Source organism: Muscardinus avellanarius (assembly GCF_963383645.1).
Source record: "Muscardinus avellanarius genome assembly, chromosome: 1".
Taxonomy (NCBI): Eukaryota; Metazoa; Chordata; class Mammalia; order Rodentia; family Gliridae; genus Muscardinus; species Muscardinus avellanarius.
In genome coordinates, this window is record NC_137786.1 from 182,009,890 (window position 1) to 182,079,507 (window position 69,618).

A 69,618-nucleotide genomic window follows, 5' to 3' on the forward strand; every position below is an offset into this window, starting at 1 on the left:
TCTTAATTTAACTCCTGTATTTCCCCATTTCTCAAATTCTTACTTGTTTTTCCCTTTATGTTATCATTTCATTGCTGAGGCTTTCTAGTTTTTTGCTTATTTCAAATGCTTTCAGAATTCTTTGTTGGGGCAGTTTTTTCATGGTTGTTTAAAATGTTGCCTTATAGCCAGGCAATACTCGTGGTGATGCACACTCATAATCCCAGTACTTGGAAGGCTGAGACAGGAGGATTGCAGGTTGGAGGCCAGCCTCAGCTAATTAGTGAAGCCTTCCACAACTTGGGGGACCCTGTTTCAAAATAAAGAATAAAAATAAGCTGGGGGTTTAGCTCAGAGGTAGAATGCCCCTGGGTTCAATCCCTAGTACTGTAAAAAAAAAATGTTGCCCTGTAATTCTGACATCTCTGTCACCTTAGTTTGGGATCAACTGTCTTGATTCAGATTGCAATTTTCCTGGATTTTGGTATGACAAGTGATTTTCAACTGAAACCTACATCGCCTGTTTTGTTTTTCAGCCTTGCTATTTTGTCTAGGTTAGCCTCAAATTCCTGAGCTCAAGTTATACTCCTGCCTTAGCCTCCTGAGTGTCTGGAACTACCAGTGTGGGCCACCATGCCCAGCTCTGAATATTTTTGTATTCTGTTGAGATTCTGGGTTATATTTAAACCTGTTTTAGCTGGCTTTCTTTGATACCACTTCAGCAAAAGGAAGGATGCTACTTAATTCCTGCCAGATGGAAGAGGATGTCCAGGCCCCCAACTTGGCCTCTGCTGACACCTGAGGGAAGCAACTCCTTGTTACTTCTGGGTGGAGACTGGAGTTCCAGCCAGGTGTGGTGGTGCACACTTGTAATCCCAGCATTTGGGAGGCTGAGACAGGAGAATCACGGTTCGAAAACAGCCTCAGCTACTTAGTGAGGCCCTTTGAAACTCAGTGAGACCCTGTTTCAAATAATAAAGAATAAAAAATAGGGTTGGGGGTGTCCCTTGGAGGTGGAATGCCCCCTGGGTTCCACCCCCAGTACTGAAAAAAACAAAAAAGAGGGATTGGAGTTCCAACTCTGGGTCCCCACTTGGCCTCTCCTGACACAGTATCAGTGGTCTCCTTATTGCCGAATGACAAAATATCTGACACAACTTTAGACCTCTTCTAACACCATGCCAGTAGAGAGGAAGGAGCCCCTCATTGTGAGGGGAAGGAAGGAAGCTCCTGTGAGCTCCTCTGATGCCACAGCGGAAGGGGGCTCACCACTGGCCAGCAGATTCCAAGGTCCTGGATGCTACCTTACTTGACATCACTGCAGTAGTGGGTAGAGAGGCAGTGAGAGCCTTGCGAGGGGAGAATGTCTAGGCTACCCTTTGCCTTTCTAAGGCAAAGAGATCATGAAACTTTCTATGGTGCTTAGTTGATAAACAACAGATATATACTTACATGCTGTGTGTGTGTGTGTGTGTGTGTGTGTGTGTGTGTGTGTGTGTGTGTTTGGCTAGGCTGCCCCCCTCCTAATCTTTATTTATAGAGTGCAGACTTTGGTTCGGGCTTTTGCTTGGTTGTTTGACGTTTTTGTTTTGTTTGTTTTGTTTGCTTCTTAACACCAAGCCTGATTTATATGAGGAAAAACAAATGATAACTCAGATTATACACCACAATGCTAGTCTTTGGGTCCTAAGGTTCCTAGCTGGTCTGCCTTAATCTCTCCGCCTCTCATACTTTTGTTTGTAATGTATGTTTTACTTATGATGTACAAGGTCTTTAGATATACTTAGCAGGAGGAATAAGAAAAAGTGTATCTAGTCCACAAGTCATCTCTTTCTTTGTATTTGATGTCTCCTGTATAAGTATAGTTTTTTAAATCAGTCTCATAATCTTTTTTTTTTTTTTTTTTTTTTTGGTACTGCGAACTGAACCTGGGGCATTTCACCTCTGAGGTCACCCTCAGCCCTTTTTGTTTTGAAACAGGATCTCACTAGATTGATGAGAGTCTATTTGCTGAGGCTGTCCTTGAACCTACGATCTTCCAGTCTCAGCCTCCCAAGCACTGGGATTATAGGCATGTACCACTATACCCAACTCTTATAATCTCTCTCTTCTTTTTTTTTTTTTTTTTTTGGTACTGAGGATGGAACCCAGAGGCATTCTACCTCCGAGCTACACCCCCAGACTTATTTTTTGAAACAGGGTCTCACTGAGTTCCAAAGGGCCTCACTAACTAGCTGAGGCTGTCTGCGAGGGAAGTAACAGTCGGGGCCTAGAAAGCACAGGATTCGGTGGCACTTGACTAAAGTTTTGTTTCCTTGTGGTACTGGGGATTGAATCCAGGGCTATTCTACCTCTGAGCTACACCCCCAGCCCCTTTTATTTTGAAACAAGGTTTCCCATGGTTGCTAAGGTTTTCCCTGAGTTGCTGAGCTGGCCTCAAACCTGTAATCCTCCAGTCTCAGCCTCCCAAGTACTGGGATTACAGGTGTGTACCATCATACCCAGCTTGGCTACGTTTTAATCAAAGGAAAGAATATTTGTCAGTGTTACTATATTTATTTTAGTATTCATTTTATCTCATTTACTTTTTTTTAAAGCATCTATTATCCACTTATAATATTTTAGTGTTGCTTTAGGGATTACACTAAAAAGCTTTAATTCCTTCCAGTTTACTTAGGGATCATGGGAATTAATTTCAATTAAATTGCAACAATTATAGCTCTACTAATCCTTATCCACCCCCCCCCACACTATTTTGGTATATATTCTAAACTCAATACATAATGTTTTACCCTTTTTTTTTTGGCAATACAGGGGATGGAACCCAGGGGCATTTTATCTCCGAGCTACATCCTCAGCCCTATTTTTTATTCTTTATTTTGAAACAGGATCTCACTGAGTTGCAGAAGGCCTAAGTAGTAGCTGAGGCTGTCCACAAACTATGATTCTCCTGTCTCAGCCTCCCAAATGCTGGGATTACAAGCGTGCACCACCACACCCAGCATGTTATATGTTTATTTGGTGATATTTTTAAAATAAGAAACTATTTTTACATTTGTCTACATATTTACCATTTCTGGTGTTTTTGTTTTTTTCTGTAGATCTTAGTAGTGACCATCTGGCATCATTTTTCTTTAGCTCCGTTAGTAATATATTTTGCTTTTTGTCCCTCTACCTCAAAATGTGTTTCTTTTGCTTTCATTTACAACCTGAGTCCAGAAAACTAAAGAGTCTGAATATGAAATTCTCACTCAGCTGTTTTTTAAAGGGCTTTGTCATTCCAGTTTCACGTCTCCCCTTGTTTCTGATGAGAAGTCTGCTTTAATCGTGTCTTGTTTGCCATGTGTCTTTCACTACGTGTATTCTCAACGTTTTCTCCTATCTTTGGCTCTTAGCAATGATTATGATATCCACAGGTGTGATTCTCATTACTATTTATTTTGTTCAGGATTCAGATTCTTTTTTTTTTTTTTTTTTGAGGTACTGGGGATGGAACTCAGGGGCATTCTACCTCTGAGCCACACCCCCAGCCCTACTTTTTATTCTTTATCTTGAAACAGGGTCTCACTGAGTTGCAAAGGGCCTCACTAAGTAGTAGCTTGAGGCTGTCCTTGAACTGCAATCCTCCTGTCTCAGCCTCCCAAATGCAGGGATTACAAGCGTGTGCCACCACAGACAAGTGGAGACCAGCATCTGGTAAGATAACTGTTGAAATCAGCCAGGCATGGTGGTGCATGCTTGTAATCCCAGTCTTGGGAGGCCTAGACAGGAGGATCACAGGTTCACAGCTAGCCTTGGTAACTTAGCAAGACTCTCAGCAACCTAGTGAGAAACCCTGTTTTTATTTTTATTATTTATTTATTTACTTATTTATTTATTTTGTGGTACTGGGGTTCCTGGAAACCCTTCTACCTCTGGGCTACACTCCCAGACCTATTGTATATTTTTTATTTGGAAACAGGGTCTTTTAAGCCAGCAAGGCTGGCTTTGAACCAGCACGATCCTCCTGTCTCTGCCTCCCAAGTGCGGGGATTACAAGCGTGCGCCACCATGCCTGGCAGAAACCCTGTATTTATTTATTTATTTATTTATTTATTTATTTATTTATTTATTTATTTATTTATTTTGGTGGTACTGGGGATGGAACCCCTCTACCTCTGGGCTACTCCCAGGCCTATTTTATATTTTATTTGGAGACAGGGTCTCTTAAGCCAGCTGAGGCTGGCTTCAAACCTGTATGATCCTCCTGTCTCAGCCTCCCAAGCGCAGGGATTACAAGCATGCGCCACCACGCCCGGTTGAAACCCTGTTTTTAAATAAGAAATAAAATTGGGCTGGGGGTATAGCTTTGAGGTAAAATGCCTCTAGGTTCAAGCCCCAGAGCCAAAAAAAGAAAAAACAGTTTAAATCCCAAAGGCTTTGTGATCAAGAGTAAGGTGGATAGGATGCCCATAGAAGACATCCAGGGTATATAATAACTATTATATCCTCAAGATTCATTAGCTTAAGCAATCTAGTTCAAAGTTCAATGTGGATATTCTTGCTCAAGCAATTCCTCTCTAAAAAGTGACAAAGGTACCCAAACTTTTATGCTGACTTGGTCACCTTCAAAATATGTGCTTCAAGGTCACCTTAGTAGGTAGAGGGAATAGGAGAACAGGAAAAAGTGCTGCCTTCGTCAGGTACTGATATATCGCTTCTCACTTTCTAGTAGTGAGAACTACTCACAGCCCCACCTAGATACAGAGCTGAGAAATGTAGTTTACTTGCATGTAGTACAGAAAGAGGACATTTTGGTAAGCAGAGCTGCGTTTACAGATAAACAGGTGATATTGGTGTGGAGACATGGATAATGAAAATGCGCTCATCAGGGAAGGAGTAGTAGGAAGACGGAGCGCGTGTAGAGACCCCAAGGTAGCAAGGGCTCGGAATGCATGAGGAATGAACAGAGCTCCTGTGCGGCTGGGGTTCTGAGAGAAGGGAGGAGTGTGTTACGATGCAACTGGAGAACCAGGCCTGAGCAAGAGCACACAGGGCCGGAGAAGGAGTCTATCTTTTGTTTTTGGGGCAAGAGAATCTATTGAAGGATTTTAAGCAGAGTAGTGACATAACCTGATTTACATTTTAAAAAGCTCACTTGGCTACTCAGGCAGTGAACTGCTTTGGGGAAGAGAAGCAATAACAAGCCAGGAAGGGTTGAAGTATTGCAGCCTAGAACAGGTGGCCTGCCAGAAGTCACCTGGGAGGAGGATGACCTGGGCAAAGGCTCTAGTTACTAGTCTGTCTGTGAAAAGCTGCAGAGGGCTGTGTGCCATTACATAATGGGCAAGTGTTTGGAGCAGAGCTGTGTCTCTGCCGAGATCGTGTTGTTTCTTTTGGAACTGTTTTCCCTTAGGACTGTATTACAGGAACAAATGCAGGAGCACACCAGTAACTGCAGAAGCAAGGACTGTCTTCTTGGGAGACCTCTAAAAAGGATGTTAATCCAATTTCAACTTTATTCTTCTCTATTATCATCCCTGCAAACTTTATTATTGGGGATTACTGGTTCCCTGCTGTGGAAAAAAGCTGCAGCAAGCCTATGACTCTCTTAATGAATAGTCCTACAATCAGTTTAAGGGCCAAATAACCTCAAGTAATTAGAATGTCTAATTGTATGTAATAAATGATCTGCACCTACCGTGGTTTGAAGTCTTCTCCCTCCCAGCTCTGCCTCAGGAGCCTGCTCTAGGCAGTGGACCAGTGTTCTCTGCTCACCACCTAACTGCTGCTGATTATTTGGGACCCAAGAGTGAGGAGAGGTTAGGAAATACAAGTCTGGTTAGACTGAGTAGTTCTGAGCCCTGTGGGCCTGATGTATATTTAAAAAGGGGAATCCCTGCTGTCCCCTAGAGACCCCGGTGAGCGCAGCTGTATTCTGGGTGGTCCCCTCTAACTCCCTCTTCAGCCCATGTGGCACACTTCTTGCCTCTCTGTATGGAGTCTCTTTGCCTCTTCAAAATGGTCTCACCAAAGCTGGGCATGGTGGTGCATGCTTGTAATCCTAATACTTGGGAGAATGATACAGGAGGATCAAAGGTACACGGTCAGCCTCAGCTATCTAATGAGGCCCTCTGCAACTTACTGAGACCCTGTTTCAAAATTAAGAATAAAAAATAGGGCTGGGATGTAGCTCAGAGGTAGAATGCCTCTGGGTTAAAACTCTGGTACCACAAAAAAACAAAAACTGGTCTCACCAGACAGGACTCAAGACTACCCTATACTTCCCTCTCCCTTGCAAGGGGCACAGAAGACATACTTATACCTCACTTGCCAGGGAGTTTTGGGAACGCAGGCCAATGAGTCAGTGAGAGTCAGTGAGGCTTCGATTCCCTGTACATTTCCAGGGCAAGAGTCAGACTCCAGGGCCATCATTCTTCAGCTGTATGAGTAAGGGCTACATGCTTCCCAAAGGTCCCAGTGGAGTCCCCTTCTGGACTTGAGGTAAGAGAGCAGAAACCTATTCCCTCTCCAAAGGAGGAGTTTGATTCTGACAGACCAGGCATACACTGAGAGAAACAAGCATTCTGCAAAGCAATCTTGTACCAGTCTCCTCCTATCCCATATTTACTTATGACCTGGAACCTCAACTGTGCTATTAATGCTGTCAGCACTAATGAGGTTATTTATCTCCATTCGTTTTTCTTTTGCTGTACTAGAAATGAAATTCATTTTCCCTTATCCTCAAAACCTCAACCCCCATCCCCTTTCTCACTCTTAACCAATAAATTTCCTTCCTGTTTCGCTGAGAAAAAGTGACCAGAAAAGAATTTCTAAGGACATACCTTGATCTACTGATTCTCTGGGATAGGACTTATATGCCTATATTATTATAATTACTTTTACACAGAATTGAGGATTGAACCCAGGGGCATTCTACCTTTGAGTTATACCCAGCCCTATTTTTCATTCTTCATTTTGAAACATGGTCTCACTAAGCTGTGGAGGGTCTCATTAAGTAGCTCAGGCTGGCCACGAACCTGCGATCCTCCTGCCTCCATTTCCCAAGTACAGGGATTACAAGCCACCATCCCCAGTTTAGAAGCCTGTATCATAAGGAGCCTCGCAGGTGATTCTAATGCACTCTCAAGTCTGAGAGCCACCGCCTTTTACATCTCGCATTGCCTCTGGCTACGTTTGTCCCTCCTTCAATGTGTTCTGCCCACACATCTCCTGTTCCTTAATCAGTGAGCATGCTATTCTTAAGGAGATAATATACTGCTCTCTCTTTAGTCTGAGCTTTCAACATTAGACACTGAAGCTCAGGTATGAACTTTGAACAGAGTTCATCCTGAAGCAGATGATGGAGCAGGGAGGATTCAGATCAGGTTCAGCAGAGTCACTTTCAGAATCAGGATGACTGATGGGGGGCCACCAGCTGGGGCTGGCCTGGGGCCGGAATCAGATCCACAGATATGTTTACTCAGGTGGCTAAAGTCAAAATAAGCAAAAGGAGAATATAAACTATAAAAGAGGCAGATCCCAGCTGGCCTGCTGAACATGGTAAGAGAAGAGAAAATAATCCAGGTCTAGGACTTTAAGTAACATTTGGGAAAGAAACCCCACAAATACAGAGCTATAAAAGGTGATGTGTGTGTCCTACTGCAAGAGACTCTGCTACTTATATACATTCCTCGGACTTTGTAGCTTTCCTCCCACTTGGTTATGCCAGGAAGCTCTGGACTTGAGCTGCCACAATAGTCTGTCCAATTAGCCCCATTAAATTAACAGGCTGGAGAGGCCTGTCAGGGCATTTTATTTTGACTGCCTGGCAGCTGGCCCCATTCATCAGCATCACATCTCCCCTAACATAGAAGTCTTTCTAGTGGGCTGTGTGAACTCTTTTGAAATACACACCATCCTGTTCTCTCCCTCCTTTTGTAGATTTTTCTGGCTCCTCCCCTCCCCCTTCAATAGGTTGGCACCTGTTCAAATGCCAACTTCTGCCATCATTCTGGAGAAAATCAAAATCTATGCAGATAACCCCTCCCCATAATACCCGACCCCTCAATTCATTAACCAATTTCCAGGGACCTCCCTCGGGCACTCACCCCAGGATCACATCATAAGACTTTGCTACCATGTGGAGCTGCTCTGCTTCCAAATTAATAATTTGGAACCACATCCTCCCAGCTCACTTGCTTAATTACTGCCATTCAGCCACTCTTAGCTCAACTCTGTCCTACAAAACTCTACAATCTAACATTGCTATCACTTCCATGTGATAGGCTAAAGCTCCTCTGCTTACTGTCTTTTTTTTTTTTTTTTGGTGGTACTGGGGGTGGAACCCAGAGGATTTCTACTTCCAGGCTATACCTCCCAGGCTATACCTAGCCAGACCTTTTTTATATTTTATTTGGAAACAGGGTCTAAGTTGCTGAAAGCCTCACTAAGTAGCTGAGGTTGGCTTCGAACCCGTGCAATCCTCCTGTCTCAGCCTCCCAAGAGCGGGGATTACAAGCGTGCGCCACCACGCCCAGCTGTCCTTTCATTTTAAATGCATGACACCAACTCTGGATGATCCCTTAATACTCACCTCTTCCACGGTTACATCTAGATTTCTGAGAACATATGGACAATCACATCCTTGGGTTCATTGGTATAACTATGAATTCATGAATAGTATCATCATACATTCAAATACAGCCATCAAATTAGTCACCCCACTGCAATCTGACTTTTCTTTTTTTGTGGTACTGGGGATTGAACACAGGAGCATTCTATCTCTGAACTATACTCCCAGTTCTATTTTATATTTTAAAACAGGATCTCACTAAATTGTTGAGTGTTTTGCTAAATTGGTGAGGCTGGCCTTGAACCTGCAGTCTCAGCATCCCAAGTACTAGGATTACAGGGAAGCGCCACAACTGGCTCTTACTTTATAGACCTCTCAATAGCATTTGACAGCTGACAATAAGTCCATTCCTCCCACATAAAAAGCCACTTGAGCCAGGCATGGTGGTGCATGTTTGTAATCCCAATACTTGAGAGGCTGAGACAGGAGGGTTGCAGGTTCAAGGCCAGCCTCAGCTACTTATAGTGAGGGCCTCCATAACTTAGTGAAAATAAAGAACAAGCCAGGCATGGTGGTACATGCTTGTAATCCCAGCATTCAGGAGGCGGAGATAGAAGAATCACTGTTTGAGGACAGCCTCAGCTACTCAGGCCCTCTGCAACTTAGTGAGACCCTGTTTCAAAATAAAGAATAAAAAATAGGGCAGGGGGTGTAGCTCGGAGGTCGAATGCCCCTGGGCTCCATCCCCAGACTCTCTCACACACACACACACACACACACACACACACACACACACACACAAAGAGCTGGGGGGGGGTGTAGTTCAGAGGTAGAATGCCCTGGGTTCAATCCCCTATACCGCAGGAGAAAAAAAAAAAAGTCACACCCTTGGTTTGACTCCTTTGTGGTCCAACCTTCTCATCTTTTATCATCTTCACTGGTTCATCCTTTGCCCATCCATTAAGTGCTCAACATAATTCAGAGCCATTTTTCTCTTCTCATTATCTTACCCTGGATATTTAATCTAATCCAACGACTTTAATTACTGTTTCTAAATTAGACCTCCAAATCCCTAGCACTGACCTCATGTATTTGCAACACTTTCTTTTTGTTTTTTCCTGTGTGTGTGTGTGTGTGTGTGTGTGTGTGTATGCTATATTATGTTACTAGGGATTAAATCCAATGGTGGTCCACCTCAAACTACATCCCCAGACCTTTTTAATTTTTTGTTTTGAAACAGGATCTTGCGAGGTTGCTAAAAATCTCAATATGTTGCTGAGGCTGTGCTTAAACCCAGGATCCTCCTTGTCTCAGCCTCCTAAGTACTGGTATTATAGGTGAGCACTGTCACGTGCAGTCCTTTTTTTATTTTCCCAAGACAAGTCTGACTGTGTCACCCAGGTTGGTCTTAGACTTCTGGGCCCAGGTGATTCCCGTGCCTCAGCCTCCCGAGGCACTAGAGCTACAGACATTGCCCCTGACTTGTCCCAGTTTCAAATAAACATCTAACAAGCACCTGAAATCTAACACTTTGAATGCCATCACCAGCTTACCTAGTTGTTCAAGCCAGAAACCTGAAACTTACTTCTGATTTCTTTCTCTCAACACCCTCAACATCCCACCAACTTTACTGAATGAAATTCTCTGGTCTGCCCACTTCTTCCCTCACTAGTCCACAATACCCTCATCTTCTAGGTTTCTGCAGCATTTCTGCTCTCATCAGTCTCATTCATCTAGCTCCTGTCATTCCTTACCCTTCCCTACCTAAACAAGTGCACTGGCTGTATCTCTGGTGACAAGCTCTGGAAATACAAAGATAAATATGGCTTGAGAAGACTACAGCACAAAACTACAAGACGATATTTAAATGCTAAAGGAGTACTCTTCATAAAGTACTTTAAGAATATAGAAGAATCAATTCTGCTTTGGGAGTATAATACAACTAGTTGTTTAAGTAAATAAACTTTCCTAATAAGAGGAGTATTAAGTAGAGAACCTGCCAAGGCACTGTGCAGTGTCTGTTGAATGGTTCACGGCCCAGCCTAGGCCCTGATATCTGTGACTTTCCAGTGGACAGTCTCAGGTCTTGTTCTTGGGAATAGGTACAAGAGACTGTAGCTTTCTTTATACCTGGGTTCATGGCAGCTACCTTCTGGGAGAAGTCTAGGACCTATCATCTCAGCTCATCTTCCCCTGGCACTAGCCTTCCCTGACTATAGTTTTCCCAGGACATGCTGATCTGGGCCCATTGCAAGGCAGAAACAACGGACAATGGATGCCAATTAGTAGCCCAATCCCTTAGCCCAGCATGGAATCAACTAGTTGGGTGTTTTTGTAATAGAGATTGAACCCAGAGGCATTCTACCTCCAAGCTATACCTTCAGACCAATTTTATTTCTTATTTGGAAACAGGTCTCTCACTAGGTTGCTGACAGTCTCCCTAAGTTGCAGAAGCTGGCAGTGAACCTTTGATCTTCCTATCTCAGTCCCCCAAGTACTAGGATTACAAGTGTGCGCCACCACACCCGGCTTAGTTGTTGTTTTGAATCATAGGCCTAGTCCTAGCCTACCCTCCCTCCAAGGAAAGCTCAGAATCCACTAAGTCTCATCCCATGAAATGAGCTAGCTGAAAGGCCTATCTTGAACCCTCCCAGAGTCTTCCCCAGTTAATAAATTCATTTAACCTACAACCTGGTCCAGAGAGAGTCTTCAAAAACAGTAAGGCACACGACACATGAAAGCCACAGCTAGTTTATTGAGCACCTCCTATGTTCCTAGCCCTAGCTATAGACCTCCTCAATTAGCTGACACAACAATGCTGTAAGACAGGAATCCTACCATTTTCCAAATGAGGAATGTGATATTCATAGATTAAATGACTTCCACTCCAGAGTGGCAGGGTGGCTTGGAATTGCTCTGAAGCAAGACCTTCCCATCTGCAGTCTTGAAGGCTGAGGCAGAGTGAAGCTAAGGGAGCAGAAGCTAGGAGTGATCCAAGGCTGGTCAGTTCGGATCAGAAGGGAACAAAATACAGAGTCCAAGATAAAAAGTCTGTGTGCCTTGTGAAAGATGAAAAGAAGAGCTAACCCCAGAGATCCTTCAATTCCAAACCATCTAGTTTTCATGAAAATGAAGGTGATTTATGGTTTCCAGAAATATTCCCCTGTCCTTACAATAAACTTATTCTTTACCTTGCCCAAGAGTGCTTCTTGTAACCAAAAAGCCTTCATCAGAGCAGAGCTGAGCCAGGATTTTCATCACAGCTTGTTCCTAGGGCAGAGGAAAGGTAGTACCAGGTCCTGGCTCAAGGCCTGGCTGGATAGTCTTCAGTTCCGAGCCTGAAGTTGAGACTTACTTCCCAGTTCAAGGTGTGTCTAGAGGTCACCTGCGCTTGTACAGACATGGCTGAAGTTTCAGCCCTGAGAGTTGAGCCTTGGGCCCTACTTGAGGAGGCCCAGTCTTTTCAAAATCAAATAAGAAGAAGTGGCTATTCGTCAGGTCCTAGAGGCAGAAAAAAGACTCAGTGAGCTCCAAATCCTAAATCCCAACTCTTCAAAACACCTCCCTCTATACCCTGCTCAGAAAGCTTCCCAGAGTTTCTCCTAGAGTTGTGCATTTGGGGAGCATAATTAGACATTTTGTTCTATCTATTTCTGAGTCTATGTCCTCTTTCCTGAATATCATTCTCTTGAAAAGGACCACACCTGAGACAAAAACAGGGACAGACTTCTCAGGGCCCTTACCTTGGAGATGACCTTGAAGCCCAGCTTGACCACAGCTCTCAGAAAGGTCCGAACATCTTCAAAGCGGCTACTGACCTCAGCCACTTTCAGTAGACCCCTGAAAATGGTAGGAAGTTCTGTATAAATGCACAGACACATGCAGGCACAGACACATGTACCTGTGTCCTGGGTGCACCTACCCTGGTTTCAGCACTCGGTTTGCCTCTTCTAGGAAATCCCTGATGTTGGTTCCCATCAGTGAAAGACAGAACACAGCTACATCCACAGACTTATCCTTCAAAGGCACCTGTAGCAGGCGGGAATGTTGAATGAAGCACACTGTCAGAAAGAGAAATTTAGCACCAAGTGCCAGGATTGGATACCAGGATGGGGAGGGAGAGAAAAAGGGGTAAAAAAAAGTACAGGCCAGAAGCATAAAGGGGTTTACCTTGGCCATGTCACACACAATGACCCTGGGGTCCAAAGAAGCCAGGTCAAAGCAGTGCACAGGGTTCCGGATACTTGAAGCCAGACGGCAGTCCCCGCAGCCAAAGTCAGCCACCACCAGGGATGCAGGCCTGGGAGCAGAAGAGGGGAGTCACACACTGTTCTGGCCTGGGCCCTTGAACAACTCACATGAATTCTCACAGTACCCACCCCCCATTCACCGCTGGCGAAGATCCTTGGCAATGCGGTCTACAGGCTGCAGTGGCCACTTCTTCATTTGGCTTTGGAAACCACGATGGTAAAGGAGAAAAGCCTCGGGGTCTTCCTGGAAGAGACGCTGGGCAGAACTACTGGGCCCTGAGTACAGCTGTTCGTTGAGGTAGCGAAATCTGGCCCCATCCAGCCGCTGTGCCATGCGGGCTCGGAGGGCCCCCGCCCGAGCCTCCAGACTGTCTGGCTTGGGGGCAGGAGGCACCTCAGTCTCCTCTGAGGGGGCCTGGGCAGGGACCTGGTCTGGTGTCTGAGGTGGCCGAAATTTGTTCTTGTGTCTCCTCTTGTTCTTCTGCCGATTCCGCCACTGCTTCCGGCTCAAGGTAGGAGGGGGGTTAGGGGGAGTGGACCCAGGGCTTGGCTTGGGTGGGTCATTTGTAGCACTATTCTTCTGAGCCTTGTGACCTGCAGGAAAGGAGATAGGAAAGCATGATCTGAGGCAAGGACCCCTAAATGCAGAAGCTTGGCAAGTCATCCTGGCCATACCTTGTCCTTGAAATAGAGGCTATGGCCTGGATAAAAACATATCTTATTGCCTAGCCCCAATCCTAATGGGGGAGTAACCTCTGTTGTATGTACAATCAGTTGGGTCCCTATCCTCCACACCGTGCCACACACACACCCAGTGATACCTGTATGGTCAACGTTGTCCAGCTGCTGGGTAGGGTGCAGAGGGGCATGTTTCTGGCATTTCTTCTTTCTCTTCTCTTCTTCAGCAGACTCATTGCCAAGATCTTGTTTGCGGCATTTCTTTCTTTTCACTTCTTCCTCTTCAGAGTCGCTGAAAGCCAGGCCCTGCTTTTGACATTTCTTCTTCCTTTTCTCCCCTACTTCAGCAGATGCAGTGGCCAAAGAGGCCTTCTGGGGACGTTTCTTCTTCCTTGTTACCTCTTCCTCCTCAGACTCACTGTCGGGTAGGCTGGGGGGTTGTTGGGAAAGAGATGCTGCTTCCAGAGCCCGTAACGTGGCCAAGAGCTGGCGGCGCTTGGAGCCCTGGAGGAAAATAAAGAGATAAAACAGGAGGAGAATGAGTAAGGCCTGGTGAAATAAGAAGGGAGAGATGGGGACCTGGTTCAGTTATAGGCAGAAGCATCTTGATTGTTCCCAGTTGACTATATTATGGGGAAGTCTACCTGCTGCAGAATTTTCCTGTTCCTACCTCAACCTCTGGGAGGCCAGAGGAAAGAAAAAACCACTTGCCCTACTTTATTCAATGTGTAAATGGTGGTTAATTGAGGTTCCACACAGAAATATGCTAATGCCACCAGCAATAGGATCAAAGCAAAACAAGGAGCTCCAACCCTTCACTTCAGGCTTTTTCCTCCAGCTGATCCCTTTCTGTGAAAAGCAGGGAGATTTCTTGAACACAGGACAAACAGGTCACCTGTGTGCATTCAACACATCTCTAGCTGTAGGGTGGAGAACAACCTGAAGGGAAGAAGCTACAGAGGCCAGTTGCCTGGATTCTGATGATGGCAGTGGGGATGGAAGGGAAGAAATAAAAGAAAGCCAATTACATGTCAGAGGATGAGAGCCAGCAGGAAAACCCTGAGGAAGTACACAAGTCCTCACTACTTAAGGGGCTTAAAGGAAGAGTCCGGGAGGCTGATGGGGGATTGAAGTCCTACTGTGTGGTCCTATGCCAGACACTTACCTTGGAGGTTTTCCATTCCTCCATCCTCCCTTGAACAATGATACTGACAACCCTTGCCTGCCACTCGCCCTTACTTTCTCCAATCTGTACCCCACACTAAAACCAGCAGCCATTTCAAAGCTGGGGGTTTGTAGCCCAGTGGTGGAGTCCTTGCCTGGCTTTCCCAAGGTCCTGGATTTACCTCCAGCACAAGACAAACACAAAAAGAGGAGAGGGGAGAAAGAAACACACCTTTTAAAATACAAACACTTCACTGACTTCTCTCTAACCTCAATATATGCAAAACTTTCCATCTATGCATTCAACACCATCGCTCATTTACTCAGTACCCCGAACCACGGCTTGCTTTGCGGTGTGTGACTCCAACATAGCAAGCTCTTGCTCCAGGCCCTCTGCACGTTCTTCCGGTCCGAGAAACCCCTTCTCTTCACCAACTATTTCATTTTTCTTGGAGTCCCCGGGTCTTCAGATCAGGACCCACCCCCGGGCGTGCCGCGCCCCTCTTCCCAGGCCACACAGCCGTGCCCCCAGCGGTGGGGTGTTCGCGGTCCGATCCCGGGCCCCCCACACCCATGGCGGCCCGGGGCCACTCACCTTGACCTGCGCGGCGGCCGCTGGCTGAGGCCGCGGGGGTCCAGGCCGGAGGCCCGCGGCTGCTGGGGCCGCCTCGGCCCACTCGGGCTCCTCGAACATGCGGGTGGCGGAGCGCGCTCCTCTCCACGTGCAGAGCCGGACCCGGGGCGCGAGGAACCAAAGAGCCCAGCCCGCGGCGGCTAGAGCGGCCCGCGGCGCGCACAACCACCGAGTGCAGGCGCTCGCGGGCTAGAGGGGCCGGCGCGCGGGCGGGCGGGCGGGGAGGGAGCGGCCCGCGCTGGCCGGAGGGGCCGGGCCGGGCGGGGCCGGGCGGCGGGCGCGGCCGGACGGGAGTTCCCCGGAGAAGGCGCCTTCAGCCCGCGTCCGGGTGAGTGCGGGACCCGCGCCCCTGCCCCGGGGCCCTGCCGACCCGTCACCTCGCTGCCCGCCGGAGCTCCGAGCCGGGCGCCGGCGCCGCCCCCGGGAAGGACCCCATCCCTCTCCCAGGGTGTCGGGAGCCTGAACCCCTTCCTCCAGCGCTGTTCGCGGGGAAGGGTCTGCACCCCGGCTCCCGACGTCGATTGCGGAGAGACTAGGTCCTAAAGACTCGCTCCCCGCCCAGCCCGCCTTTCCCTCGCCTCGGGCAGCCCGCCGCCCGCACTCCTGCACCGACCCCGGCCCGGGCGCAGCGCCCAGCCCCCACCCTCGGCACAAACGCTTCTCTCCCTAGGGCACGAAGCTGGGGCTCGCCCCCTTCCCTGGATCCCCCCACGGTCCCCAGGCTGCCCCTGTCCCGGGGACTCGGCGCCGGGACGCTACTATGGACGACATTTTCACTCAGTGCCGGGAGGGCAACGCGGTTGCAGTGCGCTTGTGGCTGGACAACACGGAGAACGATCTCAACCAGGGGTGAGCTGAAGCGGCTGGTGGGTGAGAGGAAGGTTAAAAGTCTTCTCGCCGCTGCGTGGGGTGCTCACGTCTGCTGGGGGCGGCTGACCCAGCCATTCAGTGTGAGGAGTACTAAGCACAGCCTGTTGGGGGCCAGGGTCACCATAGAGGAAGCTTGTATTTGAGCTGAATCTTGACTGCTGAGTAAGAGTTTCACAAGCAGAAGCTGCAGAGAGCTTCCCAGCTTCAGGGAACTGCATGTTCAAAGGTTTAGGCGGCAAGACAGAGCCAAGAGCCCCAGGAAACTGTCTGGAGTTCCCTGTAGCTGAAGGATAGAAGATGTGTGTGGGCTGCAGCCTTGGGTACAAGTGGAAAAGGACTGGAGATAAGGCTGGAGGTTTGCAGGGGTCAGCCAGATCTTGCTTCCACCTCAAGCACGGTTTTATAGTGTAGTGACATGACAAGACTGTCCATTTGTAAATTATCATCTTAGATGCCTCATGATGAGCAGGAGGGAAGGAGGCAGTTGCCCAGTCCATCCTTGTCGTGATGTTTTGACCCAGAATTGAGACAGGTGAAAAAATGAGAAGGGATCAGATCCCAGAAATCTTAAGGATGAAGAAAAATGAAGTGGGTCAAAGATGACCAGGGTTCTGCCCCAGGCACTTGGATAGATGGTGGGTGCTTTTGCTGAGATGGAAAAAACTGAAGGATGAGACATTCTATTTGGGACATGTTCAAGTTATGGTGAAAATATAACAACTTGGGGGGTGTTAAATAGGTTGTTGGTTGTGCAGACTTGCAGTGCGTTAGGTCTTACTGGTAGACAGATTTGGGGATAGTGGCATATAGATGAGACCAGAGATGTATGTAAAGACAGTGCCACAGAAGAGTGGAAGGCAAGAGGGAAGATGAGAAGAAGCCTGGCACACTAAAAAGAGCAGCCAAAGGTTGAAAGAAAAAGGTATGACTATAGTTTAGAGAAGAGAATAAATATTTTAATATAGGGGGAGTGGTCAATAGTAGTGTAGGCACCTGCAGGGTCAAAAAAACCTGATTAAAGTTACTGTTGACTTTACAGTTAGGATATATTTGAAGATCTGTGAGTGCTATTTTAGAAGGTTAATTGGCAAAGAAACCAGGCTATATTGAATTCTTTCAAATAAGAAACTATACTGAATACCTTCTGTTCTGGGTGCAAGAGTCCCACAGTCAGACACAATCAGTGCCCTCAAGGTGGCAGACTTTGGCAGGTCGAAAAGTGAATGGGAGCTAAGGAAAGAGAAAATAAATATGTACCTTTTTTTTTTTTTTTTGAATGTTGGCTGCAATAGGAAAAAAAAAAAAAAAAAAAAGTAAGCCAGGCATGGTGGTGCACGCTTATAATCCCAGCATTTGGGAGGCTGAGACAGAAGGATCGTAGTTTGCGGACAGCCTCAGCTACTACTTAGGCCCTTTGCAACTCAGTGAGACCCTGTTTCAAAATAAAGAATAAAGCCGGGTGTGATGGCACACGCTTGTAATCCCTGCATTTGGGAGGCTGAGACAGGAGGATCGCACAAGTTCAAAGCCAGCCTCAGCCACTGAGTGAGGCTCTCAGTAACTTAGTGAAACCCTGTTTCCAAATAAATAGGTCTGGGAGTATAGTATAGCCCAGTACCAAAAATAAAAAAAATAAATAGGGCTGGGATATAACTCAGAGATAGAATGCCCCTGGGTCCCATCCCCAGTGCCACAAAAAAAGAAAGAAAAAAGTACCAACAAAAAAATGTTGGTGATCCAGGGTAATTTTTTAAACTATTTTTTAAGGTTGGGAGGGTTTCCTTTTTGAGAGATCAAAATCATCTTAGTCTAGGCTGCACTGGTTTCTATTAGACTTGTACTATTTTTTCTTAATGATTTGCAAAGTCACTAGTTTCATTTTGCATATAATTCATAAAGGGTGCTCTGATAGAGAATAAGCCCTGTTAACTGTTTTCTTGGTTAGGATATAGAGACTTAGGCAGAGTTGTCCAATGGGACTGGCATCTTTGAAGACTGCTTCGCTGCCAGAAGGTAAAGTTGGCATTAGTAAAGGTTGGCATTAGCTGGAAGGTTTAGGTCCTAGTTTGGATATGAGGAGGTGGTTAATTCCCTGCAGGCCTCCTTGAGATAAAAGTTCAGGTCCTGAGGTGACAGGCAGCCTGACAGAGGGGAGAACCCATGTGCCCACTTTTGTCCTCAGGCTTAAGCCTCCTCTAGGGTTATGGACTTTGGGGGACGATAAGTCAGGGCACAAATTAAAAGTCTGGGAGGCAAGACTGACAGGCAGGGGGTGTAATTGCTTCCGGGGATACCCACATCCGGAGAAAGCGTTTGCTTGTGCGAGCAGATGAGGGCAAGCTGTGGAAAGGAAATGATAAGTTAAAGGCCGCACACGCCCCCTTCAGCTGTGGGGTCATTTGGGTAGCCAGAATCTTGATCAGCCCCAGGCCCCGCCCAGAGCCCCCACACGGGAAATGAGCACAGCACTAAGGCATCTGGAGGCTGCTGGTGGGACTGAGGCCCGCCTTCTGCTCCACCCCTTTGGATCTACAGCCCTGGACTGGAGGGAATTTCCTTTTATGGCTCCAGGCTGTCGGGCAGACCCAGCTTCCACCCCGTTTTGTTTGTAAACTACTTTTACTTTATAAAATTGGGAAAAGAAAAAAATAATCAGGGATGACTTTTGTTCTAAAACAGCTATTTTCATTTTCCTGTTTTCTGTGTCCAGCATTGCTAAGTAGGGAGTTCTGTTTTGTGTAGTTTGTTATCTACTTCATCAGTAATGAAAAGCATTTCTCATTATAAACCTCTCCAAAACATTTTAATTCCATTCCTTTTTAGATGTTAGTTTCAGACTCATAGCCAAACTTTAAGCTTGCTCCCTTTCCATGAACTGTGGCTTGCCTTCTCTAAAATACCTCTCCCATTAACATGTACTGCACACCTGCTGTTAGCCTATTCCCTCAAGAAGCTGACAGTCTAACAGACAAGACAGCCCACCATTCTGCAATCCAGTACAACTAATGCTAGTAGGGAGATGCACAAGAAACAGTGGAAAATAAAGGACAATAGATGCTGCCAAAAGGGTACAGGGAAAACCAGGTGCTACTACCAAATAGGGCATGCCAGGGAGGAAAAGGTGTGTGAGAAGATGAAGATCATGCATCTTATTATAGAGTTGTTGGGATGTTCAAGTGGTTGGTTGGGTATGGAGCTCAAGAGGCCTGAATTGGACCTTTGAGAATTTCTGGTATGAATGAAGTCCTAGAAAATGCAGGCTTCGCAGAGAGTATACAGAGTTAACCATCAGTTTTTCATGAGTCACAGCCTTGGCTCCATCTTACCTCCAGCTCAATGACCATTGCCCATTTCTCAAAGGGACGACCATGGCTTTTCTCCTTTGCACTGGGCTTGTCGAGAGGGCCGCTCTGCTGTGGTTGAGATGCTGATCATGCGGGGGGCACGGATCAATGTGATGAACCGGGGGGATGACACCCCCCTGCATCTGGCAGCCAGTCACGGACACCGTGATATTGTTCAGAAGGTATGCACCCTCCACACACACACACACGTATTACATATTATGTCCTGAGCTCAGTCACAAGCCTGCAATCTAAGTAGAACGTGTACTCTTCTCCCTTTTCCCATACTGACATGGGTATCTCACTTGAGACTGACTATACCTTCTGTCTTTTTTGCTTGGCCATGGTACCCAGTTGTTACAGTACAAGGCCGATATCAATGCAGTGAATGAACATGGGAATGTGCCTCTGCACTATGCCTGTTTTTGGGGCCAAGATCAAGTGGCAGAGGTGAGTACTTAGGCCCCAAGTCCTGGGATGGGTGGGAAGCAAAATGAGCCTGGAGCCTTCAACCTGTTCTGTCAGTGACACCATGTGACATTCACAGGGTTGTGACTGACAGGGTGGTCGAGGGGCCCTCCTCATCAGAGCGACCTTTTCATTCTAGGACCTGGTGGCTAATGGGGCCCTCGTCAGTATTTGTAACAAGTATGGAGAGATGCCTGTGGACAAAGCCAAAGCACCCCTGAGAGAGCTTCTCCGAGGTCCATCCCCCACCCCTAATTTGTGTCCTCTTGTCCCTCGTAGCTTGTCTCCTCCCTCCATACCACAACTCAGGCTAAAACTGTTTTTCTTCCCCAGAACGGGCAGAGAAGATGGGCCAGAATCTCAACCGTATTCCATACAAGGACACGTTCTGGAAGGGGACCACCCGCACTCGGCCCCGTGAGTCACTGCTGTGGGGGAAGGGGTTGTAATAGAGAATAATCCTGGGCTCCTGGGGCTGGGTTAGGGTAAAGCTAGGTACCTGACCTGCCCACACTCTCAGGAAATGGGACCCTGAACAAACACTCCGGCATTGACTTCAAACAGCTCAACTTTCTGGCGAAGCTCAACGAGAATCATTCTGGAGAGGTGACCCTTGTCCTTCTTGCCCCTCCTCCCTAAACCCCCACAAAATACTCGCTCTGTCTTCAAGTTTTTCCTCCATTTAGTGTGCAAGGAAGTGATGGCTTTAGTTAAAACCTTCTGACCCCTGCCTGCCTTTTAGCTGTGGAAGGGCCGCTGGCAGGGCAATGACATTGTCGTGAAGGTCCTGAAGGTCCGAGACTGGAGTACACGGAAGAGCAGGGACTTCAATGAGGAGTGTCCCCGGCTCAGGTGGGGGCAAGGCCTAAAGTGGAAGTTGCTGATTTCAAGTTACTCAGAATATCATGGAGAGGGGAGATCTGTTATGATGGGTCTCAGCTAGTGACTCTCTTTCCCTCTCCCAGGATTTTCTCGCACCCAAATGTGCTCCCAGTGTTAGGTGCCTGCCAGTCTCCACCTGCTCCTCATCCTACTCTCATCACACACTGGATGCCATATGGATCCCTCTACAATGTACTGCATGAAGGCACAAGTGAGTAGATGTGGGTCTTGTTGGGGAGGGCCTGGGAGGAGGGTACGAGTCTCTCTCAAACTGTCTTGTTTCCTCTTAGATTTTGTCGTGGACCAGAGCCAAGCTGTGAAGTTTGCTTTAGACATGGCAAGAGGCATGGCTTTCCTACACACACTGGAGCCCCTCATCCCACGACATGCACTCAATAGCCGTAGTGTAATGGTGAGGCCAAAAGTTCACTCCTGATCCAGGCCCCCAAAACCTTTGCCTATCTAAGATAGGACTCACCTCCTTCCATGTATTCTTTCTTCCTCAGATTGACGAGGACATGACTGCCCGAATCAGCATGGCCGACGTCAAGTTTTCTTTCCAATGTCCTGGGCGCATGTATGCACCTGCCTGGGTGGCCCCTGAAGGTGGGTGAGGGCATCACGTTGGGAGGTAGAGAAGGACCAGCTCAGTAATATGGGGGCAGAGAGACAGGATAGGATAGGCAGCTGGAACAGACAAAACCTCTCTGTCCAGCTCTGCAGAAGAAGCCTGAAGACACAAACAGACGCTCAGCAGACATGTGGAGTTTTGCAGTTCTTCTGTGGGAGCTGGTGACGCGAGAGGTGCCCTTTGCAGACCTCTCCAACATGGAGATTGGAATGAAGGTGAGCGCAAAACTATACATACTTGTGTTGGGAGAATGGTTGTGGTGGTGACAGTCATTGTTGTGGGCTGGAAGCTTCTGCCCACAAATACAGACTCAATTGAGACTCACCCATTTTTCCTTATGTTTATAGGTGGCATTAGAAGGCCTCCGGCCTACCATTCCACCAGGTATTTCCCCCCATGTGTGTAAGCTCATGAAGATTTGCATGAATGAAGACCCTGCCAAGCGACCCAAGTTCGACATGATTGTGCCTATCCTGGAGAAGATGCAGGACAAGTAGGACTGGAAGGTCCTTGCCTAAACTCCAGAGGTGTCAAGACATGGTTGGGGGGAGTGCACCTCCCCAAAGCTGCAGGCCTCTGGTTGCCTCCCCTGCCTCCAGTCATGGTACTACCCCAGCTATGGGGCCCATCTTTGCCCCCATCCCTACCACTGTGGCCCCAAAGGGGGCTGAGCTCAGAGCTTCGTCACTTGCCACACGGTGTCTCCCAGCATGGGAGGGATCGGCCCCGCCTGTCACAATAAAGTTTATTATGAAAACAGGCCTGGTGTGGGGACATGGGGATAGACAAGTACATTTGGGTCGGGTGGCTTAGGTGAAGTAGTGCGGTTTCTTCACATTGATGCCATACTCGCTGAGGGCAGGGGTCAAGTCCTCCATGGTTAGAGTGTACTTGCGGTCCTGAGGGAAAAGGGAGGAGCACCAGCTGAGCCAGGAATCCCAGATTCCAATCCCAGGTGGGTGACCCTCAGTGGGCCTTAGACCTCCCCTAGGGTGCAGTTTTCCCAGAGGGGTGTTTCTGAATAAGTTAAACCTCTACTGCTGTGGAGGGTAGTTAACTGGCTCATGAGCCTCCCGTCCGTCACACCTTGCTCTTGCTCCGGGAGCTTCCAGAGGCTGTACCCTTCATTTTGCAGTGCTGTAGGGCATCATTGGCAATATCTGAGATGAATTTCTGGGCAGCGAGGGAGATGAGCCGAATTCTAGAGAGAAAAAAACAAAACTGGTATGAAGAGAGAGAGAGAGAGAGATTGCACAAGGACCCAAAGCTCTGACCTCCCCTGGGTTTACTCACATGCGTGGGTCTGAGGCTTCAAAGCCAGCACGGTTCAGGTAGTAACCAGTCACTGCATCTGGGATCTGAGAAACCAATTAGACAACTGTCAGTTTCAGCCCTAGTGGGCTGATGGGCTGAGAGTGGGAAGAGTGAAGGAAAGGCGGCTAGGCCTGCCTCTCAGGAGGTTCACAGTTTGGGTGGGCAGAGGGAATAACACAGGAGAGCTAGCAGGGGAGCAAATGTGAGAGGACGCTGGAAAGCACGCAGGTGTGGCTGAAAGTTGGCAATGACAGCGGGCCAATGGCCTTGTTCAGGCAGGAAGCCCACCGTAGGCGTGTAATCCTCCAGCTGCATCAAGAAGTCCACCAGAGGCGTGCTGGACACCACGGGCTTCACCTCTCCGTTGGCCGCGCTCGGCAGTACGTAAACCCCATTAGACATAGCCCCCTCCGGGGGCGCCGCACCGCCCGCCGACACGGGAGCTGAAGGAGAATCGGCAAACTGAGGCATGGAGGTGGGAGGCTCGTGTCCCAGCTAGGTCCGCCTGTCTCCTCTGTCCTCCCCCGCCGCTGGCCCAACCCAAGGCGCTTCCCTCACCCTCACCCGGCCCGACCCTCACCCGCCCCGCGCCGCTCCGCGGGCTCCCCGGCGCGCGCCGCCACGGGTCCCGCGCCCCCAGCCGCGGCTCCTGCCCCAGGTCCCCCAGCCGTCCCCGCGGGGCTGGCCTTGTTCTCCGCGGCGGTGCTGGCGGGCAGGGCGGCGGGAGCCGAGACCGGGGGCGCCGGGCCCGGGGCCGAGGCGGCGGAGGCCGGCGCCGCCTCAGGGTCCGCGCCGGAGCCGCTGCAGCTCATCAGGCCGGTGGGAGAGGCGGCGACCAGAGCCGCTTCCGCTTCCGCTCCGCGGTGACGTCACGCGCGGCGCGTCCGCCCCGCCCTCCCGCGCTTGCGGGGAGCGCCGCTGCCTGCCGTCGCCGATCCGCCCGCCAGCACTGGGCGTCTAGGGCTCTCCTGCGGGTCTGGGATACTTCATTCAGTTGGAAGCCCAGACCTTGCCTTGGGCTCATCCGCCCGACGACATCATGGACTACAGCTTGTCTGGCAATCTGCGGTCTTTGTGCTTTCCCTTGTTCAGCCTTTTAAGGGTCCCCTTCCCTGTCGCTCGTGAGAGGAGAGCGGCGGCGCACGGCGCTGCTGTCGCTGGAGAGGGGGTGTTTCAGTTTTGGGAAAGACATGCAGAATCACGGGTGAAAACACGAGGCTTTCAATTCCATACACATTTATTTGATTCGTATTTGCTAACTCCTGAGCTAGAGGTTGGGAATAGAAAGTTAAGTAGGACAAGATACTAGTCCTCTAGGCACCAACGGTCTTGGGAAGGGAGGGGATCAAGTCAACCGCAATCTCAATGCCATGCGTAGGTGCAGTGCTGGAGGTGGGCACTGGGTGTTTAGCGCAAGGAAGGGGACTAACACCTGCTGCCTACTTCCAGGCTCGAGGCAGTCTGTCAACATGACTCCACTTAATTTTATTTCCTGATTATGAAATGCAGGTATTGGTGTCTCTATTTAAAGGAAAAAACTATCTCAGAAAAACTTAATTGGCCAAGGCTCTCATGGTCTATATCAGAACAAAGATTCAACCAGGTTTAGCTTAAAAAAAAAAAAAAAGCCAGAAGTGGTGGCGTTTGGGAGGCAGAAACAGGAGGATTGCGCAGGTTCAAAGCCAGCCGCGCTGGCTTAAGAGATCCTGTTTCCAAATTTTAAAGAAAGTATAAAATAGGTCTGGGAGTGTAGCCCAGAGGTAGAAGGGCTTCCAGGAACACCAGTACCACTAAACAAACAAACATCTAGGGGTTTTCTGCCATATCAAAATCAACTAACTTCGAGGAACCAGAGGTGACTTCCTAAGTCTTAAAAGATCCCTGGGAATCAAGTAGGCAGTTGTTTCAAGTAGGCAGTGGTGTTAGGGGACAGATTATTGAGATCTAGGGTGAGAGCTCTTTGGGGAGAGGAGAGGGAAAATGATTTGTTACTCAGAAAGAAATAACAAGGAAGGTTTGTGAGCCATGAATAAAACTTTGGAACTTTATCCAGTAATCTCTGAAGGGTTTCTGTCAGTCAAATACATGGCTCCCTAGGATTTGTATTTTACTCTGGAAGATGGTTTAAGGATGGGCAGGAGTAAGGACACTGCTTTTGCCAGTATTCCCTGTAATTTGAGAGAGAATATGGCTTGAAGCAAATGGAGTAGTGGGAGAGAGAGAGAGAGTAGGATAAGTTCTAGATATTCTTAGGAAATATAATTGAAATTACTCTGGGATAAAGATAATTTAAGAGGTAAAGTTAGTAAGATTTATTGATTGAATAAAGTGTGGAGGGGTGAAGAAAATGAGTCAAAATGACACAGGCTTCTGCTTGGTTAGAAGAAGTATAGCAAAACAAAAACAAAACAAGAAGCCCAAGATGAAATAGTTTGGGGTTGGGAGGAAAAAGAGTGTTGAGTATCACATTGTCTTACATTTGAGGTATCAATCACTATTGGCTAGAAAATTTTATTTAGTGAGATGGTGATGCTTATAGATGCTAGTAATTCATTCCAGGGGACAATGAAAAAAATGGTAAGAGCAAATAGAGCAGTGAAGAATGGCGGCATTCTATGAAGAAGCAGAAGTCTATGAAGGATGAAGACAGGGCTGCTTAGAGAAGTTAGGCCCCGGAAGCTAAGGAAGGAAAATAAGTGGGCAACTATGATGGAAAGACCATGAAGCAAAGACTGAGAAGCGTACATTGGACGAAGCTGCAAGTAAGCCACTACTTCTCAGTGTTAGGTGAGGACAGGGGTCTCACAGCAATGAATTAAGGAGAAAAGAGGAAGTGAAATAGTGCACGCAATCAGTATAGGAGGTGGTGGGCATCACACCTGGGCCTGCTGATACCAGCATTTGCTAATTTGCAGTCTGTGAACTGTACCTCCTAGCCCTGTATTCACCTCTATGGTTGAAAAGAGGAAGAGATGGAGGGATGGGCAGACACTCCCCCCCAAAAAAAATGCTGTTTATAGCAACTTGTTGAGGAACTTGAGGCAGGAATAGGGAGATCTGAGTGTGATGGAGCAGGGTAAGGTTGGGAATCAGCTACAGCATTTCAGAATTGAGATAAGCTATCTGCAGCAACCCACAGTTGAGTGTTCAGCAGGCTTCCAAGAAGGCAAATAAGAGACTGCTATAGGGCCAGGGACGGGTGAACTTTCCTGGCAGAAAAGTGTCAAGGGTTGAGTAACGTCTTCAGCAGATCTGGGAAGTTGGGTGTTCCCCAGCCTGTCACAGGATCCCAGCCAGGGCCAGAGCAGAAACCCTGACCCTCCACCTCTTCATTCAGACAGGACTCGTGGCAGCCATGGGTTACCTGAGGAAAGGTGGGTGTGAGATCAGGGTTGCTGGTACCAGTTCTAATAGACCACACCTCTTCACCTTCTACTCGCATCCCAGAGGTTATCCCACTTCATCAAAACAGCCCCCAAGTTCATTGTAGCCCTCCCCATACCTCTGTGACATCTATACCCTTCCCTTCCATGCTCACATCAAACAGTCCTGCCCCGTGCTGCTGGTAGAGCCTTGGGTTGAGAAAGCCAAGAGGAGGGTGGCCACTGAGGATTCTGTGCTCATTTATCAAAGAGAGGATTCCCCCAAACACTGGAGTAGAGGCCTGCAAGGTGATGATGCAAGTAGAGGTTGAGTTTCCAAGTGATTAGACTTTTGGGTAGGGATATTTGAAAGGATCAGAGATGTCTAGGAATTAAGGGTTCTGGGTACAAGGTCTTGGGGGCAAGGGGAGGGTAATCCTGAGTTGGGGTTTGGAGTCTGGCTGATTCTTACCGAGGTTCCAGACACCCATGGAATAGGCACACGGTTGCTGACCACCCAATAGCCATCAGAAAGTGCAGCAACATCTGGGTAGGCACGCCCACTGACATTGAAGTAACTGGATGGTGGCAGGTGGGAGCTGGACTTCAGGAATCGGGTTACAGCTTCTTCCTGAAAGGCATTTCTAAGTGAGTACTGGTGCCCTGTAGCCTGCTCAGCAATCTGCTGAATTGAGGAGTCCCCCATCCCTCTGTCCAAGCAACATGCATGTACCTGGTATGAAGGCCGTGGGAACACATTGCTGAAGCCGCCACCACTGATAAAGTCAACTTCCTCAAGTGTGACAAGGAAAGGATTCTGGAAAGAAGTGCCTCCTACTGTGGTGACATAGGGGCTAAAGCAGAAGACAGCAGTCAGGTAGTAATGGACCCAAGGGGACTCCCAAGATGTGTGGAGATGGGTAAAGTATGGCGTGAGTCTTCCTGGAGGAGTCAGACACGGTAGGGAAGCGTGTATACTGGATTCATTGAGAGGCATGGTCTGAGCTGTCTATGTACACTTTTCTCTCTCTCTACAGAACACCCACTAAATCTGCCACTAAAATGTCTAGAGACTGAGGAATAGGAATATAGGGAGCTGTGTCCCCCACAGGAGACCTGGGACCTTCAGGAAGAAGAGAGGTATGTGCAGCCATCAGGGTGGGTAAAATAGGAGCTGAAGGCTGAGCCATACACAGGAGCACTCATGGGATCAAGGCAAAGGTTCTACGTCACAAGGTCACAGGTGAAAGATTTGTGATCACAGGGAAAGGGTAGGTGCTTACCTGGAGGCAGGGAAACTAGGACGGAACTTGTGTCTTCCAGAAACAGACCAACACCCAGCCCCACTATCGCCTGGAGAGAGACAAGTTTAGAACCCATATTAGTTGGTCAGAATTTGGTATATAGGGTTAGATGCTAGGGAGGAAATTTGAGTATCAGTGGTTATCGCAGGAGGTCACAGCATTTAGAAGTCAGGTTAGCAATTCTTATTGAGACTCTGAGCTCAAATTATGAGTCAGAGACCAGGCTGAGAGGTCTCTGTAGGGACCTCCACTCTGGTGGGTGGATGGGAGGCTTAGGTTTAGGGTAGGAGTTCACCTGAAGCAAAGAGCAAGGTGAGACCCCGAGAGGCAGCCTTCATGAACTCCGTGTTGACCCGCTGCATGTAGGCGCTGCTGAGGGAGTCCTCATCATCTCCATAGCTCACGGTGTGCACATGTGGCAGGGCTGACTCGTTACTGAGCACTAGGAGCCACTGCAGGAAGGGCTCCTGTGCCTCGTGCCGGCCTGGATTATTTTTGAGAGATAGGCACAAAGGTAGACGTTGGGGTGGGGGGTTGTCAAGACCTCCCTCTAGCTCATGGTATTCCCTTGACAGGATCAACAGCTACCTCCATCCCACTTCCCCACCATCTGGTCCCCTTAGAAGTACCAGGGCTAGTGTAGACCCATGTGGAGATGTTAGCTCCAGCACTCATCAGGTATTCCACATCCAGACTGGCCTCAATCCCAGCCCGGCCCCGGCCCTGTTTTCCAACTACGCGGGCTACTGATGTCTGATGAGCAAAGCTGCCACCAAAGAGGTGCATGAATTCAGCCAGGTCTGATGGGTGAAAGTACTGCTCCAGGAACTGTGAAAGAAGTCAGAGCAGGGAGGGTGAGACAGAGGTGAGCTCCAGGGTGAGAAGGCACTCAGGACACCTTGAAGCCATGAGGATCTCTGCTCAGCTCACCTGGGCACAGGCCTGGCTGTTGTTGGTGGTGCCAGAGCCCACATCTCGTGCTGTCAAGTTGTACCGCTCACGGATCACAGCTGGAGTCACTCCCAGGTGCAGGCGAAAAGTTTCTGCCACTTGTGCCTTAGGGCGTTGCTTCAGGGATGATGTGGGGGGGAAGCGGTGGAGTCCCCCCACTGTGGAGAGCAGTCAGGTTGAGGAGTCCTTATAAACTTCAATACCCACTTTACTCCTGACCCTACCCCACATCCCCTACAGCATCTAAACTTCACCAGCCCTTGGATCTGCCTGCCCCAGACCCCACCAACCCCAGTAGGTTTACCAAAGTCCAAATGAGGAGCCAAGGCCTGAGGGAGCTGGTAGGGACGTAGGGACCTTATAACATGGGTCTTCGCAGATCCCCCCACAAAACGATGAAACTCAGCTCCGGAAAGCAGCAACTCTGCCTGTCTGGAGGTCAGAGATCAGAAAACAGAGGTCAGAAAATATGAAACAGAGCAGGGGAGGCTATCTGCGCACCACTGAATGGTCTTATCTTTTCCTCATGCACTGACTACTACCCATAAGCTCTTAATTCCCTCCCATTGGGGTGAGACGAGTCTCTCTGGTGGGACAATTGGTGTCCTCCATGGGGTAATCATTCTCTCTCACCGGACACTCAGCCAGCAAGTCAGAAAGTCTTGTGTGGTCACTGAATGGCAGTTCCGGGCTCCAGCCGCCAAGAGCCATTTTTGGACTGTGCGGAGGGTCAGTGGTGATGGCCGGACCAGCTCAGCCACATCCTCTATGGTTAGGTATTTTCCTGCAGGGATTCAGAAGAGGGTCTTGCCTTCATTCATTGTTTTCCCAAGTTGCCTTTTTGGACCCTAACTGGGAGACATCAGGAGGGCTTTGAGGATGCTAGATGTATTTGAGGACAGGGGAAGAAAATTCTGGAGATATGCGAAATGCCATGGTTTTATCCTAAAGGCCAGTTGGTTGCAAATGATGCACCAAGCATGCACTGCCATGATTTAAATTTTCCATTTCCCATAAAAGCTTTCAAAACTTTTGGAGCCAATTATGTGATAACATCTAATTTAGCTCAGATCTTCATACTTGTTGACTTTAAGCTTAAGATGATGGTGAGTCACTGTTTCCTGTATGAAGCCATGCACAGTAGTCGTCACTTCATAGGTGATGAGACTGTCTCCTTCCCCCAGCTCCAGCCTTCGCTCATGCCCTCCCCTGCCATAAGGACTTTAACCAGGGGAAGGATTCTGACTGTCTTAGAGAGGGGAGTGAGAAGGAGGGGAGGAGACTAAAGGCCAACAGGAGGCTGGGCAATAGTCCTGGAGAGAGAATAAACAACTGAGCTGGTGGCCATGAGAATAGGCCAGAAGTGGACTATTCGGAGGCAACGTAAGAGTTGGAACTGGCAGTCCCAGTGTTTGAATAGAGGAGGAAACAGAAGTGGATTTAGGGTAGGGAATGGAACTTAAGTTGATGAGCATTTAATTACTAGGTGCTATTTCCTCATTTGGTAGCTGGTAAGTAATATAATTTGAATCTAGACCTGATCATAAGACCTATGCTTTTAACAACATCCACTTTCTGGTTTTAGACTGAGCACATAGGCAGTCCACTTGTGGGGGAAGAATGTAAGTTAGTTTTGGACACTTGTTAAAATTCAGAAACTCAAAGACAGTCGCTGAGTTCATCTGCCCTATAGCATCCCCTTGTTAGGCAACAGGAGCATGACTCTGATAAGATCTGCACCATCCCACGCCCTACCCAGCCCTGTGATCCTTTGCTGCATCCCACTTCCTGCCCCCAGTCCCCACGGGCACCGTATTGAGGAGAGCTGGGATCCGACACAGCCTGTACCAGCTCCAAGAGTTTGTCCAGGTTCTGCTGTCTCAGGGCAAAGGTGAGACTCAGCTCTTCCTCAGGGTCCACACGGCCTAAGGACACCCAGCCTGGGGGCAGCCTGCAGGGTCAGGGGTCAGGAACATGGCCTTGGTTAGGGTGTGGATGGGAAACATGGGTGGGTCAGGGAAGGTTCTGAATTAGGAGTTGAGATTAAGTAGGATCCCAGAAACAGATATGAACTCAGGATATGAATGATAGGGAACTAAACCTGGAAACCTGGGGATAAGGTTACAGTATAGGGGCCAGACGCTGGTAAAAGTGTGAGGGAAACTAGGACCAGGAGAGTGGGTGCCGAATGGGGAACAGGGAAGGAGGCAGTCAGTGCTAAATCAACTTACGTCCGCTGCTGGTCAGGCTCTGGGCTGTAAGTGCATTTGCTGACGATGACAAGGGCAAAGAGCCCTAGGAGGCTGCAGGGACAGCAGGTGGATTTCACCGGGAGTGTAATTACTATTATGTTCCCACCCTCCAACAACCACTCCTTCCACATTGATCCCCTTCTCCCAGGGCCCCAAATTTCTCACCAAGCTCGGAGTCCCATTCCGGCTTTCTGCAGATCTGCTGTCATGTGACAGATCACGTGATCCCTGGCTTCCACCACCCACCATTTCCCTGCCTAGTAACTAGTGACGCTGCTGCCTTCTCCCTTTCTAGTGGGTGGGCCTGAATGCTGCAAGAAGGGTGAGTGGGGCCCTCACTAAGAGCACTAAAATTCCTCCTCCCTGCCTAGGTAAGACCAGGGAACCCCACTAAGTCCCCTACAGGAATCACCACAAGGAAGTGGGCTCTGGATGCCAGATGTGGGGTCTTCCTTGCTGTATGATATATCAGGAAAATAATCTCTAAAAGCCTAGGTTTTATAATACAGAAATTAGGTATAATACAGAAATTATCATATAAAAATGATGTACCTCATAGGGTTGCAGTGAAAATATACACTGAGATAAAGCAGGCAAGTCACCCAGTAGAAAGCCTGACAAAGCGGACTCAACAAATGTGAGATTTTAGCAGGGCATGGTGGAGCACACCTGTAATCCCAGGATTTGGGAGGCTGAAACAGGAGGAGCACAGGTTCAAGGACAGCCTCAGCAACTTAGCAAGAACCTGTTTCAAATAACTAAATAATAAATAAGGCTAGAGGTGTAGCTCAGAGGTAGAATGCCTCAATCAATCCCCAGTATCCCCTAGCTCCCTTACTTATAATGTGAACATATATATATATATATATATATATATATATATATATTTTTTTTTTTTTTTTGTAGTACTGGGAATGGACCCAGGGGCATTCTTTTCCTGAGCTACACCCACACCCCATTTTTTATTCTTTATTTTGAAACAGAGTCTAAGTTGCAGAGAGCTTCACTAAGTAGCTGAGGCTGGCTGCGAACCTGTGATCTTCCTGTCTCAGCCTCCCAAGTACTAGGATTACAAGTGTGTGTCACCACGCCCAGCTTATAATGTGAATATTTAGTAGCTCCAAGCAAGGGAAAACATTAATTTCTTCAGATATTCTTGTATCTACTCACCCCTCCCTCTTGCTTCTCAGACTCTCAGGCCTAGAGCCCCAGATGGCTCCACCCAACCAATCCCTCTCTAGGAGGCTGCTACAGTCTAGCCCCTGCTGGCCTTGCCCATGTTAGAGTGAGAAGATTTGATTGCAGGGAGACGTGATTGTCAACCTTAAGCTAGGCCCCCTGCCCTAGGTACCATGTCCACCAACCCTCTGCACTTCCTAAGGCGTCCACAGTACTGTGCCAGGTGCCTTCCAGGTTATCCCCACAGAACAGAGCCGGAGGCTGGATACAAACTGCAGTTTATTAAGGCTCCAGAGTGAGAATTGGCACTTATTCTGGGTAGGGGCAGGGCTGTCAGTGGAGCCCAAAGAAGCTGGGCCCAAACAGGTTGGAGGGGCCTCCCCATCCCCCTACCCCCAATAAATAAAGTCTCAGCTCCATTTCAGGTGCTGGCACAGGGCAGATGGTCCTCACTGAGGAGAACCCAGGACTGCCACCTCCTTCATATTTCTCCCCACACTGGGCCTGGCCAGGGTGACATGTGGGACCTGCCCCCCACTGTAGGAGTTTAGAGTGGAGAGCTGAGGTGTGGCGGTGGCTTCCCTGTGGCCAGTCATGGTCCGAGGCTGCCCAGGGCAGGCTCAGAGTGGGGCCTGCATTGGGGACACTGTGCGCATCCCAGGTCGGGGCCCAGCCTGGGCCACAGCTAGATGTGCAGCTCCGTGTCGTCAGGCGGCTCCAGGCCAGACTCTGCGCTAAGTGCTGAAGCCGAGGGGCCCTGGGCCACCCCAAATGGAGAGACAACGGGTGAGCGAGCAGCCAAAGGAGACAGCGAGGGCGAGAAGCTGGGAGACATGGCAGCTGAAGACAAAGAGCCTTCATGGCTGATGGGGGAGCGGTGAGAGGCTGGTGGGAAGATGGCCCGGGCTGCAGCTGTGCTTGCAGGCTTGGGGGGCACCGACTTGGCTCCTGGGTGGGCCACAGCAGTGATGAGGGGTGGAGGGTCAATACGAGGAGCAGGGGGACATGGCCGAGCTTCATCCTTGAGCCGAGCGATCTCTGTGAAGACACTGGCCAGTGGCTGGAACTGAGGGCACCAGCTCAGCAGGTAGTCCCAGTTGTAGCTGCCCCGGAGCTCCTCCTCGCCGGCCACAATGGCCGTCAGTGCACCTGCCACACACGGTTTGCCATCTGCTGGGAAGCCATAGTCCCCAGTGGGTGCGGGGCTCAGGCCACAGCCCCCCAGGAAGGCAGTAGCAGTGGCTGGGGGTCCCTCCTCTCGGTACAGAGTGGCTCCTGCACCTGGCAGCAGCAGCCCTGCCTTTCGGCCCTTATACCAAGTGTCAGGGGCAGGTGGCTCACAGGACGTGTCACTCAGTCCATCTGCATCCTGCTGGATGCCTGAGTCAGGGCCACGGGCAGCCAGGGAGGAGGCCACACTGGCCACACGGGGGAACTCGTTGATCATGCGAATCTCGTCATCCTCTGCTGCCTCCGCGGAGCCTCTGCCGCTTGAGTGTGAAGGATCCAGGGAGCCGCCTCGGGGGTAGGGTCCTCCAGCCCCTGGCCCACCATAGCTGGGGAGAGTCTGATGATATAGGTGCTCTGAGGGTGGTGGACTGGGTGGCTCCCGGCCCAGCTTCTGCAGGGAGCCACTGGCTAGGGGCGCTGCCTGTGACATTGGGCCAGGTGCTGCATCAGCCTTGCGGCTACGGGCCCGAACAAGCCCTAGGACCAGGGCAGCCAGCGCAAGCACCACCACAACTCCCAAGGAGGCAGCCACAGCCCCCACCAACAGCAGGTTGAGGTCAGGTGCTAGGCCCAGGGCGGTGTGGGTGATATCCACGGTCACAGGCACTGTGGCGCTCCGTGAACCAGGCAGAGGCCCCCGTGCCACCACCTCCAACCTCAGCTCCCGTGGAGCCTCACGCCGTGTCCGGCCCCCACCCCCAGAGGTAGCTGTTCCACTGCCTGGTGCCCGACTGTCCACCCGCAGATACAGGGCACCTGTAGTCTGGTTGATACCAAAATAGGGGGAAGAGGTGGCAAGGGAATAGAGTACCAGGCCATCGGCACCCCCATCCTCATCAGTGGCCTGCACATGACCCAGGCTGTGGCCACGCTGGGCACCTTCTGGCACTTGGAAGTGGAAAGCTGGAGCCAGGAATACGGGGTCATACTCATCCTCTCCAGTAACCAGCACCGACACAGTGACAGAGGCTGAGAGATTCCCAGCATCAGCAGCACCCACTAGAAGCCGGAAGCTTCCTGTGTGCTCATAGTCAAAGGGTACTCGTGCCCGCAATTCCCCTGTGGAGCTGTTGAGTGCAAATGCCTCACGACCCTCAGGCTCTGGCCCCGCTTCCAAAAGGCTATAGCGGAGCCTCCCAAAAGCTCCAGCATCCCCATCAATTGCATGCAGAGTGGTCACAAGAGTGCCTGGAGGCTGGTTCTCGGCCAAGCTGGTGCTGAGCAAGTTCAGTGGGAAGGCTGGGCCGTGGTCATTCACATCCTGGACCTCGACTGTCACTGGTGCTAACGCAAAGTGTGCCCCAGCAGGGTCAGCAGCCTGCACTACAAGCTGGTGTCGAGCCTGAGTCTCACAGTCCAGGGGGCGGGCCAGTCTCAAGGCGCCAGAGTTCTCATCCAGTTCGAAGAGCCCCAGAGGGTCACCTGAGCTGAGGGTGAAACGCACAAGGCCATGAGGGCCAGGGTCAGCATCGGAGGCCTCCACATGCAGCAGCTCAGCTCCAACGGGCATGTCCTCGGGAATTGTCACACGGTAGGATGCTCGAGAAAAGACAGGTGGGTTGTCGTTGACATCCAGTACGGTGACAGTGACCGGCACTACTGAACTGCGGGGTGGCTGCCCCCGGTCAGCTGCAGTCACAGTTAGGTTGTACTGTGTCATGCTTTCAAAGTCTAGAGGCTCAAGCAACACCAGACAGCCCAGCGCCTGAGGACCTGGTCCGACACCCTCCCCGGCCTCAGCCAGCCGGGGTTCCAGGTGGAAGACTCGGCCACGGTTGCCACTGATGATGCTATAGTCCACAGTAGCATGGGTGCGGCTTCCGTCAGCATCTGTGGCTTCCAGGGTGAGCAGGGTGGAACCAGGGGGTAGATCTTCAGTCACAGCCACACGGTAGTGTGGCAGGGTGAAGCTTGGGGCATGGTCATTCTGGTCCTGTAGCTGCACGTGCACTGTAGTTTGTGCTGCCCGGCCTGGCACCCCATGGTCTCGAGCTTCCAGCACCACATCCACAACTCCTGGCCCCTCATGGCCCAAGGCCACTGTTCCCATTGTTGTGAACAAAGTTCCTGAGAAGAGAAGGGAAGGGAACGAAATATGCATTCAGCAGTGGCTGTGTCAGCAGACGGGTGACTTTTCAGGGCCTCGGCAATGGCTTTGCAAGTCAGACTTCAAGGAATGACCCACAAGCTGGCAGAGTATGGAATGACCTCAAAGAGTCAAAGCTCAGGAAACAGCTGTTAGACATGTAATCAGGAAGGGGCTTATTAAAGACAGAAGGGAGAAATGTCCTCCCTTGACCAAAGATTCAGGAGTCAAGACTTTGGGTAACAAATTCTAGGTAGGAGGTCTGAATATGGCCCAACATATTCAGATATCTATTCATATCAAAGATAAACAGGTCACGCCGGGTGTGGTGGCACACACTTGTAATCCCTGCGCTTGGGAGGCGGAAACAGGAGGATCACGCAGGTTTGAAGCCAGCCGTGCTGGCTTAAGAGACCCTGTTTCCAAATTTAAAAAAAGCATAAAATAGGTCTGGGAGTGTAGCCCAGAGGTAGAAGGATTTCCAGGAACCCCAGTACCACCAAAAAAAAAAAAAAAAAAGATAAAGAGGTCAGTCAGGTGTGGTGGCACACACTTGTAATCCCAGCATTCAGGAGGCTGAGATAAGAAGAAAGTGGTTTGTGAACAGCCTCGCTACTTAGTGAGGCCCTTTCTAACTCAGTGAGGCCCTGTTTCAGAATAAAGACTAAAAAACAGGGCTGGGGGTATAGCTCAAAGGTAGACTGCCCCTGGGTTTCATCCCTAGTACTGAAAAAAAAAAAAAAAAAGATAAAGGGGTCATGTTCTGGGGAAGACACGCACCATTGTTGGGGTCGACTCTGAAGCCCTCTGCAGGGGAAGCCAGGTGGTAGGAGATGTGACCGTTGGCACCTGAGTCCCGGTCAGTGGCAGAGACGGAGAGAATGGCACTGCCTGGAGGTGTGTGCTCAAGCAGCATTACCTGAGGTGTGAGGAAAAAGAAGCATTTATTGTCAAGCTTCCCAGCTGCCCAAGTGATCTTCATTACAGTTGGAGCCCATAAATGTTAGTATTTGAATGAAAACTGCCCGCCTTCTTCCCCTTGTGGCTACAGAAAGCAAAGCCTAGACATAGTTCACAGGACCTGGAAGGTTGATCTGAGATGGGCCCCTCTCATTCTCAGAACAACTCCAACATCCAGCCCATGTCAGCCACTCCTAGCTCGGCCTCATCCCTCCAACAGGAACAGTCCTTCACCCAGGCATGGGGACACCCCAAGGAATTGATACCTGGTAGAGGCTCTGTGAGAAGGTAGGTGCATTGTCATTGACATCCTCTACAAGCACAGTGAGGTTGGCACGGCCCTCGTGAGGTCCATCATGAGCCAGTAGCTGCAGGTGGTACTGGTCACGCTGCTCAAAGTCCAGGGGCCCCGTGAGGGAGACACGGCCTCCATAGCGGCCAATACTGAAGGGATCCTGAGGCCCAGATGGGCTCAGCACATACCATAGCACGGGTCCGGAGTCCACATCATTCCCTGTTACTTGTGCAATCTCTGAGCCCAACAGTGCATCTGTAATAAGGAACAAAGGTGTTTGGCAGGGTTCTAGGCATGCCTAGATTCCCAAGTGGGCAGCAGTACCTCTGTGCCACCCTTTGTACCTCATTTTACACAGTCCTCACCTTCCGACACTCGGAGCTCCCAAGGCTGGGGGATGGTGGGCCGGTTGTCATTGGTATCGATGACCATCACCGTCAGGGTAGCTGAGCCCACTAGGGGTGGGCTTCCTCGGTCCGTGGCCATCAGTACCAGCCTGGACACAGAGCACAATCAGGGGCAAGGGCCTGGGGATAGAAGGAAACCCTGGGAAAGGCTGGGAGGACTCAGGATAGAGCTTGGCTTTGAGGGTCTCTGTGGATGGCTTAGGGATTGAGGGGGATGCAAAGCAGGGCTTAAGACTAGACAGGCTCAGGATGGGGTCTTGGGTCCACAGGGGCCAGGCCTTACCGGGCTTCAGCCCAGATCTCACGGTCCAGAATAGCTGTGGTAGTGATAGTGCCTGTGGCCGGGTCGACATGGAATAAGCCTCGTGCTGGCTGTGATGCAGCCAGACTGTAGGAGATCTGTCCTCCAGAGCCTTGATCCAGGTCATCTGCCTCCACCTGGTGAGTGTAGGATGTTGCTGGCACTGGCTGAGCCACAAACAAGTCAAAACAGCCCTTACCCCTTATCTTCCCATCACACTCCACACCTGCAACAGGGGCCCCTCCAGGGGCCGGGATTCTGGCAGGAAAGCCACGTAGTGGGGCCGTAGAAAACGGGGAGCATTGTCATTGGCATCCTGCAAGGTCAAGGTCAGCACAGAGAAGGCAAAGGCTCCTCCACTCTCCGCCTGCAGCACCAGTCGCAGGCGTGGGCTTGTCTCAAAGTCCAGCCCTTCTGCTGAGCGAACTGTGATGGCTCCTGTGGGGAGGTCGACTGCATCAGGGACAGCCTTTTCCCTTGCCCTGGCGCCTCCCTCTCCATGGCCCCTTACTCAAGGGCAACCTCTCCCTTTCAAAGCCTCTTCCACCAAAAAAACCTCCTTTCCCGGGAGCCTATCCCTTCACAGAGCCCCTGCTCCCCTTCCTTACCTGTACTAGGCTGGATGGAGAATATCCCTTTCTCATTCCCACTGAGAATGCTATAGGTGATGGGTCCATTTGAGCCCCCTGCATGGACAGCCTTTGGGGAGCTGATTGGAGTCCCTGCGGGCGGGAAAACAGAGGATGGTATTGGTTGTACTGTGAGCACTAAGAGAATTTAGGAAACTTTCCCAATGATTAACGCCAGCCCATCCAGGGACACAATCTGGGACACATGGCGGGGACTCACCTGCAGGTGCATTCTCACGGAGCATAGCCTCACTACTAGCCCGAGGAAAACGGGGTCCACGCTCAGACTCCCCCTGCAGACCAACAGTGACAACACCGGTGGCAGAGCGAGCTGGACGGCCAAGATCGGTAGCCACAATGAAGAGGACACGGTCCTGGGGGCCCAGAGCTACAGGAGAGCGGGCCACACGGATTTCGCCAGTGTAAGAGTCCACGGTAGTGCCAGGAGGTGGTGTGCCTGCTAACCGGTATAGAATGGAGGCATTGGCACCGGCATCCCGATCTTCAGCTCGCAGTGTGGCCAGAGCTAGGGTTGGGGTACTAAAGCTTGGGCCTGGGCGGGGTAGACGGAGGCGCAGAGGGCTGGTGGGGAAAGTGGGTGCATGGTCATTGACATCACGCACTGTGATAGTGATGGGCACTGTGGTGCTCAAGGGCCCAGCAGCTGCACCATCCACTGCGCTCACAGAAAAGGCATAGCTGGCACAGCGTTCTCTGTCCAGGGCTGTGGCTGTGCGCAGTTCCCCAGAGGAAGGCTCCAGCAGGAAGGCCCCTGCTGTGCCCGAACCCAAGTAGTAGGTCACATGGCCGTTGGCCCCAGCGTCGGGGTCATGAGCCTGCAGTTGCATCAGCAGTGTCCCTGCAGGTGCATCTTCGGGCACCTCCACAGAGTAGGCAGGAACAGGAAAGGCTGGGGCATGGTCATTGGCATCTAGCACTGTTACTGTCACAAGTAAAGTGGCACTGAGAGCTGGCTGGCCTCCATCCCGGGCCTCTATCCGTAGCTGGAATGCAGGCTCCACCTCCCGGTCCAGTGGCCTCGTGGTGCCAAATTCCCCAGAGGCAAGATCTAGGGCAAAGGCTCCTGATGGGTCTCCATCTGCAGAGAATGGTATGTATACAGAAACATACATGTGTCAGCCCATGGGGATGGGAGTGATTTATAGGCAACAGCAGAGAAGACAGAAGTGGCCCAGCAGAAAGGCAAAGGAGACAGAAATAAACAAAGGGAAACAGAGAAAGTGAAGATTCTATATAGCAGGAGTCATCAGTGTGATCTGGGAACCCCTAGATGAGTCCCCTGGAACCTCTCCATATACATAAGGTCAAACTATTTTCATAGACATTAAAATCGTCTCATTATCTCACAAATGTATAGTTTGCAAATGTTACATGTCACATGATTACATCATCACTTGGGTAATGAAATGTGTGCTTATATATTATGTTTTCTAGAATATTCTAGGTAGAAAGTTTAGAGCACGAATATGTTTATTTTCAGAGATTCGGTTTGTGCTGGCTACTTTCAGTTATGACTATAACTTCTTTGACTTTATTACTATCCAACAAATTGATATTTAGAATCCTAACATTTAGCAGAGTTTGGTGGCATAAGCCTATAATCCCAGGACTTGGGAGGCTGAGACAGAACCATCACGGGTTCAAGGACAGCTTCAGAAAATAGACTTCTGTCAACCTAGCAAGACCCAATTTCAAAAGAAAAAGAAAAAAATAGGGCTGGGGGGTGTAGCTCGGAGGTACAATGTCTCATCTCCAGGTTTAATCCTCAGTGCTGCAAAAAATATTGATATTTACTTGTGCCTCTGAAGAAATACAGCAAGCAGTCTACTTCACTGGTTTGCTTCTCAATGCTATCTAAAATTTTTCTAAGTTTTAAATTTTTTTTTTTTTTTGTGCGTGTGGGTGGGTCTGGAGATTGAACCCAGGGGCATTCGACCTCCAAGCTACACCCCCTGCCCTATTGTTTTTATTCTTTATTTTGAAACAGGGTCTCACTGAGTTGCAGAGGGCCTCACTAAGTAGCTGAAGCTGTCCACGAACCGTGATACTTCAGTCTCAGCCTCTGGAATGCTGAGATTACAAGCGTGCGCCACCACGCCAGGCTTAAGTTTTAATTTCTAACACGGTAAATATTCATGCAGTCCACATAAAAACATTTTAAGGTTCTCAAAAATTAAGAGTGTTAAGGGTTCTTGAGAGCAAAAGTTTGAGAACCACTGCTCTACAAGAGAGACAAATAAGTTAGCAACAACAACAAAAAACCCAGAAAGAAAAACGAAGACATAGAGGGAGATAAGGAGCTGGGCAAGCATAGAAAGATACTTCCAGATACACTGATATATGCATGAAAGGAACACTGGAAGGCAAAAAAAAAAAAGGGGCGGGGGGGAGACCCAGACACACTGATCAAAACTGACAGTGGCTAATAAGGACCAACAACCGGGTTAGTGGGTGTGGGATGATTCTCACCAAGGATGTGGTACTGCAGCTGCCCGTTGGCTCCCATGTCAGGGTCAGAGGCCCGCAGTGTGGTAAGGGTCTGGGGATCCTGGCCCTCAGGCACCTCTAGGGACAGGTGGGCATTCCCAAACGTTGGAGCATGGTCATTCTCATCCTCTATAGTCACTCGTACTGTGACATGAGTTAACAGGGGAGGAGAGCCCCTGTCCCGGGCATATACTGTGGGAAAGAAAAATTAATGAGGTCTAGCCAGCCCCCATCCCATGGAGAAACCCATACTACAGTGTTTGCGCATGTTCACCAGGTATACACAAACTAGAAAGTGTCTTCACACCCCCAGGCACACACATGTATATGCTTGACTACATCTGTCAGAAGATCTTTTCCTTCATACTTCCCATGCTGGGGGCATGCAAGGTGAATCTTGGATTAGTAATGATGAGACAGAAAAGACACTCAATGAGGTATTAAATGATTTGGGCTCAAGTCTGTCCTGCCACTTCCAAGCTCTGTTAAGCACTCGACCTCCCTGATACTCAATATCAACATGCTCTTCTGTTAAATGGCTGCAATACAACCTGAGGCAGCCCTCCAGGGCATAACATGACAATATGCATTTGAGAGTTTGTATGATTGTAGTAATGGCAGCCTAGAAGTCAGTTCACCTTGCACCCTGCCTAACTCTTGACTCCCCAAGGAAGATCTAAAAATACAACAGGGTCTAGTCTGTAATGGGCAGAAACTTCTAGAAGATAATGCTGTAGGAGATGGCTTTAGGGGCTCTGCCCCTGTTTACAACTCCTCTGGTCTTTGGGTCCTGTCAAAGTGTTTACCTGTCAGGTTGATCTCCTCCTGCTCTTCACGATCCAGGACCTGAAGAGTCGTGAGAACTCCAGTGTCTGGGTCCAGAGAGAAGCTTTCGCCAGAAACACCTCCGTAAGTCACTTGCCCATTGGGTCCTGAAGAGGAACATCACGGAGCCGGATCAGAGGATAAATATAGCTTTTATTCCCCCGTCCATCCCTCACACATTTCATCCTCCCAGTTCTTACCCAGGTCTGGGTCGGTTGCTCGCAGAGTGAGCAGCGATGTGCCAGGCGGGCTGTTCTCCCGCAAGAGGACGTTGTACTCCTGCTGCTGGAAAACGGGGGCCTCGTCGTTGACGTCCACGACACTGACTGTCAGGAGCTGAGTGGACGAGCGTGGCGGGGAGCCGTGGTCCGCGGCCACCACGGTCAGCACGTGCTCAGCTCGCTGTTCGCGGTCGAGGGGCCGCACCACGGACAGCGCTCCTGGGTAAGCAGTGGGGCGGGTTGGCGGCCGGGTCACAGCTCCCGGGGCACCCCCCAGCACCCTCCTGGCCCTCACCCCGCCTCCCGCTCACCGGTGCTGGGGTGCAGCCGGAAGTGGCCGTCCCCGCCGGCCGCCAGGCGATAGGCCACGCGCGCCGCCTCCCCGAGGTCTGGGTCCCGGGCTACCACGTGCAGCGCCGCGGACCCGGGCGGCTGATCCTCGGGGAGGCGCACGCGTGCGGGCGAGGCGAAGGCCGGCGCGTTGTCGTTCTCGTCGGTGACGAAGACGCGGGCGGAGACGCGCGCGGCGCGGCGGCGGCTGGCGTTGGCCGGCCGGTCGGCGGCCTCCACGAGCAGCAGCAGGGCGGGCGTGGCCTCGCGGTCCAGGCCGCGCGGCGCGCTGAGCGCCCCGGTGCGCGCGTCCAGGCGGAGCGGCGGCTCGGGCGGCTCCTGGCGCAGCAGGCGGTAGCGCACGTCGCTGTTGGGGCCCGGGCCGTCGGCGTCCGACGCGCGGAACGTGTAGAGCGCCGCGCCGGGCTCGGGGTTCTCGGGCAGCGCCAGCGCCAGCGGGTCGCGCGCGAAGGCGGGCGCGTGCTCGTTCTCGTCCTGCACGCGCACCTGCACGCGCAGCAGCCGCGCGCCCGCGCCCCCGGGGCCCTCCGCGCGCACCGTGAGCGCGCGCCACGCCGGGCCCGCCTCGAAATCCAGAGGGCGCGCCAGGTACAGGCGCCCCGAGGCCGCGTCCAGCGCGAAGGTGCCCTCGGGGTCCGCGCCGCCCACCAGCGTGTAGGTGAGCGCGCCCACCCCCGCCTGCTCCGGCGGCGCCACCGAGCCCAACAGCGATCCGGGACGAAGGCCCTCGGCTGCCGTCACCGTCAGCACCACGGGCACCGGCGCCGCCGGGTCCGGCTCTGCGAGATCTGGCGGTGGCTCAGCCGCGCGAACCGAGGGAAGCACCTGTGGCGGACCGGGGAGGGGCGAGGGGATCAGAAGGGCGCGGGTACACGCGGGTCTGCGCTGGCTCCTTGATAGTAGGGGAAGGTGTGGTCAGGGTTGCCTGTCAAGAGGGCTCCAGGATCCCAAAGAAGCTGGAGCTACCGGAGAGGACCCAGAGAAGCAGCCAAAGGGAAGCGGGCGGACCGTGGGGGAAGGGTGGCCATACCTGCACTAGCAGCTGGAGGCTGGCACTTCGCGGAGGGCTGCCTTGGTCGTGAGCGCTCAAGGTTAGCACGTAGTGGGGCCGCTCTGCTCGGTTCAGGGATGCGGCTGTGAGGAGCTCTCCAGAGTGAGGGTGCAGAGAGAAGAGCTCCGAGCCAGGACCTGGGCACAGGCAGAGGAAGACCGAGGACTCAGCTGAGCAGCCCCTGAGAACAAGCCATCGCCGCCCACTTCCTTTTCCTCACCCTCGTACCAGTTAGTGTGTACAGGATGGTCCCGTTCTCCCCCTCATCTGGATCTTTGGCCTGCAGGGTCGTCACCAGTGTTCCGGGAGGCACGCGGTCTGGTACCTGTGGGAACAATCTCACTTACGGATATCTCCTTCTTGTTCTCGCGACAACTCGGAATCAAGTTCTCCTCACCTGTGTGTGGGCTGAGCCCCCTTTCTGCTCTCACACCTGTTCCAGGAGGCTGTCTGACCTATACCTAGAACTCTACGGGGAGACTCCCTCTCCCTCTCACACTTCTTCAGGACAAGGTCCTGCCACTTCACATACCTGTATAGGGAGGCCCCCACCAGCAGCCCCTGAAGCCTGCAGGAAGGTGGGACTGTTGTCATTGAGGTCCAGCACTGCAATGTGCACAGTGCCTGTGGTGCTGCGGGGTGGGCTCCCCCCATCCTGCACCTGCACCAGGAGCTGGTAGCTGCTCTGCTGCTCTCGGTCCAGGGTTTGGAGAGTGGTCACTTCTCCTGAGAGGGCAGGATGGAGATCATGTATGAGCGAGCTGTTCAATGATGCAGAGGCAGAGGACTACAGGGAAGAGGCTGGGATTGGTGAGCGCCAGAGGGAATGCCAGGGATCCAGGCTGAGTGCTGGTATGAACAGCCAGGATCTGGGGAGCTGGGAATCCTATCTGGGTGTTGGCCAATCTGGGGGTGAGGATGCAGGAGTCTCAGAATATGAGTCCCAGTGCTCACCAGTTTGGGGGTGGATGCGGAAGGCCTTGCTGTCCTCTGACAGCTGTCTCAGGCTGTAGGTCAAACGGCCATTAGGTCCAGAGTCTCTGTCAGTGGCAAAGACCCGGCCCACGCTGGTCCCTGGGGACTGGTTCTCAGCCACAGCCAGGAAGGTGGGCTCTTCAGACAAACGAGGACTGTGCTCATTCTGGTTGAGGATGCTGATCCGCACGGTGGCTGTGCCCGTCTGTTGCCTCAATTCAGCTTTGGACCCAGACACCGCCATTACCCGCAGTGTGTATAACTCTTGGGTCTCACGGTCCAGTGCTGCTCGCACCCACAGCCACCCACTCTGTGGCTCCAAGCCAAAGGGGCTACTTGCTCCATCTGTTGCAAGATGATAGGTGATAGGGCCCCCATCTGGTGCTTGAGCCTGCACTTGTAAGACCTGAGTTCCGGGGGCAGTGCCTGAGGGCAGGTCCACACGGTAGATAGGGCTGCTGAATCGGGGGGCCAGCCCACGGGTCCCCAAGTCCTGTACCACTACTCGAAGTCGAAAGTGGCTGGTGCGTGGTGGGGAGCCCCCATCCCGGGCCTCCAGCTCCAGCTCATGGGCTGGTCCCCCTGAGGGCCCCAGAGGTCCCATAAGCCGTACATGGCCTGTGGCAGGGTCCACGATGAAGGCCCCATCACCTCCAGCAAGCAGGGTAAAGGTAACTCGACCATTAACACCTGAGTCAGGGTCCAGGGCCCGCAGCGTATATATAAGAGTCCCTGGGACAGTGTTCGGTGGCAACAATACTGTGTCTTCAGGTGCAGGAAAGGCAGGGGAGTTGTCATTTACATCATCCAGCAGCACTCGCACCCGGGCCACCGCGAAAGCTGGGGGCACTCCACTGCCCGCTCGCACCTCCAGCTCCAGCACTGGACCCAGAAGCTCCCGGTCCAGAGATCGAAGTGTTTTTAATAGTCCTGAGGCTGAGTCAAGGGAGAAGAGTCCCCGGGGATCCCCGCTTGAGAGGGCAAGGGTCACAGGTCCCTTGCGACCTACGGAGGAGGTGAGAGGGTCAGGAAAGAGGCAAGGGAGTGGTGCTTAAGTCAGGGCCCAGACTCTTGACCCAAGAAGGGCTGGGTGGTGCTTACAGCTGTGCCTTTTAAAGTATTGGGAAGAGGGGCCAGTCTTGGCATGGGAGTTGGTTGGCTCTAGGGTAGTATTCATGTACTTTTTTTTTTTGCAGTACTGGGGATGGAACCCAGGAGCATTCTACCTCAAGCTACACCCTCAGCCCTATTTTTTATTCTTCATTTTGAAACAGTGTCTCACTGAGTTGCAAAGGGCCTAAGTAGCTGAGGCTGTGGGAGAACCATGATCCTCCTGTCTCAGCCTCCTGAATGTTGGGATTACAAGCATGTGCCACCACGTCTGGCTATTGCCATTGTGTTTTGGATTAGGACTCTCTGTAGTGTGATACTCTAGTGTACCTTGAGATGGTGCTGGAGGGCATCTGAGTGTGGCACTCAGAGGGTATAATGCTAAATGATACCTGGTGGGTTGCGTGCCTGGACGATCCCCACGCTGGTGCCTGGTGCCACATCCTCTGGCACAGAAAAAACATACTGGAGTTGCTCAAATATAGGTGGTGTGGGGGTTCCAGATACAATGCTGATGTTAACTCGGGCACTGGGTTCTGCCTGAAGGCCACCTCCATCCTGAGCCCCGATCTCCAGCTGCACCACAGAATTAGCCCGTCTGGCCAAGGGCCAGGCGACTGTTAGTAGCCCTAGAGAAGGGATAAAAGTAGATATATATGAGAAAAGGACAGGGAAAGGGGCGGGGGGGCAATACAACATTTAGGCAGGTAGGGAGCATTCTCCTGATTGGGAGATCCTCACCTGAGTGCTCATCCATAGCAAAGAGTGGGGGACTATTGCCAGCCAGGATGTGGTAGGAGAGTCGTCCATGGGGTCCCTGGTCAGGATCATGGGCACGCACCCTCAGAACAGCTGTGCCTGGTGTGCTCTGGGCACTCAGACTGGCAGCATACTCCCGTGGATAAAACTGAGGTGGGTTGTCATTCTCATCAGACACAAACACCTTCACATATACCATGGACTTGAGGCCTCCCTGGTGGGATGTGCAGTCGAAGGTCAGGTGGGGCTTGTCTGGCCCTGGTGAGTGCTCCACCCCATGTCCTTGCCCAAGATCTGCCCACTTACCCCATCCACAGCTGTCACTGTGAAATCAAAACTTGAGGGTCCCTGATCACGGTCCAGTGTCCGGGTCGTGCACACGTCACCACTGTGGGCATCAATGCGGAACGGGGGAGAGCCCGAGGCCCCAAGTCCAGCACCCAAGGAATAGGAAAGGCGGCCAAACGGGCCACTGTCGGCATCTGTGGCTGTCACCTGGGGAGAGTCTGGGGTAAGTGATGTCCCCTCTTCTTGGCCAGAAAAGTCAGAGGTAAGTGGTGATTAGAAAGAGTAGCCAGTGCCCAGAATCTCTGGATGGTGGGCACACAGAGGGGACTATAGGATGTAGGCCGATTCCAATCCCTGCCCAGACCTCTCCAGTAGGTTAAGTTCCTGAGAGCCTCTAGTACCAACTTTTTTTTTATTAAATGGTCAATACATAGCTTTCTTTGATGAATACTTCTGTATAAAGACACTTTATTTAGCCGGGCATGGTGATACTTGCTTGTAATCCCAATACTTGGGAGGCTGAGACAGAAGGATCATACAGGTTTGAAGCAAGCCTCAGCTACTTTGTGAGGCTCTCAGCAACTTAGTGATGAGACCCTGTTTCCAAATAAAATATAAAAATAGGTCTGGGAGTGTAGACCAGAGGAAGAAGGCTCCTGGGTTCCATCTCCAGTACCACACATACACACAAAAAGACAATTTAACAGATATGGTTAAACTCTTAGGCACTTATATTACTACAAGCCTAAATATTAAACTTTCAGCTACTAGCATTATTACAGGCCCAAATAAAATTTATCTAACACATGTAATTTCTCTGTAAGGCATATCACAGCCTTCTTGTGCTTAGGAACACCAGCTAGAATTCCAGAACTACACTTGGGGACCATTTTAAATAGCAGAATCACCAACAAAAAGCACAAACATGCAAATAAATAAATAAATAAATAAATAAATAAATAAATAAATAAAGTGGTATTAAACAGACCTCAAAAGGAACACAAGTTCATGGTAAGAGACCTGAAACAAGTATTGCCTTCTGTGATAGTTTGGATTTAAACTATCTCCCAAATGCTCATGTGTTGAAAACATGTCCCGGATGCAACAAGGTTCCTGAGTGGGGCATGGCTGGAGGAGGGGGTCACTGGATTATGTATGTCCATGGCCCTTCCTCTCCCCCTCTCTACTTCTAACTGCCATAACGTGAGAGCCGTAACCCTCTACCATGTACCCTGCTGTCATCACCCCTGGGGTTTATGCTTCAGAGCCAGCCCCACACAATGTGAGCTCCCAAAAACCTTTTTCCTCTAAGTTGTTCTGGTTGAGTATTTTGATCACAGCGATGGGAAAACTGGCTAAAATACCTTCTTTGAACTCAGCGGGAAATGTGGGTATTGGATGGCTCAAAATTTTCATTGCTCTTAACATGCCTGAGAATGATTGCAAAAGTGCTACAAGTATTGATTTGGGGGTTACACATACATTTTAGCAAGTAAGTGAATTTGCAAATAATAAGGACCAATTACATACTTATAAAGAAGAGTGCTAAGGGCTATAACCTCAAGCTCCAGTAAGGTGAATCACAGTAAGTTAATAACTCTCACAAGGTCTCTTATATCACCCCCAGAGAACTGAATAACCCAGAGAATTACTGAGGATATTATAGGTTTAACCTTTATTGAGTGATATCTGTTCACTATAGGGTCTGTTATATGGATTTATGGGTGTGGCTCCTGTACCCTTAACGTAGGACAGGGGCAAGTACACAATAGGTGCTCTATGCCTATTTGGATAAATGGACATTCTGATAGTCCTATAACAAAACCTTCCTTCATACTAAGTTTTATACACTGGGTGCACATTAGGCCCTCAATATTGAGTTAGCTGGTGCTGGCTGCTGCAGGTTGTGACAAAGTGTTCTTTGTGGATAGAAAGACCTCGGGGTCATGATACGCTGTGAGAGGAAGCTGAAGAGTTCCTCTTCTCTGCCAGAAAATGTGCCCAGAGAGAAAGCTGGCCAAGGATTTCTGATTGTTGCCCAGGCCCTTGACAGAAGTGATGTATGCCATTGTTTACCCTTCTAGAGACACTAAGACCCTGCTACAGCTGAACCCTGGAAACAGCTCTGCTCTACCGTGGCTGTGGGCCCGGATATCCCAGGAGACAGACTTCCCTTTGCATTAATCCTTGCAGGCAGCAACACAGCTGCAGCACCATCTCCAGAAGCTGTTAAAGACCTCTGCCCTCTGACTTGCTGCAGGAAGAAAGCAATAAACAGCGGTCAGGGGAAGTTGTCAGGAAGTGACCCCAAAAGGTACAGGGGCAACTGACTGGAAATGACCAAGACAAAAGTGAATTTCCTGACCTGTGCAGATCCTGCTTGGAGGTCTCTCTGCAAGTGCATAACCTCCATTTTCAGCAGCTTCTCAGCTTAGCCTCTCAGTCTAACCTTGGTCAGCTTCTTCTACCATGCTGTCCCAAAGCTCTAATAGCCTCTCCCCTCTCCTCTGTGTCCACCTAGTTCTCTTCAAATACACTATTTCAAGGAGAAAGAAAGTCCATTGCTTGTGAACTCTCTTAAATTCCTACTGGTCTCTGAAATTCTTGCATCCTCTCATCCCACCTCCTTCTTTGACTTCTTGACACTATAATCTGCTTCTCCTGCTGCCACACAATCTCCCAGTCTTCTCCAAACTCCTTGCCTTGGCTCCTCACTGTCTGACTTACTTGTACAGTCTCATCTTGCAGTCTCCCATCTCATATATTAAACTTCAGAGATATTGAACTACTTGCAGGCCCTTGATCAAGTCAGGATATCCCACTCTTCTGTGCATGTCACCCAGCTTGGAACCATTACCCTGTCTGGTACCCTCATAAACTCCTGTTTATTATTCAGGTCTCAACTCAAGGGTCCCTTTCTTTGGGAAACACTGATGTTGCCTACAGCCCCGTCATGGAAGTTTTCTTACTGTAATAACTTGTTTCATTGTAAATGAATCTTCCCTCTAAGCTAGAAACTGCAGGAGATGGGAGTTGGGGGTTGATTTGTTCATTACTGTACTCTGTATCCCTAATACAGTGACTGGCACATGGTAGACATTCAGTAAATGTATACTGAATAAAACGAATGTTAAAAGCTTGTAATAGTTATGAAGACACCTCCCCAATAGTCATTTTACCCCTTCTCCATGGTAACTAATAGCCAAAACTCCAGGAAACCACCTGGAGAGTTGCCCTCTCACTTCAGGAATTAGTGAGAAGGGAAGAAGTTTGGAAGCAATAACCCATTGATCTTGGCCAAGATGAAGAGTAAACATATGGGAGAGTGGGTGGTGGGAGCCAGACAGCAGCAGGCAGGCAGATATCCAGAGTCTGGCTGGAAGACAAGGGGTCAGCCCGGCGCAGGCACTAGCCTGAAGTCTAGGCCAACAGGCAGCTGCTGAGGAGATATTCAGGGGTCTGGCAGATTTCAAGCATCAGTCTCCTATGAGCCCTTCCTGCCTCCAGTCTTCTCTCCTTCAGCTATATACTTCATGGTGCAGCCAAGGCAATCTTTCCAAAAGACATTAGATTTTCTCAGAGCTCCTCACTGGCTTCCTATGATTTTTAAGATAAAGTCAAAGATTGTGACCTGCCCCATTTGCTATTTTGTCTCATCTCCTACAGCTCTTTCTAATCAGTACAGTTGAGGCCAGCCTGAACAATGCTATTTCCTGAATACATCAAGGTATTTATTCAGCAGCTCTTGCTGTAGGCCTGGCAACTCTGTCCATATACCTCATATTATCCATTTGGTAAAGTCTCATTAGTTCTTCCAGGCCCTTCTTCTGGACTTCCACCTCACTCATATGCCACTTGCTACACTATTAGTTTTTGGTGTGCCTCCTTATCATGACTGGGAGCTGCCTGGGACCTGTTCTCTGAGTCCAGCACAGTGCCAGGTTTACAAAGCCAAGGAATGAACTATCACTCAACCCCTGATCCAAATCCATCCTTACTCTTTAAACCAGTTAGTGATCTTAAAAAAATATATATGTATATATATGTGTGTGTGTGTATACATACATACATATACATACATACATACATACATATATATACATGCATATATATACATATATATATGTGTGTGTGTGTATATATATATAAATATATATAATCATCTTGCCCTTCCCATCTCAAAGTTTAGTGACCTTCTTTACTTTCCTAATCCAGCATGATGTCCAAGGATGCAATTGTAACCTCAGATGGCCTCTCCAGGTTCATGTTTCCTCCATCTCTTCTAAGTTTGACTTCAAGACAGCTTGTACCTCCTCCCCTTCAGTTTTTCCAGGGTTCTTGCCTCTTTCTGCAACAAGCCTTCTGCTCTGGACATGAGGATCTCACTACATGGTTCTAGTTAGTTCTCACCTTATGCCTAAGCCCAAGTATCCCATCAGGACTCAGCTATAAGGGCAGCGACAGAGATTTCTTCCAGCACAGCCCACTACTGGACAAGCATGGAGCGCTCCATAGATGCTGGCACCTCCCTTGGTGAGCAGGAGCCATGCGGTGTGCAGAATCTCCATCTCAGCCCCACAGAACAGCTGTGGACTTTACAGAGAGTTTCTTTCATTTTCTGACACTGGAAGACACCTTTCCTCTAGACATAATTTCATTCTCTCAACTGCCACGATTATCAGCCTCCACTCTTGCACCCTACTTTCTCATTACTCTTCACCCTCTGACCAGACTTTCAAGCTCACAGCATAGGATCGAACCCTCTGGCGTAAGTCACCATCAACAGATGCACGTGAATATTTGGTTCTTTCTCTGAGGTCCCCTGTGGCCCTCAGACCCAACCCTGCCCACGGTACTGTGTGCAGGGCCTACCCACCTGCAGGAAACAGGTTCCAGGCTGTGTACCCTCAGGCAGGGAAGCATTGTAGAACGTCCTCTGGAACTGGGGCTCATTATCATTCACATCCTGCAGGGCCACACTAACTGTGGCAGAAGAGGCCAGAGGAGGCAGGCCCCCATCGGTGGCTACCACAACCAGCTGTGGCTGAGGTTCCAACTCATAGTCCAGCAAGGCAGCCGTGGTGATGATGCCTGAAGAGGGATCAATGGAAAACCAGCGAGTATGAGTGCCAGGGGCCAGGCTGTAGGTAACCTGACCATTGGTGCCTTGGTCGGGATCCTGGGCTGTCACTCGCACCACAAAGCTGCCAGGCAGTGCAACCTCAGGCAGGGGCTCAGGCTGGTAGACCTGGCGGTCAAAGGCAGGTGCGTTGTCATTGACATCAGTGACATGCAGCACAAAGGCAGCTTCAGCCCTCAGCGGGGGTGAGCCCGAGTCTGTGGCTGTAACCCGCAAGTTATAGGCATCCTTCTCCTCCCGGTCCAGCCGCCGAGCCACGCACACCAGGTAGATGACACTGTCCTGAGTGCTTAGAGCAAAGTGGCCCTCTCCACCCTCCAGGGACACGTTGACATGGGCAAAGTCACCATCATCTGGGTCTGACACAGAGATTCGAGCAACGAGCTGCCCAGGTGGAGCAGCCTCGGACACTCGGGGGGAGCCATCTGCACTCAAAAAGATGACAGTCATGGAGGGCTGATTGTCATTGGCATCTCTCACGTGCACAGTCACAAAGGCCGAGCCCAGCTCTGGGTGAGCCCCACCATCCCGTGCCTGCACCACCAGTTCATGGACTCGTCGTTGCTCAAAGTCCAGTGGCCGTTCCAGCCGCAGCAGTCCAGTGTGTGCGTCAATGGAGAAGGGTCCATCACCTTCACTCTGCCTCCGATTGATCTCATAAGTCACAGCCCCATTGGCACCTGCATCAGCATCAGATGCAAACACCTGTAAGACAGGACTGCCAGCGGCCAGGCTTTCAGATACCACAGCATGGTAGCGGCTCTGATTAAAAGCTGGAGCATGGTCATTGATATCCAGTAGTGTCACGTCAAGCAGGGCCTGCGCCCTTCTGGGGGGTGAGCCACCATCATAGGCCTCCAGCTGCAACATGTAGTGTGAACGGTTCTCCCGGTCCAGCTCCCCAGTAATCACCAGCTCAGGCACGGGAGCCCCATTTGGACCAGGGCGTGTCTCCAGTCGGAAGGTCTCTCCAGCCCCATCACCGGACAGTGCATAGCCCTGGGTCCCTAGACGGCCAGCATCTGCATCGCGAGCAGGCTCCAGAGGATAGCGGGTACCATGCGCTGTATGTTCGGGTATCTGCAGGACAGCTCGGGCCTGCGGGAAGGCGGGAGCATGGTCATTGATGTCAGCTACTCGCACTGTAACTTCCACGGTCGCACCATCAGGGGTGACTGCAGTGAAGCGGTAGCGGTCCCGCCGCTCACGGTCTAAGACACGAGCTGTACGGACGACCCCACTGTGTTCGTCGATGGCCAGGTCTGTGCCCACACCACTGCCCTCCTGGGCGGAGATGAAGTACATGGGAGGAGCTGCCATGCCTGTGGGAAGGCCTGCACTGATGTCCCCGATCAGTGTACCTGCTGGCTGCTCCTCATCAATCTGCAGGTCCAGGCTCCCAGCCTGACCCCAGGCACCTGGCACCCCAACCCCCAGCAGAAGCAGCAGCAGTGGGAGGATGAGGAGAGGCCTGGGGCTCTTCATGCCAGGGCAGGAGGGCACAATGCCCAGCGCCTTCTGCATGACAGGGGCAGTCCAGCTGGGGCCTGGGCTCCAGCTCCAGGCTAGACCTTGAGCCCAGCTTGATCTCAGGCTTTAGATTAGGTCCAACTTGAGCCCTTGACGCAGCTCAGGTTCCCTGACCTAGGAGGAAAGCAGAAATAAAAAGGTCATTACAGAGGAGGGATGAACGGTCCAGAGAAACTAGAATGTAAGCGACACCAAAACTCAGATATGCTCAGCTCCCCAGCAGGGCTCTCATGCTGCCTCACAACCATCTCCAGCCCTGGGAATATACTTTGGGATTCCTCAGGGTCCCCTTCAGTCTTTCCCCTGGCAAGTTCCCATCCCACCCTGAACCTCCTCTCAGTAAATTATTCTATTTTTCAGGTCTTACTACTCATAAATTTCCTTCTTTCTATCTAGACTTACACATCTAGCCAATCCTTCTTTTTTTCTCATCCACAACTAATATCCCTTCCAGCCACAATGACTATGAACTTTGTAATTTTTCCTGAATTGTCAACTTTTCCCTCTCCACTACAGCCTTTTATCAGTATTTAAATATGCTTGAAGCCGAGTGTGGTGGTGCACCCTTGTAATCCCAGCATTTGGGAGGCTGAGACAGATGGATCGCGGTTCGAGGACAGCCTCAGCTACTACTTAGTGAGGCTCTATGCAACTCAGTTAGACCCTGTTTCAAAATAAAAAATAGGGCTGGGGGTGATGCTCGGAGGTAGAATGCCCCTGGGTTCCATCCCCAGTACCACGAAAAAAGCAAATAAATAAATAAATAAATAAATAAATAAATAAATAAATATGCTTGAGTCTTTGCCCTCCTTTCCTCTTCATTCAGCAAGAGATTGAACAACTATTAAAAGGAGACATTGGGGACACTGCACTGAATAAAGGAAAGTCCCCGGCTTCATGGAGCTACAGCCAGGAATTGGACAAGTATTTCTAATATGATAGGGGCTGTGAAGGAAAAGTACAGGAATTTGGAGAACATGGAAAGGGCTGAGAAAGTCAGGGAGAGCTTTTCTGAGCAAGTGACATTCAAATCAAGAATTAAATGGTGAGTACGTGTTGATGTCAGCTAGACAGAGAAGAGGGACAAAGGAAGGAGAGGCGAGCACTCTGTGAAAGTGAACAGAATTTGGAAAGGCTTAGAGTCCACACTCAAGGACAGTGTGAGAACGCATGGGGGCAGGTTTAGAAACAATGCATGTGAGATGTAGTGCTAAGCAAAAAAGTATGAAATGAGGCAGAGACTCATAAGCATGGTTCTGACATGATCCTAAGTGCAAATGGATGCCACTAAAGCATTTCAAGAAGTTCCATGATGGGACTTACATTTTCTGAGGATGACTACCACTGCCCTTTGGAAGACCAGGGCCTGCAGGGAGGATGGTGAGGAGCTGCTTTGATGGTGACTTGAGCGAGTGTTAGAAATGAACGTGGCAAGAGGTGGAAAGGTCTACAGGGGCTTACAAGGTAGAACAGGCCAGGTTTAGTGACTGCTCAAAAGCAGGAGATGAGGGAGGGACAAGTCAAGGATGATGGGCAAACTTCTAGCCTGAACTACCAGCTGACAAGTGTCCTTAACTAGTTGGGGAAAGGAAGAAAGAAAACCAAAGAGGAATGTGTCTGGGTTCTAAGGGGAAATAGGGTTTTAGATGCTGCTATATTTCAAGGAGGAGGCCTATATCCCCCTGGAGGCCTCTGGTGACTAGTAATAGCAGAATCAGTGCAGAGGTGGGACACAAGGATGAAAGGAGGAATGGAAAGAAGAGATGACTGTCCAAAGGGGAAAGGAGTATGCAAAAGCTATTGCCTTTCTGAAAGGTTGTTTGTTTTCCCCATTCTGTCCCTTCTCACCCTCTCCTCCCTGCATGCAGTATGGCTCCCACTAAGCTTTCACCCATTTTCTTGGTCTACATCCAATGGGCACCTTCAAGTCTTCCTCTTGCTGGGTCATTCTGGATCTCTAGCTCCTTGGAGCCTACTCCTTTGAGCTTCATGCTGGGCCCCCACCAGTGCCACCGCCTCTTGCTTGCAGGTGCCTCCCTGTCCACTCCTCAATCTCCTTCACAGGCTCTTCTCCCTCTACCCAGTGCTCTTTAGGGCTATCATTTCCCATTCTCCACACTCTGCCTGAGTGATCTCGTCCACTCCCATGCCTTCGATTCAAATGTATCAATATATCTGTATGCCCTCTATTTGCCAATGACTTTCCAATCTCCAGCTCCAGCTCCGGAGACACATGTTCAGCCAAATACTGGTCTTTTCATCACCCCAAACTGATTTTCCTATTCCATCTTCTTTCCTGTGAACAGCACCACTATCCAGCCAGATATCTAAGTCAGATATCTAGAAGCTGTCTTTGCTTTCTGGCTTGTCTTTGGTTCCAATTTCCACTGTCATTAAAACCTGACCATTTCAACTAGACATGTCCCAGTTCTGCCCTTTCCTCTTTTTCCACATTGCCACTATTTCAGTGCAAGCGTTGCCATTTATTCTTTCCATTCCTGCTCCTTATGGGTCCCCCTGTGTCTTAGCTTGGACCCTTTGATCCAGCTCCACCTGACCAGAGATCCATACAAGTCTCACCAAGTCACGCTGAGTAAAGGCTCCCACTGCCTCCTCATTACTAACAGCAGAAAACTGTTGCTTCTCTACAGAAAAAGAAATACATATACACACAGACACAAACTTGTGCCTGTGGTTTGAAAGGTTCATGGGCACTTGGTATAGAACTTTTTTGATCTGTAACATAAAGTCCAACTTCTTTAATGTGTCTTTGAAATCTGAGCCTTTGAAATCTGATACAAGCCCTCTAGTGTCGCCTGTCTTTATTTTCCCCATCACACCTTGCATTCCAACACTAAATATTATGGTGCCCTTTTCCAACTCCTCCTGGCCTTGTGCAAAGTATGCTGTCATCTCATTCTTGAGATACTCTCTAGAGATCCTTTCCATGTAGTCATCTCCTATTTAAATGTTAAGATCCAGTTTAAATTCTGTCTTCTGTGGCTTCTTCTTTGACATATTCCCTACCTCTGCCTCATACAGAACCTGATGTACTCTGCTAGGCTCTGGCTGCTTTTGGTATTCGCTGGCATAAACTCCACAGCAGCCCTGATGTGTGTCTGTGTCTGCTCCTACATGGGGGTGGAAGCTCCTCAAGGGCAGTGGCAGGTCTTAGTCTCTGAGTATCCAGCATTTAGTAAAGGTATAGCAGGAATACACAATCAGTGCTGAAAGAATGGCCAGAGCCTCATGTTTCCACACCACCACACTCACATATTAGCATACTCAGAAAGAAATGGTCATGCCAACTCAGATGACATACTCAAATATATGAGCCCATGACCCTAAGACAGTACGGTCAATCTTGTGGCAAAAGTTTATCCTTGGATCTTTATGGATATTTCTGTGCTTTAGGGATCATGTTTTCTACAGAGAGGTATATTTCTGATCTCTAGTTGAACTTTCAACTGCTATCTCTCCAATCTGAAAAAGGCAATAAAAAGATCAGGAGCTTTGAAGTTTGGAAAGGGTTTGAATCCAGTCTTAGTGCTATTTTCCTAATCTGTTAAGTGGTTGGATCTAAGCCCAGAGATTGGATTAAGGGTCAAGGGTCGATGGTTGATCCTTTTCATTTGACTAGTAGCTGAGAGAAAGTAATAGTGGTCTGGGGGGAGAAAAGGTAATGGACAGTGAGGTCAATGCACTTATCACACTGTACTATAATAATCTGCTTCCCTATAATGGCCTGTATCTCTGTTCAGATGATCAACTGTTTAAGGGCCAAGAGTGTATCCTATTCGCCTTTATGTGCAGATCATGGCATGTCACATATAATAAATTTTCTGAATGAAGGGATTTATCAATAGTATATGCTAAAAGCTCAGGCAAATGGTCAGCCTTGCAGAGGAAGGATTCTATCCCAGGCAGGTGCCCTGTGTGAAAGCAGCCCCTTCTATCAAGCCTTGTAGACCTCTATGTCCCCCTCATTACCCAGCCTGGGTCCCTCCCATTGAAAACTTCACCAGCACACTCTCACAACACACATACAAGGGCACACACGCACAAAGCCAAAGACCCACACACTGCCCAGCACACTCCCACACTGCCCGACACAGATGTACAGACTCACACAGATGCATTTTCATAATCAGATGCACATGCAGATAGGCACTCAAAACACACCAGTGCGCACACACAGAGGCATACTGCAACGTGTATAAGCCAGTGCACATATGCAGCCCCCTTCTCACATGTACTGAGAAGTCCATTTTCACACACACACAGATGGCATATTCAGTCACATGTAACCACCCCCATACATACGCAGGCATACGCGTACAGTGCATAGACGCGCACAGACTTTCTCATGGACCTCACATGGAGAGGCACATTTACACTCTCAGACCAACCCCTATACACACAGGCACACTCCCACACACCCTCCCACACACAGACAAGTCCACAGTCACATCTTCACAGACCCACAAGGCAGGCACGTGCGCACACACACCCGCAGACCCACCCACAGGCAGGCGTGCTCTCGCACACGCCGCGGGGGCACTCATGGTCAGCTCTGCGGCTGCAGCTGTGACCTCCAGGTCCCTGGGGCCTCTGTCTGGACTATGCCTCATCACTTCCTGATCCACAGCTTCCAGTTCCAAACTCGAACTCCAGACTCTCTCCCGAGACCTGTCTTGTCCTCTCTCCAGCCTCTTCTCAGCATCATCTCTCCCATCTGTCTAGCGTTTCTCACTGCCTCCTCCCTTAGATTTCTCCTCCTTCCCATTCTTGTTTCTTTTTTCTCCAGGTCTGTTCCATCTGATCCTACAGCTGGCCTGCCCCGTGCCTCCTGGTTTTCTCCCAGGCGGTCCTGTCTCCTGCCCAGCTCTGTCACATCGTCTCTCCCACCCAGTTCTGCCTCGCAGTATGCCCTTACTCTGTTCCCAGTCCTGTTACTTGGTCCTCGGACTCCATCCTGCTCTCCCCATCTCTCCCCACATCTGGGCCTCTGGAACCACAGCTGGTTCTCATTAGGAGGGGGAGGGGCAAGCCTGTTCATTGGGGCCTGAAATGTGATGTCAATTCCCCCTCCCTAGCTAACAGAGCCCCCCTCCTATCCCCAGCCTGTGTGTCCACAGGACCTGGGAGCAGTGGAGAACATGGGAGAGGAAAGAGAGGTGGGCTGGGGGAGGGAAGGAGCAGGGGAAGGGGTGCTTTCCAGGAGGAAGTATAGGAGTGGCCCGAGGTACAGAAAGGGAAGCAGGCTGGGGGAGCTGGCACAGCCGAGGCCTCCTCCCTCAACTTCCTGTCCCAGGGCCAGCAAGGGGCGGGACCAGAAAGACAACATGGGTGAGGAGGGGGACTACGAAAAGCAGATGGGCTAGAAATGGAGGAAGACCAGGGCAGCCTCCGTGAGCAAAGGGAAGTGGGGATACAGGGCTAGGCCATCAGAAAAGAGGGGGAGAGGTGAGAGGTCTCATGGGAGGATGGCAAAGAGCAGGATAAGGGGAGAGTAAACATGTACTACAGAGAAAAGAGTGAGTAGAGACAGGAACAGCCAGACGGGGCAGGTTTGGGGGTGGGGGCAGGAGACAGAGCTGGAGCAGGGGAGGGGGAGAAGGGAGGTGGCCAGAGGAGGCAAAGGCCTGCAAACTAGCTTCCCTGGATCTCTGGGACAACACTACGGGACCAGTGGCTAGGCAATGCCAGACCTGGCTCTGCCGCTTTCCAGGATGGGTTCCCAGGAGGCACTCCAGGGAGAGGCTGAGGACAGATGTGAGCAGAAGAAGCTCTATTTTCTGAGCTTTTACGGTGTGCTGGGCACCATGCCAGGCAATTCAGACAGTATCTCATTTAATCCTCATAACAACCCCGTGAGGAAGGAATCTCATTCCTTCCATTTTCCACTGAGGAAATTGAGTCTCAGAGTGAAACAATTTTCCTGAGTGAACGCAGCCTTAATTTGACCCCAGGACTATGCATTCCATATTGCCTGAGATTTAGGGCAAAGGGAAAAGAGAGGAAGGAATTGCAGGGAAACTGAAGGGGGAGTCCTAGCAGTGGAGTCCTGAAGAAGGAAGAGAACCTGTGGGAAGAGGGAGATCAGTGTGAAGCACCTGTAATAGTCCAGGTTGGCAGTGGTGGGACGGAGAGGACACAATTACAGAAATGTGAGGAAGAGAAGAGGATTAGACTTGGCTGCTGAAGGACTCCCAACTCTAGACCACCTCCCACGGCTATGGCCTGGGTATCACAGTGGTGCCACTGGGCTACTGCAAAGGAGAAGCCATTTAGGGAAGTCCTGTTGGGATCCTTTCATGGAGACTCCCAGGCAGAGTGGATTTGCAAGCCTGAAGCTTAGAAGAGGGGCCTTGTTTGGAGATACTGATTTGGACAAATCACGCAGTAACTAAAATCCATGAGTGTGGAGACCCCTATCAGATAGGATGTGTAAAGTGAGAAGAGAGTCCAGGCTAAAAACCTGGGGGATGGCCACATAGAAGGAACAGCTGAGGAGACTTTTATTCTTCCTGGAGGCAGTATTGCAGAAGTGAAGGAGGGATGTGTGTGTGTGTGTGTGTGTGTGTGTGTGTGTGTGTGTGTGTGAGAGAGAGAGAGAGAGAGAGAGAGAGAGAGAGAGAGAGAGAGAGAAAGAGAAAGAGAGAGAGGGATTGATTTTGATGGATTGGTAGTGTCCAATGCTACTGATGCATTCAAGTAAGACCCAAGCTGAGAATTGACCATTCCACATAGCAGTAAGGAGGTCCCTGGTGGGTGATGTTGGAGAAACTTGTGTCAGAAGAGTGGTAAGGGCGCAAGGGTCCTGCAGTGGGAAGCGAGAGAGAACATATCTTACTCACAGCTAAGCACAGACCAGATCACACTCAGCATAGATTCACTCATACGGAATGGATGCTTACTGTCTTCCTGGCAAAGGGAGACAATACATCACAGTGAGGTAGGACAGGGTAGTGGTGAAGACATGGACTCCAGGGCCAGGCCAGTGGGATTTATTTCCCAGCGTCACACTTACAAGCCATGTGAGCTTGGACAGGCCACCTAATTTCTCAGTGCTTCCATTTCCTAATCTATAAAATAGGTATGATAATAATACCTGCCAAAATGCATTCGGTAGCTAGAACAGTGTCTGGCACACAGCAGTAAGTATGCAAGCATAAGCTATTGCTACAGCAACTAAGATGACTGGCTGTGCTGTCAGACTTGAGTTCAAATCCTGAAGTGGCCACTTATAGCATCACCCTGGGAAGAAATTTAACCTTTCTTGTGTGTGTGTGTGTGTGTGTGTGTGTGTGTGTGTGTGTGTGTGGTACTGGGGATGGAACCCAGAGGCATTCTACCTCCAAGCTATACCCCAGCCCTATTTTTTATTCTTTATTTTGAAACAGGGTCTCACTGAGTTGCAAAGGGCCTCACTAAGTAGCTGAGGCTGTGCACAAACAGTGATCCTCCTGTCTCAGCCTCCCAAATGCTGGGATTACAAGCGTGTGCCACTACGCCTGGCTGTAATTTAACCTTTCTAAGCCTTCCTTTCCTATTCTGTAATATAGAGATTAAAGTGTCTGCCTTAGAAGTTGACATGAAAATTAAATAATATAATGCTCACAAAACATTTAGCACATGTATGGCACAGGGAGAAGGCTTAATAAATGTTGGCTGCTGCTGTTGTGCGACATACACATAGCACAATCACCCTGCAATAAGGGTTCTTCCACAGATTAGGAAACTGTAGAGAGACAAGCAGAACACAGTCCTGATGGACTCCAAAGCTAGTGCTTTGGTTAGAGCACATTGCTTCACTGATGGAGGGCATTGTATGCTCAGATAAAGGGCCATATGGCTAGCTGGGCAACAGGACAGGGAAGGAGAAATGATCAAAATCTTGCTTGAGGAGAATATATCTGCCAGTGTGCGTGTGGTTAGAGGAGATCAATAATAAGGTAACTGTCAATCCAGGTAGAGGGTCAGGTGAGCATGGAGTCAGGGGGTGGGAGAGAAGAAAGAACGTGGAGGGTGGCTGGAGCCTGTAGAAATGAAATTAAAAAAAAAAAAACTGGAGAAGGAATTAGAGGACCCACAACTTGCACGTGAAGTGATTTTCATTAATAGATGATTATCTATTAAGGCCTACCAGGTGCCAAACACCATAATAAGCACTAGAGATAGAGTGGTGACTCTGCAGATAAAGTTTCTGCCTTCCTGGAGTTCACAGGTAGGGAGACCTGGCCCAGGATGGGCAGTGCAGGGTGACGGAGCTGGGAGTAGGTGATGTGCAGCAAGGGTTTTCTACCAAAGCTGGACCCTGACAATTAGGCTATATAGAGCAACACAAAGATATAAAGAAGGAAGAATAAGTTTAGGGAAGTGGTAAGTTGAGAGGCACAGTTGAGAGCACAGTATAAAGACCAAGATGTTAGAAATAATCCAGGCGTGGTGGCACACACTTGTATTCCCAGTCCTTGGGAGGCTGAGACAGGAGAATTGCAGGTTCTAGGCCGGCCTTAGCAACTTGTGAGGCCCTCTGCAACTTAGTGAGAACCTGTTTCAAAATAAAGAATAAAAAATAGGACTGGGAGTGTAGCTTGGAGGTAGAATGCCCTGGGTTCAATCTCCGGTACCACACACACAGACACACACACATACACGTTAGAATAAAACTAACCTGCAAGGCTGAAGCCCTATATTCCAGCATGACAAAGAGAAAAAGAAAAGTAAATTAAGTTAATAGTTAAACATTTAGCAATTTTCTTCCCAAATCTCCAAAACAACTTCCTTAAGGGATACTGTTTTCCTGATTTCACCTGAGGAAAGGATGCTTAGATTATAAATGACGTGGCTAGAAGGTCTGAGGCCTAGCTACCCCTTCTTCCTTTCTTCCCTTTCCTCTTTCTTCTCTTGTTTTCTCCACAGCCGTGTGGTAAGCAGGTTCTAGGCCTGAGAGATCACAAGCTCCTTCCAATGAGCAGCTTAGCGAGAGGAACATAAACAAGGACAGCCCAGCGCACTGAGTCAGGCCTGCAGGCTGCAGGAGGATCATCCTCTAGAACCAAGGCACACAGGCAACCGGCAGCCCCTCCCAGGGCAGTGGTTGAGAGTGGCGTGGTCTCAGAAGGTTGGTTAGGGGAACATGGACACTGGATCTGCAAGAAGGCCCAGGCTGCAGGAAGCTGGGATCCAACGGCAGGACCCTCGGGGAGGGGCTTTTGCTAACAGTCTTGCTTCTGTCACCACTGACCAGCAAGAGAGGGAAGAAGAGGAGGAGGACACAAGGATCAAGCAACCCAAGATAGGAAGGAACAGGGGCTGGAAAGCGACATTGGGTGAGTGGGTGGGACAGTGAGGGGAAAGAGCCGCCTGGGACACCTCCAGGGGAAGTGTCTGGTGGCGAGGCATTCTAGTGTCTTGTAGCTTAGTGACAGGTCCCAGATTTGGCATCTTCTGTCCCTTCCAAGAACCTTAATAGATCCTGGCTCAACAGATGTGAGTCTTCAAGCTTTCAGTGCTCCTTAAACATCTGACAGCTAAGTGAAAGAGAAATATAGCACAGAGAGGGCTGAGGACACGGATCCAGGAAAAGAGAAGCCCAGGAGAAAGGGAGAGAGGAAGAGAGAGCATGGGGTGAGAAAGGATACGCTGGGGGGAGGGCAAGTGCCTCCAGTGGGGTCAGAGGGTGGAATGAAACTTCCTTGATCCCTGGACAGCTGAGAACAGGTGTCTTCTGGAGACTGAACGAAGGTGAGGGATGTACTGTGACGTGTCTCATGTATTCATTCATTTGTTCATTGCCAAGCATGTGTGTGGGACTCTGGGTCCCAAAGATGAGTAATGTGTCATCTTGGGCCCAGACTTGTTGGGGAAACCACAGGGATGAGACAATGACAACCCAAAACAAGAAGAGCTCCTGGTGGAGTCAGGAAAAGCAGCGGTTGAGACTGGATTTGAGGCTGAGGAGGGATTAGGCAGGAAAAGAAAGGTTAGAGGTGCTTTTCGGGCAGACAGAGCAGTATGTGCAAAAGACTAGAAGCATGGAAGAAGACAGTGCCTTGGGGGGACTACAAGAAATTCAATAAGGCAGGGACTCAAAATGCAAGGGAGCTATGGAAACAGTGCAGTCCCTATGCCTGGGGAGGGTGGGGATTAGATCACAATCTCATAAGCCTCATTTAAAAAGCAGAGATTTTAAGCCGAGTGTGGTGGTACATGCTTGTAATCCCAGTACTTAGGAGGCTGAGACAGGAGGATCACGGGTTCACAGCCAGCCCTCAGCTACTTAGTGAGGCCCTCCACAACTTAGTGAGACCTTGTTTCAAAGTAAAAAATGAAAAATGGGGCTGGGCGTGTAGCTGGGCATGTAGCTCCAAGGTAGAATGCCCCTGGGTTCAATACCCAGTTCCACAAAAAAAAAAAAAAAAGCAGAGATTTTATTCAAATAATATGAACAATGCTGAAGAACAACAGTGATGGGCTGGATTTGTCCCTCTTGCTGCAATGCGAAAAGTGAATTAGAAGAGGGAAGAGCAGCAGTGTAAGAAGATCAGTGAGGAGGCTCTTGCAAAAATTCACATGAGAAGATGGTGAGGCAAGGGCAACAGCAGAGGTGATGGAGAAAGGAAGATGGGACTTCAGATACTGCTGGAGAGGAGGGAAACCAACCGGTTCCAAGGACCTTCTGGATAATGAGACGTGTGGAGAAGGTTGCAGTGAATTTCTGGGTTTCTACCTTGCAAACTGCCTGGGGAGAGCTAGTTGGGGAAGAAATAAGTTCAGATTTGCACATGGTAAGGGGCCTCTGAGCTAGACAGTAAAGATCAAGCACGCAGCAGGTGTACAGGTCTAGAGCTCAGAAGAGAGACATTTGAGAATCACCAGCCTATGGATGGCAATTGCAACCTGGAAATAAATGGAATGGGTCACCCCAAGTTGTGTATACAGTCAGAAAAGAGAAGGTCCAAGCCAGAACTTTAAGGAATAGTAACATATAAGGGCCGTAGGACGGCTTCCCTCAAAGCAGACGGAGCCAGAACAGCCAGGAGGAGCTCTGGGACAGAAATGCACAAATCCCATCATGGTGTAATCATCTGCGTATTTGCTTGTCTCTCTGACTGAAGTGTTAACTCCTTGAGGGTAGGAACAGTGACTTCCATCGTTGTATTCTCCCCACCTAGCAGTGCGGCGAGCACATGCATACTCATTACACGTTGATAAAATAAAATGGAAGTTCGGAAGTCAAAAGCAAAAACAATTCAAGGAAAAAATAAAGTTCAACAATGTCAGCTCTTGCCAAGAGGTCAAGCAGTTGAGGACTTTTGGGGGGAAAAAGTCACCCAGAGTTGGCAGGAGAGAGGCAACTTTCTTTTAAGGGAGAACAGTTTCACTGGAGGGGCAGGAATAGATGGGAAGTAAGGGAGAGGGGGATGGCTATATGCAGAAGAAGCTTTTGCAAAATGTGGCACCAGCCGTAAAGTAAAAAGCCTGTTAGCTAAAGGGGTACTATAGGGTTAAAGAAGGATAGGAGAGACTAGAGGATCATGATGGGCTCCCAGGAGGGATGGGAGAGAGGGAGAAACCAGAGACATGGAAAAGACATGAAGTAACTAGTCAAGTGAGGTCTCCATGGAGGAAGAGTGAGGAGATGGGATCCATAATGCAAGTGGAGGATTGACCTTCAACAGAAGAGTCACCTAGTCGTCATTATGGGAAGGCTGGAGGAAGGACCAAAGAGGAAGAAGGTAGAATTTGAAGGGGGGAGCAGAAAGCTGAGGGAATTCAAACTGGATGGCCTCAAATTCTTTAGTGAGTTAGAAGACTGGGGTTTTTTGCTCTGAATCTCTCCCTCTCCTCCAACCTCCACATCCACTTTGTTATCAAGCCCTGCCATCCCTTTAAGCACTGCTTAAAGAGCTCCTGCATCCCTTTCTCCCTCTCTCCTGCCACTCCTCCAGTTCAGGCCGGTGTTACCCCTTCCTGGGTTCCTGCAATTGCCCCTTGTCCTCCTCTTCCTCAAACTCCTCCTCTAGCCTCCACAAGCCTGTCAGATGGTGTTTCCAAAGCAAAGCTGGTAGCATCACTACACAGCACCGAACCTCCATCACTTGTGGGTTAAGTGAACTTCTTCATGTGGCCCTCAAGACCCGGCCTCTGCTCCCACACCTCTTCCCATCGCATGCTTTAAGTGCCAGGCAGTGAACACTAATACCCCTGGGATGCACGAGATTCTCTTGCACATCGCGTTCAGTGTGGCGGCCTTGGCTTGGAATAGTTTCTACCCGTTCCCTCTCACCGCCACCTCTCCTTTGCTTGGCTGACTCCTACTTATCCACCAAGTTTAAGCTTAAAGGCCACTTTCTCTAGAAAGCCTCTTCTGACCTCCCTACCCTTGGCTTCATGTTCCTGCTACTGTTGTAACACCTCACAACCTGTAAGCTCCAGGAGGGCAAGGTCTGTTGTCCATTCTGTTTATTCTTATAATTCCAACCCCTACCACAACACCTCACAGAATAGGTAGGAGCTGGCATTGCAAGGGGAAAGGAGTATGCAGAAGATACAAAAAGAATCATGTATTTATGGAAGTCCCTGATGAAGGGGCGGCATTAATAGAAGTGTCACTTGGTGTGGTTGAGAAATAATTCTAGCTTGGGGTAGAGAATTTATAGGGTGGGAGGACTCAAGGACCATGGAACAGAGTGGGCAAGGAGTAAAAGGATGCCCCTTGCCACAACGGGCTGGAAAGAGAGGATAAAGCCAGGAAGGCACAGATTAGGAAAAACCAGAGGTCTTGGGGAAGAGGTCACTAGAGGTTTAAAGAGCCTACTAGGATCCAGGACATCTGGATGCTGAAAAGATATAGGTGGCTGTGTGCAGAGAGGGGAATGGACGAGTTTACAATTTTAAAGATCAAATAATTCTACATAGTAGACCTGGGAGTAAAGAAGGAGGGAACAGAAGCTAAGGAGCTGAAGAAATTGTGAGGCTGTTATTGGAAAGACGCTTAGAACCATGGCAAGTTGCAGGGTGAGAGAAAAACGAATCCAGCGATCAGTGTTCAGGGAAGAAGTTGCGCTTGGAAGGTCTACAGATGAGGAGTAATGAAGAGTATGAGCATTATAAACTCAGAAGCACATTTACCTGTTGGGACTGTTCACCCTACAGTATGCATGTATCACCCATGATTATCACAATTCCTGCGAGTTGTACAGGTTGTGTATTGCAAGCCTCCTGTTAGTGCCAGGCTTCGGGACACCTGCTATGTATGAGGTGTTGGCTATGACAGTACTTCCTATGGATGCATATGGCTGTGACAGTGTCTCCTGAGAGGTGTTAACAGTACAGTGTTTTCCTTGGTACATGTTGGTCATGATAATGATCCTGGTGGCAATCTGTTGGTTGTGATATTTATGCAGTGGGTGTGTGTTCTGAGAATGTACTCCATAGGCGTTATGTTGGCTTGACAGAGTCTACAGTGGGTTGTGTTGGTTCTGATAGTGGTTCTCAGGGACATTTGATGGCTGTGAGGCTATCTTTCCAGGATACATGTCTCCAGAGACTGGGTCCCCTGTGGATTGAGTAGGGTTATGATTGTGTCCCCTGTGGTTATTTGAAGAGTTGACATAAGTGACAATATTTTTCTGGCCTCTGACCCTGTGGCTGCAGGCCCAGCCCATGCCACACTGAGTTCATTGTGCTTCTAGAACTCCCTCTCTCCACCCCCTCCATGAGGGACCCAGGCCTGGGGTGACCTCCCCCTGTCCCCCGCACAGGATTCTGATCTAAGGATTCTGGACACGAACCCCGGCGCCTCCAGTTTAGAACACCAGTGTGGGGACCTACCTCCACTCCAGGCTCTGCCTGTCTCTCCTCTCTGCTGCTTTCCGTCTCCCCCCTCAGTTCCTTTGTCTCTGTCTAGGTTTGTCTCTGTCACACACCCACCCATCCTCCACATTCTGACACATGGCTGCCACAGAGCCAGGCACAACACACACACACACCCCTCCACAAGGACTTGCTCACCACGGCACACACTCACTCTGACCCACACCCCCGGAGTGACACACGGACACACAACCTCCGGGGGACACGCACCGACTCACACTCAGTAACACACACACACACACAGCCCGGGCCTCCCCACACCCCGGGCACACACCCGCCGCCACTCAGCCCGCCTGGATGACACACGCACACAAAGACCCCCAGGCCCTGCCCCCTCGCTCACGCTCACGCTCACGCCCGCCCCGTCCCGCAGGCCCAGGCCCCCCCTCCCCCATTGTCTCGGCTCAGAACAAAGCCCCCGGCTCCGCCGCCGCCGCCACCGGGGCCAGCGGGGCGCAGGGGCGCGGGCGGGCGCCGGGCACTGACCTGGGTGCGGGCTCCTCGGCCCCGCGCCGTCCGGCCGCGGTCAGCCCCCCGGGCAGCGCCCGCCCGCGCGGGGCCGGGGGCCGCGCATCGCCCGCCGCGGTCTCCGCCCGATCCCCGCGGGTGGCCGCCGTCGGTCCGCGCTGCCCCGGCCGTCGATCGGTCCGTCCGCCGCCGCCGGGCGCCGCCTCCTCCACAGCCGCCCGCGGAGGACGGGAGCTCGCCGCCGCGGCCCCGCGCCCCCTCCCCTCCCCCGGCCGCCCCTCCCCCGGCCTCCGCGCCGTAACCCGACCCCCGCCCCGCCCCCAGCCCCCGCCCCGCCCCGGGGGCCGCCCCTCCCGCGCCCCTCCCGCTCCCGCTCGGGGCTCCGGACCCCCTCCTCCGCCCGCCTCCGCGTCCTCTCCGCCCTCCCCTTCCCCTGCGCCCACCGCTCCGCTACCCCCGCTCCCCCGCCCCGCGCTCGGCTCCCGCACGCCCGCCCCCTCCCCAGCCGCCCTCCCCGTCTCACTTCTCCGTCCTCGCCTCCCCACGCCTCCCTCGGCTCGGTCCTCTTCCCCAGCCCTGACAGCCGAGCCTCGGGCTCCCCGAAGCCCTCTCCGACCCCCTCCTCCTCCCCCGGGCTCCGCACCCTCCTCCCACCCCTCGCCGGGGGCTGCGTCCCCACCCCCTCCTCGCCGCCCCCCTCGCTGCCCTCCGCTCTCTCCGCTCAGCCTTCCCCTGCCCTCCTCCCCATCCTCGCCTCCTTCCTTCCTTCCCCGCCCGGTTCCCTCCCGTGGCCACCGCTCAGTGCCCCGCGCCCTCCATCCCGTCCTGTCTTCACACCCGGCTCTCGTCCTCACTCCCCCGTGTAGCCCAGAGGTGAGGCTGGAGGTTGGGAGGCTTGGGAACAGAGACCTTAGCGGATGGTGATCTAACCCAAACAAAGCAAGGAGACCGCAGAGAGGGGGAAGGATGGGGGGGGGGCAACTCGGGAAAAAATGGGGAGAGCTGAAGTCAGAAATAGATAGCGAAATCGAAGACATTGGACTCCACCCCTTATGGCGCTCCGTATGATTATGAGTAGACTCTGAGAAATCGGGAACAACTTAATACATTTGGACTTCAGGCATGTACAAGGGACAGAAAGAAATCAGGAATGTCTTGCCGGAGATGATGTACACACCTAGAATCCCAGTACTGGGAAGGCTAACAGGCGAATCACAGGTTCGAGGTTATCCTCAACAATTTAGCAAGCCCCTCAGCAATTTAGCAGGACCCTAATTTTTTTTTCTTTCCTTGAAACTGGGGACTGAACTCAGGGGCATTCTACCTCCGAGCTACATCCTAGCCCTAATTTTTATTCTTTTTGTTTTTGAGACAAGATCTCACTAAATTGCAGAGAACCTCACTAAGTAGCTGAGTCTGACCACGAACCTGTGATCCTTCTGTCTCAGCCTCCCAAGTACCATGATTACAAGCATGCACCATCACACCTTGCTTCAAATTTTTAAAAATAAAATAGGGCTGGGCCGGGCGTGGTGGCTCACGCTTGTAATCCCTGCGCTTGGGAGGCAGAGACAGGACTGCACAGGCGAAACCAGCCACGCTGGCTTAATAGACCCTGTTTCCAAGTAAAATATAAAATAGGTCTGGGAGTGTAGCCCAGAGGTAGAAGGGTTCCACCCCCATTACCACCAAAATAAATAAATAAATAAGTAAGTAAGTAAATAAGTAAATAAATAAAATAAAATAGGGCTGGGCATGGTGTCACAAACCTATAATTTCAGTACTTGGGAGGCGGAGACAGTATGCTTGCAGGTTCAAGACCAGCCTCAGCAACTAAGTGAAACTCTCAGCAACTGAGCGAGAGCATAGTGACATACCAGTACATGGGAGGAAGAGACAAGAGGATTGCAGGTTCGAAGCCAGCCTTAGCAATTTAGTGAGGCTCTCTGCAACTTAGTGAGACCCTGTTTCCAAATAATAAAATAAAAAGGACTGGGGATGAGCCAGGTGTGGTGGCACACACTTGTAATCCCAGCATTTGGGAGACTGAGACAGGAGGATCGCAGTTCTCGGATAGCCTCAGCTACTTAGGCCCTTTGCAACTCAGTGAGACCCTGTTTCAAAATAAAGAATAAAAAAATAGGGATAGGGTGTAACTCGGAGGTAGAATACCCTTGGGTTCCATCTCTAGTAACACACACACACACACACACACACACACACACACACACACACACAGAACTGGGGATGTAGCTCAGAGGTAGTATGCTCTTGGGTTCGATCCCCAGTACAAAATAAATAAATAAATAAATAAATATCCAGGTGTGGTTGCCCATGCTTCTAATCCCAATGCTTGGGAAGCTGAGGCAGGAGTGTTGAAGGGTTGAGTTCAGTCCCAGCAACTTAGGCCTTCTGCAACTTAGTAAAACCCTGTTTAAAAATAAAATAAAATAGGACTGGAGGTGTAGCACAGAAGAAAAATGCCCCTGGGTTCAAAATCCAGTACCAAAATTAAAAAGTAATTAATTAATTTTTTAAAAAGAGCGGGGGTATAGTTCAGAGGTAGAATTCCCCTGGGTTCAATCTCCAGCAACACACACACACACACACACACACACACACACACACACTAAAAAATAAAACAGGGCTGAGGCTGTAGCTCAGAGGTAGAACACCCGTGGGTTTAAATAAATTTAAAACTAATAAGAAACCGGTAATTTCTGGGTGAGGAGAATAAAAGTTCTCTTAAGCAAGAGCAAGAAGTGTGTCTTGGAAGTGTGA

The 69,618-nt window shown here is 50.4% G+C and overlaps 5 protein-coding genes across 6 annotated transcripts; 1 reads left to right on the forward strand and 4 right to left on the reverse strand.

The window, feature by feature from the left end:
* Positions 1-11,914: 11,914 nt before the first annotated feature.
* RRP8 (ribosomal RNA processing 8) lies at positions 11,915-15,319 on the reverse strand (the record flags this gene model as incomplete). Its single annotated transcript, XM_080709908.1, has 7 exons — positions 11,915-12,034; positions 12,277-12,373; positions 12,456-12,562; positions 12,704-12,833; positions 12,924-13,377; positions 13,605-13,965; positions 15,221-15,319. 7 exons carry the CDS (start codon positions 15,317-15,319, stop codon positions 11,915-11,917), a joined length of 1,368 nt encoding a protein of 455 aa, XP_080566034.1.
* A 700-nt stretch (positions 15,320-16,019) lies between these two features.
* Positions 16,020-21,951, forward strand: ILK (integrin linked kinase; the record flags this gene model as incomplete). Of its 2 annotated transcripts, XM_080709920.1 has the most annotated exons (12): positions 16,020-16,108; positions 19,490-19,655; positions 19,828-19,923; positions 20,081-20,177; positions 20,275-20,358; positions 20,462-20,547; positions 20,684-20,793; positions 20,907-21,034; positions 21,114-21,235; positions 21,330-21,429; positions 21,539-21,669; positions 21,802-21,951. In XM_080709920.1, 12 exons carry the CDS (start codon positions 16,020-16,022, stop codon positions 21,949-21,951), a joined length of 1,359 nt encoding a protein of 452 aa, XP_080566046.1. The 2 variants fall into 2 exon arrangements, with proteins under 2 accessions (XP_080566046.1, XP_080566047.1); XM_080709921.1 differs by lacking the exons at positions 20,081-20,177; positions 20,462-20,547.
* Positions 21,952-22,263: 312 nt separating this feature from the next.
* On the reverse strand, positions 22,264-23,580 carry TAF10 (TATA-box binding protein associated factor 10; the record flags this gene model as incomplete). The annotated part of the gene is made up of 5 exons (XM_080710676.1): positions 22,264-22,353; positions 22,541-22,655; positions 22,748-22,812; positions 23,057-23,211; positions 23,349-23,580. The coding sequence occupies 5 exons, from the start codon at positions 23,578-23,580 to the stop codon at positions 22,264-22,266; spliced, it is 657 nt and encodes a 218-aa protein (XP_080566802.1).
* Positions 23,581-25,991: 2,411 nt separating this feature from the next.
* On the reverse strand, positions 25,992-30,870 carry TPP1 (tripeptidyl peptidase 1; the record flags this gene model as incomplete). Its single annotated transcript, XM_080707710.1, has 13 exons — positions 30,803-30,870; positions 30,617-30,688; positions 30,197-30,336; positions 29,019-29,169; positions 28,690-28,817; positions 28,365-28,543; positions 28,064-28,262; positions 27,730-27,918; positions 27,414-27,483; positions 26,864-26,984; positions 26,603-26,761; positions 26,307-26,432; positions 25,992-26,132 (listed from the first exon to the last, which is right to left on the reverse strand). The coding sequence occupies exons 1-13, from the start codon at positions 30,844-30,846 to the stop codon at positions 25,992-25,994; spliced, it is 1,719 nt and encodes a 572-aa protein (XP_080563836.1). The 5' UTR covers positions 30,847-30,870.
* A 1,631-nt stretch (positions 30,871-32,501) lies between these two features.
* On the reverse strand, positions 32,502-52,557 carry DCHS1 (dachsous cadherin-related 1; the record flags this gene model as incomplete). Its single annotated transcript, XM_080703292.1, has 20 exons — positions 50,689-52,557; positions 45,831-46,019; positions 45,507-45,738; positions 45,158-45,394; positions 43,635-44,660; positions 43,213-43,406; positions 42,909-43,005; positions 42,660-42,817; positions 41,590-42,454; positions 41,258-41,497; positions 41,039-41,164; positions 40,215-40,424; positions 37,945-38,823; positions 37,704-37,817; positions 37,322-37,533; positions 37,078-37,232; positions 36,753-36,883; positions 36,359-36,642; positions 35,913-36,051; positions 32,502-35,113 (listed from the first exon to the last, which is right to left on the reverse strand). The coding sequence occupies exons 1-20, from the start codon at positions 52,474-52,476 to the stop codon at positions 32,502-32,504; spliced, it is 9,888 nt and encodes a 3,295-aa protein (XP_080559418.1). The 5' UTR covers positions 52,477-52,557.
* Between the last annotated feature and the right edge of the window lie 17,061 nt (positions 52,558-69,618).